Source organism: Uranotaenia lowii, chromosome 2 (assembly GCF_029784155.1).
Source record: "Uranotaenia lowii strain MFRU-FL chromosome 2, ASM2978415v1, whole genome shotgun sequence".
NCBI lineage: Eukaryota > Metazoa > Arthropoda > Insecta > Diptera > Culicidae > Uranotaenia > Uranotaenia lowii.
Window position 1 is genome coordinate 327,553,180 of NC_073692.1, and position 72,089 is coordinate 327,625,268.

Below are 72,089 nucleotides of genomic sequence, written 5' to 3' on the forward strand. Positions count from 1 at the left end.
ATCTTTTACTTTTGTGTAGAAGTTTTTTATGGTGTTGTTAGATTTTGTAGCGATTCGCCAGGTTGAATAATCTTCTTTAAATATATTGGCGAGTTGTTCACTTAGCTGTGGTACATATGGAGCGGCGCTGTATCTTTTTGGTTCCTGATTTTCGATTTTATTTTCCTCAGTAGGCTTTTCCACTTGTGATGTAATAGTATGAAATATTCTATTTATCAAGGTGGTTGGATAGTTGTTGATTTTGAGTTGTTGGTGAACTATATCTTTTATTTGAGTTTTGCTGAGGTTTTTACTTAGGGTGTTGACACGTTGTACAAAGTTGTAAGCTACATTTATTTTCATTTTGAGACTGTGGAGTGATAGATAGTTGAGTATTCGACCAGACGCTATCGGCTTGCTGTACCACTCAGTTGACATGTTTCCATCTGGGAATCTGATCACGACCATATCGAGGAACGGAAGTCGGCCTTCGTTTTCTTCTTCGACCGTGAACTGTAAGTGGGAATCGTATAAGTTGAAGCTCTGCAAAGTTTCGTGGACCTTGTCTTTTGGTAGTACTAGGAATAAGTCATCCACGTACTTTTTTAGAACGGGTATTTTGTAAGTCATGTTTCTCGTGACTGTGTCGATCAAAATACTTATAACGATATCTGCCAAAATTGGTGATAGTGGGCTCCCCATAGCTGTGCCAAATTTTTGGAGGTAAATGTTTGACTTGTACATAAAATAGCTGCTGTCGAGGCAGAACTCAGTTATTTCCAGAAAGAGGTCTAGATTTATATTTGTATTATCCCGTATCTTATCCCAGTTGTTGATGATTCCGCTTATGACAAGATATTTGGGAACATTTGTAAAAAGCGATATTACATCGAAGGACACCATAATGTGGTCTTTGGGGATTACGGTGTTGCATATTTCGGTAGAAAATTCGAAAGAATTTTTGATGTTGGTTTCGGATTGTATCGATCGTTGTAAAATTGACGCAAGAAATTTTGATAATCTGTATGTTGGGCTGGTCAAAGCTGGCACGACTGGTCTCAAAGGAAGATCTGACTTGTGGGCCTTAGGCTGACCGTAAATTCTGGGACACGTAGCTGTGGTGCTTTTGAGGTAGTAAGCAGTTTTGTGATCTATGAGTTTTAGTTGTAGCAGTCGTTTTACTATATCATTTGTTTTGGTTTCAAATATTGTAGTTAGATCTTTGTTTTGTTTAGCATACGTGTTTGTGTCACTGACCAGCTGTAGCATTCTGTTGTCATAGGCTTCTCTATACATAATGACTGTCTTATTTCCCTTGTCTGATTGTAGAATGCATATTTCTGGATTTTGTTTTAAAAATTTGGTTGTGTTATTTCTTGCGTTGGTTAAGAATTTTTCAGTTGGATCTTTTTTAATGTTTTTACTGTATTTATCTAGATGTGTTTTTATAGCATTTGCGGCCCGAAACCTGTTTCGATTCTGTACGTCAACGTCTTTGTTGGTTTTGATCAAATCTTCTATTCCAGCCAACAAATGAAGAATTGGGATATCATTTGCATCATTGTACGGTAATGTGAATTTTGGCCCTAGGCTTAGCAACGTTGTAACTTCTGGTGGAATTTCGAGTTTTGTGGCATTAAGTATGGCTTTTTTGTTGGTAATCGGTTGGTTTTCAAATTTCTGCGTGGGCATTGCTAGTAGGTTTTGCAATTTGTGCATAACTGTTTTATTGCGTTTAAATGAATTAGTGTTGTAGGCTTTCGTTTGCGTATTGATGTATTTGACAGCCACACTATTGCCAACGTAGTTTTGAATATCTGACTTTAGTGTTTTTAATCTCTTCTCACAGTTTTTGATCATATACCACGTGTGTTCGATTTCAATATTGAGAATTGACTTTTTGATGCGATTAATGGCGTGTTTGTAGTGTTCCCAAATATCTTGTCATAAGCGGAATCATCAACAACTGGGATAAGATACGGGATAATACAAATATAAATCTAGACCTCTTTCTGGAAATAACTGAGTTCTGCCTCGACAGCAGCTATTTTATGTACAAGTCAAACATTTACCTCCAAAAATTTGGCACAGCTATGGGGAGCCCACTATCACCAATTTTGGCAGATATCGTTATAAGTATTTTGATCGACACAGTCACGAGAAACATGACTTACAAAATACCCGTTCTAAAAAAGTACGTGGATGACTTATTCCTAGTACTACCAAAAGACAAGGTCCACGAAACTTTGCAGAGCTTCAACTTATACGATTCCCACTTACAGTTCACGGTCGAAGAAGAAAACGAAGGCCGACTTCCGTTCCTCGATATGGTCGTGATCAGATTCCCAGATGGAAACATGTCAACTGAGTGGTACAGCAAGCCGATAGCGTCTGGTCGAATACTCAACTATCTATCACTCCACAGTCTCAAAATGAAAATAAATGTAGCTTACAACTTTGTACAACGTGTCAACACCCTAAGTAAAAACCTCAGCAAAACTCAAATAAAAGATATAGTTCACCAACAACTCAAAATCAACAACTATCCAACCACCTTGATAAATAGAATATTTCATACTATTACATCACAAGTGGAAAAGCCTACTGAGGAAAATAAAATCGAAAATCAGGAACCAAAAAGATACAGCGCCGCTCCATATGTACCACAGCTAAGTGAACAACTCGCCAATATATTTAAAGAAGATTATTCAACCTGGCGAATCGCTACAAAATCTAACAACACCATAAAAAACTTCTACACAAAAGTAAAAGATCCACTCGATATAATGTTACAGCATAATATTATATACCAGATCCCATGCACAGGTTGCCCAGGAAAATATATTGGCCAAACGCAACAACTATTTAAAAAACGTCTATCAGCACATAAATCTAGCATAACCAAACTAGATTCGCTTCTCAACACAGGCTGCGATTATTCGAGTGAGAAGATAAAAGCATTAGCCGATAGCACCACAGCTCTCGTCAAGCACTGCGTGACGCATCAACACCGCTTCGATCTAACGAAGGCAAACGTTTTAGATCGTACATACCAGAACTCACGCCTGAACGTTCTTGAGACATTTCACATCAAATCCACCAAACACGCTGTTAATTATCGTACCGACGTAGAAGATATGTCTCCTGTATACTCCGAGATACTACACTCAGTGAGTGCCAATCGAAGGAGAGTAAAAACAAAATTTAACCAAGCCGATCCGACACTCAACTCATCTCAACCAATGGCTCTATCCGGATCAACCCATATGGAGCAGCCACCCGACTGAAACAGTAGAATGATAAGTATACGCACACTAGATAAATAAGATCAATTTTGGAAAAAGAGCTTTTACACACTTCTATATTAAATACAAAAATGTAATTACTTCACACATACAAACACACAATCCAACATCAAGTGTAAACAAAACCACATTAAAATTAAAAGGTTTAAACAAATTGTGTCCGCAGAAAACAGTTAGAAATTTTTATAAAATTATGACCATAGTGATAACAACATACAAGATAAAGGTAAAGTACACACAAATCCAATATTCAAATAGAAAATTCAACAAAAAACAATTATCATAACAGGTTAGATACCAGCAAAACTTCCCCTCACATCCGATACACTCAGGAACACATACAGTATAATGCAATGTAAGTACAACATTAGACAAAACTTTGTAAAATTCACAACTTCAAAAATTTTCAAAAAATAAAATAATTTTTAGATATCCCTTGAGGAAGGCCAAGACCAAAGGCCGAAACGTCGGGCAAATTGTAAATTTTAGTGTTTGCTTCCTTTTGACTGAAATGCCAATTTAAATTAAAAAGAATAATAATCATCAGTCGTTAAAAATTACTTAGAAATTTCAATTTAAAATCTAATTTAGAATCCAAAGTTTTCCGGTTGTTGTTTTGAAAAAAAAAATGCTGATTTTCAGCAATTGAGCTTGCTGGATTTACAGTAATTGATTCTGCTGAATTTTCTGGAAAACAAAATCGCTGGAAAGATATCGGGACAATATCCAGCAAATCTTTCTGGTTTCTAGCTAAACTTAATTTACTGTTTATGAATCTTATGTGATACTTTTGAACTTTGCCAGTTTTAATGAGGAATTTAAATAAAGGTTTTGCCATTTGTGATAAATTTATTATGATATGGATGATTCAATTTGCCAGAATTTTTACAGCATGTTGACGGGACGGGTAAATCTCGGGAATTTTATATACAAACCTGGCAAAATCCGGGTACTTTTTCAAAGATAACGCGCGAAAATCCGGGCAATATCCGGGCAATATTCGAGCAAATTTTGTAAAAACCCGAAAATTGAAAGAAAAAAATTAAAAAATAAATTTTTTCATCAAAATTTATTGACAAATTCTAAATCATATTAAAGGCTTTCTAAAAAACGTTTATGGTTACTTTTGAAGAACTTAATTCGTTTTGGATTCATAAATACAAAATTTTACATCACAATTTGTTTTTTTTTTTTTTTTGTTGATTTGCCGAATAAAGTGAAGAAATCCGGGCTTTTTCAATGAAATCTAGGCACCCAAGCTGAGCCAGACTGTTCCCAAATTTTGTATTAAATATTCTGGAAACCCGAACAAACCGGGCAATCTAGTAACCTTATGCATGATCAAACTATCTAACTTTGATCCCACTTTGAATCTTCAATATGCCAATGGAAAAAATTGAACTTTTCGAATAATGAATAAAGTCATCATTCGAATATAATAACAAAGATTGTATCGAAAATGTTTCGAAGCATTTATTTTTATTATTTTAAAATCCTTTATATTTATGTTCTACTACTTGAGCTGTCTTATTACTACAGAGGAAGTTCATTGTTAAAACGTTAGCTTGATGATAAAATGAAGTATGAATAACACACGATAGTTCACTGTTTATCATACGAGTTTCCTTAATTTATGCCAGCAAGGAGAATTATTTGCAATTTTTGGCAATTATGGAACCAAAATTGGCTCTAGGTCTTAAGTAAGATTTTCATTTAATACTAAAGTTTGAGCAACGTTTTTAAAATGTTTTTGGTTATGTTACATTCGAAATTCACAACAAAAACAATTCGATTTACACTGCGTTTCGAAATTTATATCTAAGGTTTCTGTCAGATCAAAGTGCTTAGCTGAAATGTAAATTCAGTTGGAATTTATTTACTTTAAATCTATTCCAGTAAAAAGGGTGATAAAATCAGCTCTTAATTTCAGGATTGCATCCCAAAGTTTTGATTTTGATTTTGACTTGAAATTCGAAATAAGATAACAAAAGGGGTCAGAATTTGTACTTGAAATTCAATATAAGGAATGCATTTTCTATAATTTATTAAAAAGCCATATTCTGAATCTTTACTTAAGTTGAATGAACGATGAATTGATTTTACTTCATGATTGTCAAATCTAGTAATCGTATTCGTTATCTGAGTTGCCTCTCAGTCTTCCAATTATTATAGATTGGTTCAAACAATAAACAACATAATCAATGTTTTAACATCCTTGATATAAATTTAGACTTTTGTTTTGACATTTCTTGTTTGCATTCTGTCTGATAAAAAACTTATCTTTTGATCTGAATTTTTAAGCCTTATTTTATTTTGAAAAATTTTCCACCAGCTGCTAATCTGAAATTTTTTTGAAAATTTAATCATACTATAAATTTCCTCCAATTAAATAATACTGCACATGCCTTTGTTACAAAAAGTTACGAATTTGTATACAAAATTTATACAACATGTTTAAAAATTGTTTATTCGAATAGCTTTCTTAATTGGCTTGTGATATAGCTCAGTTGGCAAGTCAGTTGCTTTCTGAGCCGATGTCCGTGAGTTCGAGCCCAAGAGTAAACATCGGTCACAGTTGTACCGGATAAGTTTTTCAATGACTTGTCCGCCAACTTCATCGTTGATATAAGTCGCGAATGACACGAATATGTTAAAACGACTATAATCGAAACAAAAAAAAAAGCTTTTTTAATAGCATAATTTTAAACTTAAACGGTTTTATAACTTTTATCATACAAGAAGCAAGTTCCAATTCCTAAATTTAATGATTCTGTGTATATTATTATCAAATCCTCAAAAATATTCAATGGTGATGGCAAATGAAATACTCAAATGCTCATGCTCTTTAAACAATTTCTTTGAAATCATTGTTAAAAAGCTTGATTCATCTTTTTGAAAAAAATCATGTTTTATTTCCTGATAGAGGTAGTTTATTTCATTGCTGAATCAACCACATAGCTTTCAGCTTCTTCATTCAATGCAACATAAAAAATTTAAAATTTCCAAATCAGTTAAGCCAGCTCTTTCTGAGGTGACATTAACATAAGCTCCGGCCAAATCTCTATCGCTCTGGTCTGCGACTCCCAACAATTCGAACACGACACCTCCAACAACGGCAAATTCCAATTTCCATCTTCCTTTCTCACGAATTAACATCTCAATTTCAACAGCAGCATTCCAATCGACCGCGCACCGCCCATTAATTCGTTTATCAATGCTAATGGGTCTCAATTAGGAAAATCACTATCGGGAGGAAAATTCCGCGCCCGACAGCCATCGCGGAAAATCCACCCTGAGCCAATTGGCGGGGCCTCTTAAATGGGTAACTGATAGTAAAAGATCATTGTTTGCTGTTTTACCAGCCATGGCGCAAGACCATCGAACAATTCCACTCAATTAGTGTCAACTCTCTCACTTGGCTTACAAAGTCTTTATGCTAAACTTTCAATCTGGGAATTTGTAATTAGTTTATCGTCACTGGGAAAGACACTAGGAGTTGCCACTTTTTGCCTGTCTCTCTTTCAGTAGCTAGCTTCGTGCATTTAAAAAATTCTCTTAAAACTTTCAACCTTCTTGTAGCCTCTTGTTCGGAAACCCCTTCCGAATAATGTTCAAAATTTTTCAAGAGCTTGTTTTTAACAATTTTCTTCTACGAGAAAAAAAAAGTCAACCGGTGGTGTTTCGAAACGGAGGTGGAACATAACAAGACAATAAATCAAATTGTCTACCACTTGACCGGACCGTTTGGATCCTTCGTTTTCTCATTGCCATTGCCGTCTCGTCATCATTATAGCGCACAACAATACGATAATAAGCTCCCTTCTTTTGGCACCACCTCTTTTCCAGGAAGATTCAAACGTCAGACGGCATATTTAACTTACTTTGGTTCAGAAACGATCATTCCACGTGACACCTTGGTTGGCTGTTTTAAGAATCTTATAGGTAGGGAGATCCAAGTTGTGCTGTGGGTGGACATGATGGCTGCTAATTTGCATGCAAACACTTCATTCTTTCGAGTGTTTCCGAGACGACCCGGATTGACCGATGTTGTTGGTTCGATTGATTGATTGTCAGGTTTGTGAATGAATTAGCTACGTTCGAGCGTCCAACCGACGCAACGGTTGGTGGCGTAGTTGACAAATTTATTGCGGGGCTCAACTCTTAAATCGATTAATAAATTGTGCTGATGAAGATAGGAAATGTGTTGACAATTGTTGATATTTAAAAGACTTTTGATAGTTTTCAAATGGATAAATCTTATGGTTAATATTAAAACTTTGTCAAAGGCAGATGAACCTAATGAAACTACATATACATAAGTTTGAAAAATTAACCAATAAACATAAGAAAAATATTGAAGATTCCTAGGTTTAAACTCTTCAGAGCCCTACCCCGCCTTTTGACAGGGTTTTCTCAAATAGTCATACACAAAACCGCATCGCAGCAAAATTTTTGCTAAAAAAAACTGCAATGATTATAAAACTCTGAAATTCATATCATCCTGATTATGGAAGGATTTGCCAATGCACTTGTCCAATCGATATACTGGAACATTTGATAAATGTTTCCACTGTAATCTATTAATCTATGTAGATGTGAAATTTATTTGTATATGAAAGCGACAAAACTGACTTGTTAAGATGAATCTATACTTAATGCGATCTATGCAAATGCATTTTTTCCTTAACGTATTCAAAAATTTGTTATTTTTTGTTTTCTTGAAATATTTCAGAATAACTAGTTTTTTGGCCTGCCAACAAATCTTATTTCCGAAATTTGGCTCGCCTGTTGAAAATGTTGGCCACCCATGCCCAAGACCCTTATGATGACTCTATAAAACTAAGCAACTAGGCCGTTTCTAACAATATGAAAAGGAATATATTTGAATATAATGTCTGTTTTACAGCTTCCAACTTAAATTCGACTAAGTTGGACGAACAAAGACTATACATTTTGTTAAACACTAAGCAAATTTAAATATTTATACTGAGCATGATTTTTATTCCAGACGTTTTTTCCCGGACTTAAATAATCTTCGTTTCCCTACATAATGCGCATCGAACTTTCCACCTTCTTGATTGCTTCTGTGGCGAGTAGCTGGACCTCTTCGGTTTATGGGTCCGATGAACCACGTCGTCGGCGAATCCTAAAAGACTCATTCCCGTAAGGATACGCATTCTCAGTAGTCTGTCGTAATCGATGAACTAAAACCCAGCCAAGTATACATAAGACTGCCCCAAATGATTTTTTCCGACGATCAACACGGATTCTTGCCCAAGCACTCCACACCAACTAACCTTCTGACGTTTACTTCTTACGTGCATGAAAGTTTTGCTGCGAAGTCTCAAACCGACGCTATTTACACCGATTTATCTGCGGCATTCGACAAAGTCAACCACGATATTGCCATTGGAAAACTCGAACGCCTGGGTTTCTGTGGAACTCTTCTTGACTGATTCCGGAGCTACCTATCAGGACGTAAATTAACAGTTCGCACGGAGGACTCTTTCTCCAAACAATTCTCTGCTTCTTCTGGTGTGCCTCAGGGAAGCCATTAAGGGCCGATTATCTTCTTAATCTACTTCAGCGATGCGCTCTCACTCCTCGACGGCCCAAAGCTATGCTATGCTGATGACCTAAAACTATTTTACAACATCAACGGCCAGAACGATATTGATACAAAATCAATTTAACCTCTTCGCACACTGCACTGGTGTGATATAAACTGCTTGCCTTTGAATCGCAGTTAGTGTGCAGTAATCAGCTTTTCAAGAAAGCGTCTGCCTTTTTCCGCTGAGTACTTCCTCGGAGATGAGCCAATCGCACGCGTAGAACACATCAACGATCTGGGTGTAATTCTAGACAGGAAGCTGGAACTCAGGACACACACAAACTACGTTGTCGACAAACCTCGAGAAGTTTTGGATTCTTATTTCGAGTGTCCAAGGACTTCAAGGATGTGTATTGCCTGAAAAGTTTGTATTGCAGTATTGTTCGCTCTATCCTTGAATATGCATCAGCTGTTTGGTGTCCCTACTACCAGAATGGGGCCGAACGGATCGGGGCTATACAGCGGCGCTTCTTGCGATTTGCCCTTAGACACCTGCCTTGGCAAGAACCGTTTCACTTGCCAAGCTATGAACATCGATACCGTCTCATAGACATAGATACTCTTCAAGCCCACAGGAACGCAACACGAGCTTCCTTCGTCGCCGATCTCTTGACATCGCGATTTGACTACCCCACGCTCCTAGAAGCCATTCCTCTAAGTGTGCGACCCCGTGGACTTAGAAACCAAGATCTGCGGTTGTATATTCCCATTCGTTTGAACAATTATGGAGCTAATAGCGCTATCATCAATGTAATGAAAACATTCAACCGTTTTTCTGAGCACTTCGACTTTGACGTTTCGAGAGATGTTTTTCGTAGTAAAGTTTTAAGTGTATTGAGAACCCTGTAATTGGACTAAGTACTCTTTATATATTTATTTTAATTCACCATTTGGACCAATATGTGTTCCGTTGATTTGTTATAAATAAATAGATAAATAAATGATCCGAGATTTGAAAATGTAATGCGCTGCAGGCTTAAATTTATCCTAGGCCTAGTACAAGATCTCATGCTAAATTTGTACCAGATCGGATCACGGGAAGGGGTTGCTAACCGAGCCTAAAGTTTATATGGGATTTTGAGACATTTTGTTCGGGAGGAACATGAAAACCCAGTTTTAAATGAATAACTTTGGTCTCATTCGACCGATTTCTTTTCAAAACAGTTTTACTTGAAGCCTAAACTATGACAAATATTTCATTCGAAGACTGCCTTTCGATTCGAGTAAAGATAAAAGAGTTCTTAAGCTTCAAAAAAGAGCTATCTTTTTAAAAGGTGATTTTCATCACTATTAATGAGAGACACCGCTTCAAACATTTTGACGCATTAACAGTGATGAATATCACCCTGGAAAAAGTTACCCCATTTTTGAAGTCTAATAACTTTTTTATCATAAGTCAAATTGAAAGGCAGTCTTTAGATGAAATATTTGTCATAGTTTAGGCTTTAAGAAAAATTGTTTTCAAAAGAAATCGGCCGAATGAGACCAAAGTTATTAATGAAAAACTAGATTTTCATGATGCTCCGGAACAAAATGTCTCAAAATCCCATACCAATTTTAGGCTCGTTGAGCGACCCCTTATTGTAGGGTTGCCATCCGTCCCGCTTTTTTGGAAAATGTCCCGCCGTCCCACTTTTTATTTGAAATGTCCCGCTTTTTTTAAATTAGGTTTTCAAACTTAAAAAAAAAGTTTGCCTACGTTTGATTAATTTTGCTTTATCGAAATTGCACATCAAACAAATAAGATGCTTGCTTTTTTATCCCTTATTTCTTTGGGAATGTTCTATTAAATTTTTCTATGCAATTCCTATTATTATAAGATTTCTATCTATCAAACAAGATACTGCTTTTAAATTTGTTAGAAGAGCTAGTTTTCAATTAAAAATTTGTCAGTGTCACATAGTGACACGCCTTATGATTCATACTATTTTATTTTAAACTGGTGGGAATCACATGTAAATCAATGTAAAAAGGCATTTTCTTTATTCAAAATAACAGTTATGCAGTTCAAAATTGAACATTTTCACACTGAAAACAGTATCGAAAAGTGCTACATTTCAGCACGACCAACTTTATTTTTAGTTGTTGGTTAATAAATGAATTTTCAAGGGACAATTTTTACGTCGTAGTTATCCGACTCAGCAATCCTCGTTGAATAAATTAACGACTCGTGCTGAAAAAACCACTTTTTGAAACTTGTTGCATAAACAACTATTTGCATGACAAAACGTATAGCTTTTCAGTATTAAGAAAAATTTCCAAAAAGATCTCATTTTGGGTAGTGAAATATGACACTCTGATTTCGCACTAAAACCGATTCTGGAGAATTTATTTGATTTTATATAATTTTGAAATCTTCTCAATCTTGAAACGAAGCTGATGTGACTTTTACAGTGAAAAAATATATAACAATAAATATAGTGGCACTCTTTCCACGAACCAAAAATTTCAAGCTTGAGAAAATTCCATAAAAAATCAGTGAATACATATACAAGTACATATACAAAAATTAATTTCTTTGTATAAAATGTAAGCTGAATTGCCAAAAGATTGGTGTTTTTGGTAAGAACTCAAAGTCGTTCGAGTTGGGCCGTCGGGAGGAGTGATGAGAATGGTTCAATTTTGCTTAATAAATGATTATGGTTTTGTGTGACATTCATCCTCAACTCGCAGAGTGGTAGAATATACATATTATTGAACACTATTATCAGTAATAGCATCAACAGTTTAATATATTTACAAGTGTAACAAAGTGTTATTGATATTTTTTCTAAAGATAAAACAATGATCAAGTCCCGGAAAATAACTAATTCTCTGCTTGGCACAATCTAATTTCTCTCCTTCGGCAAACGGGTAGAAAAGCGTGGCGTTCGTGTTTAAGTGTGTGTGTGCTACAAAGCTGTCCAAGGGCTACTTTTGGATTCATGCAAGAAAAGTGAGTGACTGAGATTAACGGAACTACCCAATCACGCAACTGCAGAGTGGCAAAGAAGAAAAGAATGGCATCCGCAGATTCTCCGGCAGATGTTCTGAATGATGCTTTTTATTGTCCTTAAATAAATATTTCCTTTTACCCACTTTTGAATAATACTCAAACCCCAAGGCGAGTGCAATGGCAGCGGGAACTGACTATAGTATGTATGTAGTGATCTCGTTGAGTGAGTTTTTACAAACACTTCTACACATTTGATCGGCTCCTGTTTGCATGACTGAAACATTTCAATCCTGTGAAACATTTCATAGTTGTTCTCTATAGTGCAGGTTTTCATGATGTTGAGCGACTCTTCCAAAGGCTGCAGATGGGCCTGAGTTGCGGAAAAAGGTTAACAACGAATTCAGTTTTAGTTTTTCTGATAATTAAAATTTTATTTGCAGCCAAAACTCGTGCAACCAATATCCATATCTATTTTATTTTAACTTGGATAATTGAACTTCAAAGGGCAATGCATCAAAGCTTAACTTATTTATTATAAAATTATCTGATTTACAAAATACTAATTGATTATTTTTGAAACTCAAGAAACAGCCAAATGGAATGCAGCCAGGAAACCATCAGATAGTATAAAAGCAATCTATTAATCAATAAAATATAGTCAATTTTTCGCGGCGGGTGTCATGAATTAAAATCATTTTCCATGTTTGATATTTTCAGGATTTGAAATGACATTTTGTATATTTCAGCACATAGGAATACTAGATTACTGCCGAAGTTTTTATGATTGTCATTCATTCATTTCTACATTAGGACATCTTGGGAGCACTGATCGGATGTTTTACAACAGGCATGTCAAGCCTGTTCTCATACAATAATACGCATAAATTTCTTACAGGTTTCATCTCAAACTGTATGATTATTTTAAAAGTATCTCCTTTCAAAGAATTTAAGCAAGGTTTATGTTGTGTTCGTTGGGATAGTGTTTTACCTGTATTTAACTTGTTTATAATTTTAGCTAGGTTTATATCAACAGAGAAGGCGGCATGACTTGGTCTTTGTCTATCACTCGACAACTGGATGATTCTTTTAGCTTTAGTTCGCATATTTCACATTTCTAACAAACTCATATTACTCCACATGATTTCAATGCATTCATTCAGTGAATTTCACATTAGAATTTCAAATTTAATTTAGACTTTAGCAATCACTGTTATTTATATGGTTTTTGTACATGTTATAGTAAATTCATTTATCAACAAATCTATTTTTTTAATCTTAATTGCCTTATAACTTTTCAGAACAAGCAAATACAATAAAAGGAAAAATATCGTCGTGCACATTTCCTTTTCTTTTTATTCTTAGCTGATTCAACGATACACCAAATAACTTATATTATGTATTTGTATTAGATTATCCCACATTATACCATTATATTGTACTGTATTATGCTGGCCCTTATTCTGCGCCGCGCGTGACGTGACGATTGTCACCTCACCTCGGAGTCACCGTGAGATTTGTCACCTTATTCCCGTAGTCAATATGGGTAAAGTGACAGAGGTTCATTCTAGGTGAGTGGCCGAATGAACACATGTGTCAAAATGGTAGAATTTAGCTGGTGCTGTTTTGATTTTGCTTTCGCTTCGAATTTTCCGAATTAGTTTTTTCTGTAACGGTTTAGAATTTCGATTCGAAAATGGCCATCATCGGATGGTACGGTCACAGCAAGCTGCTTGAGGATGATAAACGGACGATTTGAGCGACGTAAGTAGAAATTTCGCTCATCAAAGCTGGGTTCGAATTTGGGTATTATTGCCGAAAAAACAAAATCAGATGCCGACGGCTCCGAATGGTGCCGGTTTATATATTTTCTCCAACCGAGGTTACCACCGTGGCATGCCGGAAATTATCGATCCGAACAGCTAGTTGATTGTGGCGTACTGATTCTTTACTAATGGATTTTATTGTTATTTTTTAGATTTGGAAAAGTGGTCGTAATCTTAGAACTGGACAAAAACTTACAACATGATTGCGCCATCTTCGAGACTGCGCCCAAGAACCCAAGAAAATTTCAATAAATAAAAAAAATCATACATATTCAAAACTATCATTCTTTATCATTTAATTAACTATTTAGAGCTTGTCATTGCCGTGTACATAAATTTTCTGTTAAATTTTTAAATTTATTTTTTGTCACCACCTGAAAATGTTCCGACAATCCTCATCGATTGCCGAATTAGTTCAGCGAATCTAGATTTGTTCGTGATAATTGTTTTTAAAATGGTCATACTTTAATGTTGTTGAACTTTTAGAGCCAAATTATTCCCTGTTCATAATTTTTTCTTTGAATTTCTATCTCGTCGCGACCTGAAAAGGTACCGACAATTGTCACCTAAAATCGTCACCCGAATGCGACGATTCTCACCCACGGTGACTACGAGAATAGTGTAAGAACTCACAAAGTTCATCCGGAGTGACGTTCCTCACCTAAACCGACTGCTGGAATAGAGTGACTTGGGTGACTCTACTATCGTCACGTCACTCGAGGCGCAGAATAAGGGCCGCTATCTCGGTTAGTCAACAATATGGTTATAGCTGCTCGAGACTTTTTCCCTTTCAACCCTGGATACCGTAAGTGACTCTGCTTACGATTCCATTCCCCTTGAAAGTCTCATTGAGTAGTTATGACTGTATTGCGTGGTAACCAAGATGGACGCGCGGGCTATTTTCTTTGCCACAACCGAGGCGCTGCCGTAAACTCAAGGTGGATACATACATACATACATACATACATACATACATATATTTCAATATTACCTGTATCATCATCTGATTCAAGCTATATCTCAGTTTCATACCCGTCAGTAATATGTTATAACATTATTTACTATTCCAGTTTTCAACAAAAACTGCATAGAAGTGCCTGAACATCAGTTGCTAGCAAGTTTTGTTCTACACAGTACCCGTACTATTTTCACCATTTCACCATTTTTTCAAAAGTCAATTATGTTTAAATGTACAAAAATATCAAGAGGAAGAAAAGTCATTGCTCTCTGAACATATAATTCAGCTTTTAAAATAACATATTTTCAGTTTCCAGTCTTCGTAGTGTGAATTGCTTACGTTTTGAACTATCGTTTTTCGTTATATTTGCTAAATTAAAGATTTGTTCTTATCATTGGTGGTGGAAGTTCATCAATGCAATTAATTATTCACTTTTTTACAGTCAATAAAATAAAATCATTCATCGAAATATATGCAGCTGTAAATACATAATTTTTCTGGATTTTATATTGTTATATTACATGAATTATATTTTATGAGCATACATTATTCTTTGATATATTTTATAATATTTTTTTTAAATATATTATTTGACATTAGCTTAATCATATTATAGTATATGTTTATGTTATATTATATTATATCATACTACATTTTATTATATTATATTATTATATCACACTATTATTTTATATTATTATATTCCATTTTTATACCTATTAGATTTCATCTACATCAAATGAATGGGTGGGAGGATCTGGGTACCCTTCTTTTGCAAAAGGAGCGGGTAGCAGTATGTGCTTGTTACCTGTTTCAAATACTGGACGTTTTTCAATTTATGCCAAGGGAATTTGGCATGGTTGAGAAAAAGAAAGTATTTGATTACTTTTTGTAAAATAAGGACGCACTCTTTTTTCGGAAGCCTTGGAGGCGGGATTATAATTTGTATGCTATTTTGGTTAGTCAACAATGCGGTTATAGCTTCTTGAGACTTTTTCCCCTTATATTCCTGGATACCGTAAGTGCCTCTGCTTACGATTCTACTCCCTTGGAAGTCTCTTTGAGTGGCTATGATTGTTTTGCGTGGTAACCAAGATGGTCGCACGGGTTATTTTCTTGGCCATGACCGCGGCGCTGCCGCAAACCCAAGGTGGATACATACATACATACATACATACATACATAAAATGTAAGCTGAATTGCCTAATGAGACCCTTGTTATAGCGTTTGCTTAGTCATGACATTCAATCGCAAGTATGTTAATTTTCAAGAAAATATCTTGACATTTTGTAAAACAAAAAAACCGCTTGTAATGCTGATAATTTTTTCATCATTTATTTAATTTTTGTTCCAATCAATATTGTTCAGCGTCTTTGTGTCGTTCGCATTTTTTTTACCAACGCAAGAGCATTGAAAACGTTCAACATTGTTCGATGTTTACGCCTGGATTTGAAAGCATAGACGTTGATTCGAAGGGTAGATGTAAATATTAAATGAAATATGCCTTCATTATCGATTTATAGAACTTTATACTTAAGTAAAAATGCACCGCTCTTTTAGAGTAGAAAAATAAACTATATTCACATATAATACACAGAAAAAAAATTTGACTATTACGTGTCACTGAAAACTGTAGCCTTTAAATTAAATCACCTGTAATTAAAACCTGTAATTTTAAATTGTTTTCCTTGAAAGTTACGAAGATTCATTTATTATTACAGCAAATGTCCTGTAAAAAAGTTGTACGCTTAAATATAAATGTCACGTAATCATGTTTTCGATCTGTAAAATTATGGTAAATGTCCTGCTCGTTTTTGTAACAGGACATTTGCGTAATTTTACAGGAAATAATTTTTGCTGTGTACATACATTTCATGACTACACAGAAAAAAAATCTGAATCCTTAACAGCACTGAATATGAATTGCACAAATATTACATGACACAGAACACTATTTTCTTATGTAAAATTCCGGCATTTGTGATGCTTCTTTTTATTTACATCATATGTGATGTAATTTTACAAATGTTTATCACTGAAATTGGAAAATATGAATATTACATGACACAGAACGCGATTTTCACTGTAAACTTAAAAATGCGAAATCGAAAAGAGCACTGAAATTGAGGATGACATGTAAACCTGAAACATTGAGTCCGAAAAAACACGGAAATAGAGTTGCTTGAATATTACATGGCATGTAACGTAAAAAGTGCAAGTAAATCAAAGCAAACATAATTTGATTAAAAAGAAAAAATATTGATTCAGAAATTCAACAATTTTCGACATTAAAAAGGTTTGTGTTAAATTCATTTTTATTCGAAGCCTTGGATATACTGACGCAGTTGCTGATCCATCCGTGAGTTTCAGTTCATTCGGTTCATCCCCATAATGAATATCAATGTTGTTGTTTTGGCTAAGTGCGGACCTGTTTTCAATTTTTTGCCGAACCGGAAAGTTTTCGTTTAGGTTTATATTGTACCACGAAACCCCATTCTCTGCTTGGACCTTTAATCGTACCTTCCGGCGATGGCCACAGAAGTACTGGTAGCTGCAACGAATGGAAATGGTCCCAGGTTATCGAAAGTCGGATTCGATATCCCGCGTTATCGGTCTTCTTCAATAGAAAACATGGGGTAAGTAGATTAAATTGGCCCATCTTTGTGTGCACAACAAATGTTTCAGTGACCGTAATGATAATCACTGCTCAATTTTTTTATATTGATTTCAGGGACCGCCATTCGTTCTACCAAAAGTACCTAAACCCAACGGCAGCGGACGGAAGAAGAAATGATTATTCTCAAGGAAACAGTTGGCCACTGTTTCACGTTTAACAGTTGATGGGGCTGAAAATGAAAGAGCGAGAATTTCCTGCATACCGAAGAAGTTTCCTGGTAAGAATAAAATTTCTGCAAAAATCGTTAGAGTAAATTAAATTTATGTTTGCGTTTGAAAGAATTGAAGTGCTTTAAATCTTATCTTGCAACTAAACGAATTTATCTTTTAATTTTCATTTACAGGATTCGGCTACTCGGCTAAAGTTGATTTCAACCCCCACAAAGCGGAGGCAGAAGATTCTCAAACATAATGGAGTTTATCGTCTACATCCAAAGAATCAAGCGTGAGAAGGCTACAACGGACCGAAAATCTGTGAAGGTTCCAACGGATCGTAAAGCCATCTTGAATCGCTGTGTGGTTGATCAGCTGAGGAAAAAATTAACCGTTTTTTTAACGATAAATTAGTGATAATATGATAAATGATTCAATTGTGCAATTATGTTTATAAAATATTTTTAATAAAAAACGGAAAACAAAAAAAACTAACAATTCTTATTGGGAACGCAAAAGCCCTACAATATTAAAGGGGAAAATTACATCACATATGATGTAACCGGAAAGAAACGTCATAAATGACGGAATTTTCCATGCGTGTTTAATTTTACAAGTTTATTCTAATTTTACATCATTGCGAGTTCAATGATCTGTAATATTGAACTCGCATTGAAAATTCCGTCATATATGATGCTTCTTTTTATTTACATCATATATGATGTAATTTTACAGATTTTTTTGGTAGTGTGTATTTTAAACAAATTTTTAAAATGTCCCGCTTTTTTCGGCTGTGTCCCGCTTTTTCCTCTCAAAATGTCCCGCTTTTTTCAAAACCATCCGGACCTTATTGTGATCCGATCTGGCCCAAATTTGGCATGAGACCTTGTACTAGGTCTACACAGTATTAAATAATTACATGTTATAACCTGCAAATAAATGGAACAAGTTATTTCCACTAAATTTACATGACTTACGTCGCGACGTAATGTAAATTCCCGAAAGGAAAAAAAATGCCATTGTGAATTTACATGACCATAACAATGAAACCGTACCGGCTCATTATCCCTTTTTAGTTTTTCATTATTTTATCATATTTTTGCCATCAGCTTAATAACAAAGCATGCCAATGGTTTAAAAGATGTTCAAAATGTTTATGATTACTTGAAATCCACGAGCTCCAGATTTGACACAGCATTTTCATCGCGCATCAAATCGAACTTGCTGCTTACCGGTCGGCCGTTCGGTGTTTGTTTGTGAAACGATCCTGCTACAGGGTGTGTCTGATTTTTTTTAGTTGCGTTAATACTTTTTGGAAGGATGATTTTGAAAACAGTTTTTCATTACTTTTCAAAATAGGTAGCACTATGTTAATCCAAAATGTTTTTTGATTGATAATACTTGTCATTTGTTCGTTGTACTTTGAAATGTCCTTTGCAAAATGATGGAATGTGGAGAAGGGGTAATGAAGCTTATATTTTAATTGTATAGATATTAAACAATTCAAAACGATTCAAATCCGAGAACTTGATTTTTTGAATTCTCAAGTTAATATTTAAATCGAAGAATAAAAAGAAAAAAAAACTTTATTGTGCTGAATCTTTTGTAACAACAAATTGAGAATATTGTTGACCTTTTCATGCTATATTTATTTGAACCAAAAGTTTACTACTTTTTATGCTATTCATTTATAATTGTTAGATTTCGAATCAATGTTATCGGTTAGAGTTATTCCTATATATATTTTTTTAAAATACAAAGAATCAAAGACAAGAGGTGAACTGTTGCTAAGAACAAAATATCACTTCTCCAATAGAGACTACAAAATTCTATCGAGTAATAGATATACTAGTTTTAAAGTGTGTTTTAACAATAAGCTATAAAACATAATTTATTTTTGGTGAAAATTGTTAAAAAGATTTCACTTTTTAATATTTATTAAAATTGGCAAACAATAAGACACACCCTGTGCGCGACAGCAACGTGTCTGATTCCAAACAAGCAAAAGTCATGTAAAATTACAACAAATTAATCCGAATGAGGAAACGCATGGTTTTTTTCAGGGCTGCGTTATAATATACAACACATCTGACCGAATTTTACATGAAATCAAATTTTACATCAAATGTAAAACTCAGATTTTTTTTGTGTGTAGGATCATTTTAAGCCCACGGTGCATAAAATTTCACAAGCATGAAATTTCCCATACAAATTTGGGGCAGTCTAGTATACATCCTTGTGAAACCCTTGCCGGGACACTCACTGTTTCCAGTCCCTCGCTGGTTATATACCGTAGTTGGCGGTTACGGAAGTAACACTCCACCATCTTTCACAGATATATGCCGGAATCCTCATACGAATGAGCGACGACGCAATCGCTGCTCAACTGACGCTGTTGAAGGCGTTCTTCACGTCGGCGATATGCTGATGGGCACTTCGTGACTAATACGGTTTTGACAGGAGCATCGCTGTCGCTTCCACACATCTGGGAAGACCCTCTCATTTTCATACTGTTGCAGTGATGAACGGAACATTGCAGGGTATTCCATGAGCGCGGCCTTCACTGCTACGTTAGAGATGCCATTCGAGCCCGGAGCGTTATTCAACTTGTGAGTCTTAGCAATGTACCGCAGTTCCTCCAGTTAAATCTGCTCCTCTTCACGCGTATCCCAGTCATATGGAACCCTCGACCATGTGATTTCCCCGTGTTATGAGATCAGCTCGATGACGATTTCGCGCAGTTTTGTTCGGGCACGTTTCCTGCGGCACACCCTGCTCCGCATCTTGACAATCCTGTAAGCGTCGCCCCAGCGGTCGTCGTTGGCGTCCTCGCAGAGTTGCAAGTAACGTGCCTTTTTGCTCGCCTTGATTGCCCTGCAGAGGGCAGACCTCGCGCTTGCGTAGGACACTCTTCGCTCCTATCTCGCTAACGGGGTCCTCGCTCTCTACATATATCACCTAGCCCGTAGGCAGCTAGTATGCAGGTCCGCGATTTCCGTCGTCCACCAGTATACCGGTAGCCGAGTGTTTTCCCGCTTGGCCCTCTTCGTCATTTTTTCATCACATGCGCGTGCGAGTACCCTCGTCAGGTTTTCGGCGGACAGGTTTTCCAAACTCCGCTTTCAATTTAACACTTCGGCAAAGACGTTCCGGTCGAATTGTGTTGTCTTACAGCTCCTGTTGTCGTACCTCTTCTACCTTAACGCGTACTTTTGGGACCAGATCCCAAAACTTAAACAAACAAATGTAGTTTACTCGATTCCCTGTGAATGTGGAAAGGAATACTGTGGTCAAACATCGCAAACACTGGAAAAACGTATAAAAAACCATAAAACAAGTCTTAAACAAAACTCCAGGGCCACAGGATTGACACAGCATGCTCTTGAGCAAAACCACAAATTTGATTTTGAAAAGGCTTATATTTTAGAGAGAGTGAACCAAGAAGGAAAAAGAAAGACTGCTGAAACATTACATATAAAACTGAAAAAAGGAAATACAGTAAACATAAAACAAGACGCTATCGAGATCTCTAAAATGTACAGCTCAATAATCAAAAAACTAAGAGCGACGCCACAGTTCTCAAGAAAGAATTCGAAAACGACGACCCCAAACACGACGACAACAACCGAAGCACGACGTCACCAAGAACGCAAAACGCAAGCTACTAGAAGCGATTCAAAATCTGACTTAAAGTAAGTTAGACAGCCGTTAGGAAAGCACACTGCGAAACAATTGTAAGTGCTTCTAGTGTAGTTAAAAGTGACGGAAAATTGTGTGATTATTCTAACAAAACATTTTTTGTATTATATTCTCTTTAAAAAAAAAATTATGAAATACAGTTTTTCTGAAGATGGCCGAAACAGAACAGTAAGCCGAAACGTAAAGAAGTTGTTTGGATTTGACTTAATTTTCACCGAAAAATATCAACCAAAATCGATAATAACGCGTACTTGTGCTCATACGATAACGAATCGCAAAGTGATCGCTGTCGATGAACACATCGCTTACCTTCCAGACGCTCTTCCTGCCTGGACTACAGAAAGTGACTTCAATGGACTCGCTTCCATTCCTGTGGTAGGTCCTTGTATCGCCTACAATCTCCAGGTCTACGTTCAGCCTTGCTAGGGCTTCCAGTAGAAGTTGTCCATTGGAACTTGTAAGGCGCCTATGACAACAGGGCTCCTACCCGTGAGACCTTCTAGATTTTGTCCATCCTGACGCCAAACCTCTCCAGAGACCACCTTAGGGGGACGTATCAGCTACAGACGAAGATCCTGTTGACTTTGGCTGTCACGAAGCCTTCTTATCCAGCCAACACCACCTCTTGTATGGAGTATCTTCCTGTAACCCATATCGCGGTGAGTTTGGCGTCATCATTTACCAAATTATTGCCATCCTGCGATATGGGTCTGCCACTAACGCCACGTCCAACTTTTCCTAAAATACCAACTGCCGCAACAGCTGGTGTGCTGAGTGGTAGTGGATGAGGTTAAGCGGAACCGCTTCTATCCCCGCGAAGGTGCAGCCGTCGTTTTTTGAAAGGCGGGGCACCTGGGGTTACCCAACCCTGTGTCCTCCACCGCAGCAGAGACAATTATCCTCTTTGGTACAGTTAGCCGTCTGATGGCCGGCTCTCCGCACCGCCAGCACAGACAACTTCAATCGGTGTCCTTGGAGACAAACGAGGCTGTGTCCATACTTGCAAAACGGAAACACCCTTCCGGTTGCTGGGGGATGGCTATCTGACAGAAAGACCACCTTTAGCCGCCCACCTGTGTTCCGGGTTTGAAAAAACCTTCCCGCATCCTGATCGAAATCCGTCCGTTTTGATTTGCACGGGTCCTTCAACGCGTTCTAACCTCTACCTCTGTGGCTCTCTCGTCAAGATTCTTGGTCCTGACGGTAACCGTGGTGCTCAGGGCACGGATTTCTGCCATCTTCCCGAGTATCTCCTGCGTGAGCACGCTATACTCCACGCTTTTGGTGGTTGAGCTAAAGAATCATCTCGCCGGAGCATGTCCGGCGGATTCTTCTCACGTCCTCTCCTAGCTCCACCAGCCTATAGATCGTCCTCATTTTGGCGAAGGACATCGACGTAGGTACCTTCCGATTCCTTTACCATCAACTTCACTCCCTGATCCGGTTGGGTTTGGGTTGAGCTTTTGTGTACTTTTTCCTTTTTCGCTCAACTGTGTGCCACCTATTTGGCGTTACGGGAACTTGGCCTCCCTCCTTGTCCTCTTTTTTGCCCTGATCCTGCCGGACCTTAGGATCCCGGGGTCGTTTTTTCGGCGCTCCAGGACTCGTCTCCCCTGGGAATCTCTTTTCTTATTGCCGTTTCCGGCAAACTCCGCTTTGCCATCCGTCTGCACGAAGACGCTGACCTTCTTCGGATGAATAGTTTCCGTCCAAAGAGGGGCCACCACGTCCTCTTCACGTGCCATCCTCCGGCACACCGGTGCCGTAAAAAGGCTCACCGCCGCTCGATTCGCCATTACGAAAGTGCCATCACATTGGCAAGTTTTTCACAGACCTTCTCGTGGATGTTACACTTTTTTCTAACGCATTCCACCAGATCCTTGATGCCCGCTATAGCCACCGCTAATTCAGCAGGAGCCTCAGGGTCCTGAAGCTTCGGAGAGCTTAGGAGTTCCTCGACTACCTGCTGGACTTCGATGAAGAGGTCTTCACGCTCTTCGACTTCTACCGGGATCTTCACCGGCTCGGTGAGTTGCCTAACCGGCGAGCGCCTCAGCCCGCTCCTGTCAAACGGATTGGGATAATCGTCCTTCTTTGCTTCCAACTCTTCCTTCCGCGATTGTGATTTGTTAATCAAATGGCCTCTCATAGCCCATTTTTTCCGTAACTATCAAATTCTCTAATGAAAGAGCACAATGTTCCTAAGCAAAACTTCTGGGTCTGACAGCAGCTGTATCAACGAACGAAAAAAAACTACCATTTCGCATTAGAAACCAAATAACATTTGTTTTTGGGAGTGTTCATACTGTGCTTTTGCCGTATCCTCTGGCCCACGTTTAATTTTCTCATGAAAAATTTACAGAACTTTCAAACCAAATTTTCCCTAAATCATTTTAATTTAGTTATATTACAAATACAGACCCTATATTTTCCTATATTTTCAAATGTAGATTACAAAAATTTCGTTCTGTATTTTTTTTATATTTTCCAACCCTATGCAACTTACGAGCCCATATAAGTCATTAAAGTTTCTCCATAATACCCATGATATCAACGATTTCCCTCTTTAACTGCAAAATTAAGAATGTTGCTCTTATTTGATTTTTCCTGATTCCGATTGAAAAATCGCACTGCTGTGCATTAGTGGTTTAAATAGTTTGTACAATTTCAAGAGTAGAACATTTTTACATAACCCAAAAGTTCACAAAAAATAAAGGCTTGTTTGAAATTTCACTCGACGTCAATCTCCACCAGGGTGGTTGAAAAATTTCCGAAGGAAATGTAGCAGATGTTGTGCATATTTAATTCATAAATATTCATCTGTAATGAGCTCGATGAAGTGAGGGCGGCTGTACATCACCATAACGCTCGGAAAGTGTTGTGATTTCAAATTTCACATTTCCATCGGACTCGATACATGCAAGGGATCCGAGGATCAGAGAACCAGCAAAAAACCAACGACCCCAGTAGGTAGGTACCATTTGCGCATTTCAAATAACAATAATTTGAAATTTTAATAAAATCAAAACACGTCCGGCCGGCGGCGGCGGCAATAGATTCTCATAGACTTCACCCTCCCGGCATATTTTATGAACTGGCAATAATCTCGACCTGGTTGGCTTAAGTTGTGTTATGTTTTGTAGAAATTTACGCCAGTGGAGCTTGTCGAATGTTTTTTTTTAAACATCAAACATTAAACATAAACATTTATTTTGGTCATGTATGCCTTGGTTATTTATTTTAAAAATTAAATTGAACTTGATCCATTACACCGTAATTAGTTATTTTAAAAAAAAGGAGTACTCTTTGAATTCAATTTCTAATTTTATCCTTTAACATTTTAGATAATGATTTGAAACTAATAACCCGTTCTTAGAATAATTTTCTTTAAATATAAAAATAACTGATTTCAGAATACATCACGTCTTCAAAACGCAGCGCAACCTTTTTCAGCTGCGACTGATTTTTGGCTAGCAGTCTATCTTCCCCCTTCATTGATTCGAAGGAGATAAAAAGTGAACCAACATGTAACGCAACCCTTTTTCTCAACGCTCTAAATTTGCTATTATTTACCCAAAGTTCTTCTAATCGTTGTCGCCACCGGGAATGGTTCTGTTAATCCTTTGTTGATACAGTCAAATCACGTTCATTTGCATAGCTCACTTTCACAGGATTCTCACCGTTTGTTTAGTTGGATGACGTCTTTTCCCAGAACTATCAAGATGAATTGAATTTAAGCAAATTTATTTTGAAGGTTTCGGCCGGGTTTTTTTCGTTTTCAAGTGATTTCATCTCGTGCAATGTTAACTGCAATTTGTATGTTGAAAATACCAATATAACTATCCAAATTTATATATATGAGCTAGGACTAATGAAGCTTTTTCTTTTAAATCAGTCCAATTGAAACCAGAATGACACGTGTAAGGTGAAATAAAGGAATATACTATTAAACTAATACAACTACGTGCAAAAACACTGTTTATTACAGGACTGTTTTAAAAATCTTCGATTGAGTTTAAAATCAGCTCTGAAACTTGAAAGAGAAGAAAGAAATGATACTGAAATCATGAATTACATCCATGAATCATGTCTAATAATCATGTATTGTATATCATGTTTTGAATATTAAATCTTCCGCCCTATCCCCAACCTCGGGACTAGTATCTCAGTATGATTGTCTCATGTCTCGTGTCTCATGTCTCATGTCTCATGTCTCATGTCGCATGTCTCATGTCTCATGACTCATGTCTCATGTCTCATGACTCATGTCTTATGTCTCATGTCTCATGTCTCATGTCTCATGTCTCATGTCTCATGTCTCATGTCTCATGTCTCATGTCTCATGTCTCATGTCTCATGTCTCATGTCTCATGTCTCATGTCTCATGTCTCATGTCTCATGTCTCATGTCTCATGTCTCATGTCTCATGTCTCATGTCTCATGTCTCATGTCTCATGTCTCATGTCTCATGTCTCATGTCTCATGTCTCATGTCTCATGTCTCATGTCTCATGTCTCATGTCTCATGTCTCATGTCTCATGTCTCATGTCTCATGTCTCATGTCTCATGTCTCATGTCTCATGTCTCATGTCTCATGTCTCATGTCTCATGTCTCATGTCTCATGTCTCATGTCTCATGTCTCATGTCTCATGTCTCATGTCTCATGTCTCATGTCTCATGTCTCATGTCTCATGTCTCATGTCTCATGTCTCATGTCTCATGTCTCATGTCTCATGTCTCATGTCTCATGTCTCATGTCTCATGTCTCATGTCTCATGTCTCATGTCTCATGTCTCATGTCTCATGTCTCATGTCTCATGTCTCATGTCTCATGTCTCATGTCTCATGTCTCATGTCTCATGTATAATGTCCCATTTCTCACTTCTCATTTCTCATTTTTGATTTCTCATTTCTCATTTTTGATTACTCATTTCTCATATCTCATTCCTCATTTTTCATTTTTCATTTCTCATTTCTCATTTCTTATTTCTCATTTCTCATTTCTCATTTCTCATTTCTCATTTCTCATTTCTCATTTCTCATTTCTCATTTCTCATTTCTCATTTCTCATTTCTAATTTTTCATTTCTCATTTCTCATTTCTCATTTCTCATTTCTCATTTCTCATTTCTCATTTCTCATTTCTCATTTTCATTTCTCATTTCTCATTTCTCATTTTCATTTCTCATTTCTCATTTCTAGGTTATGTTCGGCTTTCGGTCTTTCGGTCAAGATTTACAACACTTTTTATGTGCTCTTCATCCAACGTTTCGAATTAATATTTATTCTTTTTCAAGGAACTAAAATAAAACATAAAGCATAAAACATATTTCTTATGGAACCAAAAAATGTTCACTTACTCGAACATTCGTGCTATAGTCTGAAACAGATGCGCTCCTAAAGCGTTCATCAATCGTCGGTTTCTGGCTATAAAATTTTAAATTTGAAATGGTTCAGCTCAAAAGTGAGGAGGATAGCGTGTAACTTACGTGCCCGGTACTATAATTTGGCCTGGGCGGCGGCGCCTAATCCGTATTCCGAATGACGTCCCGAAGCAACACTTTATCCACTCGACTCACAGTTTGTTATTGTTGTTTGGGTTTCTTCTTCATAGCCAGAAACCGGCGCCGATGAGTGCTTGTGAGCAGTCCGAGAGAGTGTGTGGAACACTCCGCCGTAGGAGATCGCTCTTCCGTCTGTGTCGTTCTGTATATTTACGGTATTCGGAGTGCTTTGAATATAGCACATTTCGAGTACCTCTAGATGCCGGCGGTGCTTGTTGGAGCTATCGAGAACGGTGGCTTTGTCGAAGTCGAACATGTGTCCCTGGTTGAAGCAATGTTCGACAACGGCCGATTGTCGTAGCTCTCTGATGGCTGGGTCTGATGCTGTGGACCCTGAGGCGATGATTCGGTTCAATTTGGTGACGTCGCATTTATGCTTGGACATTCTAGTACGAAGTTTGTAGCTAGTTTGCCCAACATAAACTTTTGAGCATGTCTCGTTACGGTCGGATGCGCCTGCGCACGGGATGTTGTATACCACATTGGAACGATCGATCGGTTGTATCGGATCCTTAACCACAGGCAGTAGGCTGCGTATTGTATGTTGTTGCGTGGTGCCGATGCGTACTTGCGGATAGTCTGTTTTCAGTGAACGAACTATGTTCGCAGTTAGGCCGTCGATGTTCAGTATGGATCGGTAATGTTGTGTGGGTGTATCTTGTGTGTTTTGGCTGGTGGTGTCGGTTTCGTTCGCTTTCTGCACTAATCTATTTATTAACGCTGTAGGGTAATCGTTTAACTTCAAATTTTCATGGATCAACTTAAGTGCGGCATCGGGGGAAATGTTTGTCGAAAAGATTTTCACACGTTTTATGAAGTTCAGAGCCGTGTTGATTTTGAGCCGTGTGTTGTGAGCCGATCTGAAATTCAAAAAGCGACCCGACGCTATCGCTTTTCGATACCACTCGGTTTTTATTGATTGGTCTGGCTGCCTGATCAATATCAGATCCAAGTACGGGAGGCGATAATCTGACTCTATCTCGACCGTAAATTGGATTTTCGGGTGGTATTGATTGAATTTTTCTCTTACCTGTTCGACATGTTCTCTTGGTAGGGCTAGCAGTAGGTCATCAACATATTTCCTTAGGATCGGGATCTGGAAATCGAGTGTCCGTGTGACATTGTCTAAAAGTGATTCCATCACAAAGTCAGCTATCGGGCTAGACACAGGATTGCCCATCGCCGTTCCGTATGTTTGCTGGTAGAATTTATTTTTAAATCTGAAGTAACTGCAGCTCATGCAGAAGTTAACGATTTCGAGGAACATATCCAAATTTATGTTCGTGTTCTTCTTTATCGCGTCCCAGTTGTAGATGATGTTGCGGAGAACTAGGTCTCGGGGGATACAGGTGAAAAGCGAAACAACATCGAAAGAAACGAGGATGTGATCCGGTGGGAGTACAACATTGTTGATGAAATCGCAGAACTCAAACGAATCTTTGACGTTGTATTTGCTGTTGATCGATGCTTGGAGTATTCGTCCTATATATTTGGACAATTCATAAGATGGTGACGTCATGCATGGTACTACTGGTCTTAATGGCAAGCCTACTTTGTGTGCCTTGGGTGTCCCGTAGATGCAAGGGGCGGTTGCTTTGTACGTTTTTAGCTTTAATTCTGTTGCCCTGTTGATTAATTTTAAATCTGCTAACCTTTTTGCGAACTCGTTGTTCTTAGTTTGAAAACCGTTTGTAGGATCGCGAGCTAGGCTTGAATATGTGCTTTGGTCCCCGATTAGTGCTTCCATCTTTGCATCGTAATCTTCGCGTTTCATCATTACTGTTACGTTACCTTTGTCGGCTTCGAGTACGATGATGCTCGGATCAGATTTTAGGAATTGTTTTGTGGCAATAATAGCGTTTTTGTAGAACTTATCTGAAGGACTGCATCGTGTTCTATTTTTCTGCGTGTGGATGTGGTTAATTATTTTGTTAGCCGCTGCGCTACGGTTGCGGATCTTGACATCTTCATCTTCTGTCGTTTCGATTATTCCTTCAATATCTGCTATTAGATGATAAAATGTTTTTGGTGTTGTGATTGGGGGCGGTAGAGCGAACTTGGATCCCAGACTGAGTAAGAGTTGAACAGGTTGGGGCACCTCTATCATGGTGCTGTTGTGAAACGCCCGGAGGTTATGTGATGGCATTTTCTGCTCAAGGGATTTTATCGATCTGTCCATAATCTTTCGATATTTACGGTCAGTTTGGGCCGCGCGTTTTTGCTGATGAATTTGTTGGAAAGCGTTCTGTTTGGCGAAGAAACGGTCGCTTTCATAATCTGGGATGAACCGTTTTATGTTACTGCGTGTATCTGTTATGCTGTTGGCGATCTGTTTCATTTTATAGAACGTATGTTTGATTTCCAAATTCAATATCGCTCTCTTGAACCGGTTGACCTGCCTGTCGAGCTCGTTCAGGTAGGGGCTGTTGTCTTCAAACAGCGCAAAGACACATCGAAAAACGTCTGTGATGTGTGGGGGAAACATACCTGTTTGTCGGCATTTTATTAGGAAGTCTTTCCTAGTTGTCATATTTCCCATTTTTCGGTTCAGGTTGGCGAACATCTTTAGTGAATGTTTTGCTTCGGTGCCGTATTCGTGGTCAATCTGGGTGTAAAAGTTAGCCATCTTTCTACTTATTTATTTTTCGACCGGGAATAATTTATAGGTTATGTTCGGCTTTCGGTCTTTCGGTCAAGATTTACAACACTTTTTATGTGCTCTTCATCCAACGTTTCGAATTAATATTTATTCTTTTTCAAGGAACTAAAATAAAACATAAAGCATAAAACATATTTCTTATGGAACCAAAAAATGTTCACTTACTCGAACATTCGTGCTATAGTCTGAAACAGATGCGCTCCTAAAGCGTTCATCAATCGTCGGTTTCTGGCTATAAAATTTTAAATTTGAAATGGTTCAGCTCAAAAGTGAGGAGGATAGCGTGTAACTTACGTGCCCGGTACTATAATTTGGCCTGGGCGGCGGCGCCTAATCCGTATTCCGAATGACGTCCCGAAGCAACACTTTATCCACTCGACTCACAGTTTGTTATTGTTGTTTGGGTTTCTTCTTCATAGCCAGAAACCGGCGCCGATGAGTGCTTGTGAGCAGTCCGAGAGAGTGTGTGGAACACTCCGCCGTAGGAGATCGCTCTTCCGTCTGTGTCGTTCTGTATATTTACGGTATTCGGAGTGCTTTGAATATAGCACATTTCGAGTACCTCTAGATGCCGGCGGTGCTTGTTGGAGCTATCGAGAACGGTGGCTTTGTCGAAGTCGAACATGTGTCCCTGGTTGAAGCAATGTTCGACAACGGCCGATTGTCGTAGCTCTCTGATGGCTGGGTCTGATGCTGTGGACCCTGAGGCGATGATTCGGTTCAATTTGGTGACGTCGCATTTATGCTTTCTGGCTATGAAGAAGAAACCCAAACAACAATAACAAACTGTGAGTCGAGTGGATAAAGTGTTGCTTCGGGACGTCATTCGGAATACGGATTAGGCGCCGCCGCCCAGGCCAAATTATAGTACCGGGCACGTAAGTTACACGCTATCCTCCTCACTTTTGAGCTGAACCATTTCAAATTTAAAATTTTATAGCCAGAAACCGACGATTGATGAACGCTTTAGGAGCGCATCTGTTTCAGACTATAGCACGAATGTTCGAGTAAGTGAACATTTTTTGGTTCCATAAGAAATATGTTTTATGCTTTATGTTTTATTTTAGTTCCTTGAAAAAGAATAAATATTAATTCGAAACGTTGGATGAAGAGCACATAAAAAGTGTTGTAAATCTTGACCGAAAGACCGAAAGCCGAACATAACCTATAAATTATTCCCGGTCGAAAAATAAATAAGTAGAAAGATGGCTAACTTTTACACCCAGATTGACCACGAATACGGCACCGAAGCAAAACATTCACTAAAGATGTTCGCCAACCTGAACCGAAAAATGGGAAATATGACAACTAGGAAAGACTTCTCATTTCTCATTTCTCATTTCTCATTTCTCATTTCTCATTTCTCATTTCTCATTTCTCATTTCTCATTTCTCATTTCTCATTTCTCATTTCTCATTTCTCATTTCTCATTTCTCATTTCTCATTTCTCATTTCTCATTTCTCATTTCTCATTTCTCATTTCTCATTTCTCATTTCTCATTTCTCATTTCTCATTTCTCATTTCTCATTTCTCATTTCTCATTTCTCATTTCTCATTTCTCATTTCTCATTTCTCATTTCTCATTTCTCATTTCTCATTTCTCATTTCTCATTTCTCATTTCTCATTTCTCATTTCTCATTTCTCATTTCTCATTTCTCATTTCTCATTTCTCATTTCTCATTTCTCATTTCTCATTTCTCATTTCTCATTTTTCATTTCTCATTTCTCATTTCTCATTTCTCATTTCTCATTTCTCATTTCTCATTTCTCATTTCTCATTTCTCATTTCTCATTTCTCATTTCTCATTTCTCATTTCTCATTTCTCATTTCTCATTTCTCATTTCTCATTTCTCATTTCTCATTTCTCATTTCTCATTTTTCATTTCTCATTTCTCATTTTTCATTTCTAATTTCTCATTTCTCATTTCTCATTTCTCATTTCTCATTTCTCATTTCTCATTTCTCATTTCTCATTTCTCATTTTTCATTCCTCATTTCTCATTCCTCATTTCTCGTTTCTTGTTTCTCATTTCTCATGTCTCATGTCTAATATGTCATGTCTTATATCTTATTATTATTGATTCAATTTTTTTAAATCCAAATGTTTTCCATTGAAAAGTTTTTTTTTTTACTTTCGTGATTTCTTCGGTCGTTATCAGAATCAAATCTACAAATGAAATGTTATTAAAATCATAATGGTTATTCCCCAATCACAAAAATCAAATAAAGAAAGGAAGTGCGTATTTAACATTCCGGCAAACGGTTAACATAAAGCCGAACTAAAATCCATGCCAGTGAGTACGTTTTCTCTGTGAGGGATCAGTTTGCCCAAAGTACCTGCTCAACATCAAACTCAACTAAATAAACTTATCCAATCCCAACTCAACTTTGGTGAGAACACATGTACGTACATGCATACGTAGTCCAGGAAAGTTTCCAACAAGTCGACATATAACTATTATACATCCTAGATGAGCCACATTTTGTATAGCCCCAAGGAACAGTTCCCAAACCACAGCTCTCCATTTCAAATTGAAACAGTTTATTTATCCGAATGATTGAATTTGTTTAATAAGCGTGCTCTTTCTCCCCTAGCTGGGTGGCTTGGTTTGGAAGAAGGTTCTAATACACCCACGCACTCGGTTGTTTTCATTACTTGTAACTGTTATAAATTTAGATATTACGGTAACAAACAGGTATATTCCCATTTATTAAGCATGTACCCGAAATTATTGTTTTTAAATTCCCTTATGTAGATTTCCAAAAAAAAAACTCCAATCCTTGGTGTACAGTTTCCAGATGAAAACTTACCTTACGTACCTGCCTGTCGGTTTGAGTTCTAGCCGAACAAACACGAGCCTAACGCCTGTAAATATGTTGTGTATCTTCACTCGAAGCCTCGAGAAAGGAATAAAATGGATTCCAAGCAATATGAAATCACATTTTAGCTAGTAGTGCCATGTGATGTTGGTGGTCACGTTTCTCTCGAAAAACCGTTTTTGCGCAATCTGTGAAATGTGCAATTACTGAATTCTGAACAAAAAGTTGCCATGCATAAAGGAGTTTTGAAATAAAATCAGGATTTCAGAAATTTATTGTTTTTATAAAATTCGGATTATAAATGTAACATAGTAAATAGAAAACAAGTTCGGTAAACTATTTTATAAATTATGAAAATGAACAAATATTCGGTAAACACATTAAACTGTTCAGCAAATATTACCGAACATTTGGTTAGAACTACCTCAAAGTTTAGTTATACGAGCGATAAGTTTATATTTCTTCCAGATTTTCGGTTAATATTATCGGTAGAGTGTCCTACCCAGGATTTCCTGACCAGGTCTTTCTGGAAATTAAAAAAAAAAATTCGAATTCCAGAAACGTTAAAATATCTCGGGAATTCCCGATTCCAATAAAATATGCTAAAATAATAAAATTTTAAATGATGGTTCGTTCTTGATATATGGCTGTTTAAAAGCATAAAAAATGTTTTTCCGTTCGGAAACATAGTGTTAATGTAAAAAACGACAGAGAATCTATAAAACCAAACAATTCCAATTAAAAAACGCTACTTATCATTAACAACTGAATCGAACTGAAAGATATTTGAAAATTAACGAGATTTGACGAATAACGTGAAGTCTATCAAACCGACTTCTATCGATAGCGAAAAATCATTCTCAATTATTTCAAGTTTTTGCAGCAAGAATCAGTCTAGTTTGTCGTTTAAAGCACGTAGTTTTTAGGTCTTGGGTATATTAATTGGTTATTGAATTTTTGAGGCATTGAAAAGTTTTAAATATTTTGCAGTACTACTACCTTAAACATTTAAAATACCATATGGTTAAGCAATGAAGTGTTAAAATCTTCATTTTCAATTTTTACCAGATCCTGGGAATTTTTGAGAGAAGTTTTGTCAGATTTCTCGCTTCCTGGAAACGCTGAATTGGCCGGAAACTGGACAATCTAGTTATTTATCGGTAAAAACTTGAAAGCTACAGATGTTTTTAGAGGTTGTTCAATGGAAATTGATGTTCCATAGAATGACAGTTTTTTTTATATACTCCTAACAAAAAATTATCGATCAATACTAAATTGTAAAAAAAAGTTTAATTAATCTATTGAGAGGTTGCAGGAGGTTTACCAAACCATTTTCAGGATTTGATTGTTATTTTTCAGAATATCTTTTCATCACTTAATCAGGAAAAAACTAACTTTTATTTTTAACTCAATTTCAAATTCTAAATATGATGAGAAATTTTTCCCCTTAAATTTTACAACTGGGTCATTCCATACAAAGTGACCATTATAATGCATCAATCCTCTCTGATTTTTCCCTCAATCAGTATAATGACATATTATAATGTTGATAAGAAAAATCTACAATTTTTGAGGAATCACACCACCTTCTCCAAATGGAAGCACTCCTGTAGAAGCAATAGGTAAGGAATGATACTTGTTTTGAAGAACAAGTTGTTTTCAACCTTATGTCATTGTAAAACTTTGTGTGTAGTTTTGCCAGACCCAATACTTTTGTTTTATTAAACTTAAAATGCGGTTATCGAATAATGCCCCCAATTTTTTCACAATTTTCATGGCACCAATGTGTTCAGGATAAAATTTTACATAAGAATCATTCCTCAAAATGGTTTGCACCGTTCCGAAGATATTCAACTTTTAAGATGAAAAGTTTGAGAAATTAAAAACGAAAATATTAGTTAGTGTTTAAGTCAATCAATTTTTGTGTTAATTAATTATTTACGAATTTGATAGGAAATATACTCTGGTACAGTGAGATTTAATGTCAGAAGATCGATTAGGTCTTGTCAACTTCTAGTGAATCTCTCCAATTTCTTGATTCCAGAAGGTGTTCAAAATTGAATATAAGCGAACTTGTCAGAAAATTGGCTAGGAATTTCACCTTACATAACTCTAGACCAAAGAATTTTCATTTTACAACACGATAAGCCCTTCAAGAATTGAAACCTATTTTTTTATTGTATTGAATTGAAACCATGCATTTGAACTTCAAAACTCTTGCGTCGTATATTAATTTAACACATCATTAAGTTGGAAGTCATGAGACAGGTGTTCAATACTCACATGAATCAATAGAATGAGCAAAAAAAAAATTTAAATCGAAACCGTTACTTTATTACTAATATTTTTAATTCCTGTATGTCATTACAATTTTTATACTAATTTTATGATGTTATAAATTATTGTGCTAAATACCAAAGGAAGTCTCAATTAATTTTTTTCTTGCTCTTATCAATGCTCAACTTCTTATTCAAAAGGGGTTTGATAATGTTTTACACATTTTCCAAATTGCAAAAAAAATCAGCTTCCGTCAGCTATAATTTTTCAAATAACTTAACCCTCATCCGCATTAGATTTCATTACCCTAATCAGCACTAGGACTGTCATTTTGACACTCCAAGTCTAAATCGTCATAACTCTTTTTATATCTAACCGATTACAATGAAACTTATATCAATACCAACCTTGTAATGTCAGTAAAATATGTTTAGAACATTATATATTGCTAAAGCTTCTAGTTTTCTCGTTATTCAGCATGAAAGAAAAAAATCCGAAAAAACATGCCTCAGGAAAACTGCTGTAGTTTATATAAAACACGTCCAAAAAATATTTGTCTTATACATATGAAAGCTGAAGTTAATGTCTACATCATGGAACAAAGAAATATTTTTTTAAATTTTTTTTAATGAAATGGTCACAAAAAGTTCAAAAAAGTGGTCTGAAAAACCTACTTTTCATTCGATTGCCAGTAGATACTGTTTGAGCGATGGTAGAGTTTTTAAAAAATATGACTACAAACTTTATTGAAATTCTAACATTTTGCTGTCTTTAGAATTCGATGCAACAAAAATTGAATTTACTGGAATTTTTCAAAGTTGACTACTTTGCGCGATTTTTTTACTAATTGATATTTCATCTGTTTTTGTAGTCCACCGTCAGATTGTACCCGGATTTTCAGTGCATTCTCGCCGTTTGAAGCAATCAAAACTATATCCATTGGAAAGGGAATTAAATCTACATTCTAGTGAGGTGCAACAATTTACGCTGTGAGATTTCACAAAAATATGAAAAATATACACCCTTATTCTTGTTTTCGATCGAATGGCATTCGTTCGAAAGTTTTGCAATTTCGCATTCTTGTTTTCGTTCGAACGAATGAGAACAGTTCGATTTTTCGAACATCGTTCGTATGAACGAAACAGTGCATTCCCGTTTTCGATCGAACGTATTTTTTCTATGGGCGATGGGCGCGCTCACAATCCTGGTATACGATTTCTCATGTGTTAAACAGAGAGAGCAATAGCCTTCACTCCAATTTCACTCCGATTAGCTGTCATTCTTATGGAAATCTGTGTAAGAGTAAAGAGCAGGCTTTATTCTTTTCAGCAAGCCCAATCCCAATGGACTGTCAAACGCAAGTCTGATGCTGCGAATCATGATCGTTTAAAGCAATTAGTGAAGTTTAATACCGCGATTGTGGAGTTCAAAAGTTGTTCAAAATAAGAAGATTGCTGTATTAAAACCCGCGAAATTGTGTGTTGTAAAATAACAAAATTTAAAAGACGAAACGTTTTTTATTCTTCGTTAAAAAAGTGCTAGTTTTATGTTGCGAATCTTGGACGTTCAAATAAAAAGTTTGTGAAATTGAACGATTCAGGAAATGATACGTGATTTAAAATAATAAAGAATGTTTATATGTTTTAATGCTGAAACTTGTATTTAACTTTGTATTTTACTACCGCTTAAAAAAAGCGAGTCAGATGCTGCGAACCGGGAGCGTTTTTGAAGTTGAATCGCATATCTGATGTTTCGAACCTAAGGCATTTAAAGCAAAAGTTTGTGAAGTAAGACATGCAATAATGAGCGTCTTAAGGAAAGCTTTTTAAACAAATTAAAAAAAACCCTTTTTTTATTCAAATTTTTTAAGGTATATTTTTCATTTGAAAGTCAATTTTTTTTCCAAATTTTGCCACTTCCTCCCAGCGGGTGAGATTTTAAGCAACGGCATCCGACATCACTATCACAACTCACAAATACTACCGGCTGCTTGCGTCCGGAAAAACAGCTTCTGGGGGCCATCTAGGATGTAGCTTTCTGCACTGCTTGTCGACAGCACCTGGAGATGGAAACTTTGCCGGTCAAATCTACTACTGGAATCAGACACCTCGACTGCTGACTGCTCATCTTAGGCTGCTTCCCTGATTCGCCCTCGGCAAACAACGAATCAATTCTTTTTCAATATTTTCCTACGCTGGTCACCCGAATAGCCAAGACCGTGGTAATAATATAGCAAAACAATGATTTTCAATTGAACAATAAACTTTATGGTAAAATCTAAATATTTATCAACATTGGTAAATATTTGCTACTTTTCCACCTTTTCAATTTTTCGTGTAGTGAAAATTTTCCACGTTCCCATGCAGTAACGCCATTTTTCCTCAGCAATTCCGTAATTTTAGCGGTCGGAACCGTGCGAATTCATTCATATCCGCTGTTAAAGTGGCTATGATCGGACGAGGATGGCTTTTCTTGCGGTTATGCTGGTGAGTAATTTTAATTATATTTATTCCTATTATTAGAGGAAAACTAACTGATAGAAATTTCTCTCATTTTAGAGCCAGCGAAAAAGGCAAAGTTACCCAACTTCAGCGTCAGGTAAGGGTCGCATACGATGGAAGACATTTGGACAAGGTATGCATCCAAGACGAACTCGCATCGAAATTGGTGGTCTAATGCCTTAAGATGGCAGAAATATGGCCATGTCCCAGCTGGGAATGGGATACCTATAAGGCAGAAGAGAGCTAAAGAGCCGCCGGTGCTGTAGGAAATTTAATTCATTCAGACTCCGGAAAGTGACGAGTGCTTCAAAAACAATCCCAAAATCTTCAATAAAAAATTAAGCAAACGAATAATTTTTTTTTCTTTTAAGAGGCGATATAAATTTAAAAAAAAGAATGAAAACTTTAGTTCAAACCATAAAATTTCACGGTTCCTAAATTTTTGATAGATGATGAATTAACATTGATGTTCATAATCTTTGAAACGATTGAAATTCATGAAAAAACAATGTATTTCACAGTTGGATTAAAAAATTGGAAGCTGTAATAACCGTAAATTTTATCGTTTTGAGTTTCCAAATGTATGGGAAAAAGTTGATTTTTTCATTGTTAAGTTGCTTAACAACCCCCTTTTTTCATGGTAAATTTAGCCAAAACCATAAATTTCACTGTCGAATACGATGATTTTGACAGTATATTCAAGGTTTCATGTACCATGATTCGCATAATGTCAACCATAAAATCCATGGTAGCGTGAAAATGAAATTCATTGTTTTTTCATAATGTTTTTCTATTCGGGCAATGAATCAACTTCCACCAAAAACAAAATAGCTGCCATGTTTTGAAGAGAACAGGGCTGCCTAAAAATTTCGAAGTTGATGTGGCAACACCAACTTCGAACGTATCACATTCGTACGAAAACAAGAATACAGTTTTCGAATTCGTTCGAAAGTATCCGTTCGAACGAAAGTCAGATACGCCGTAAACGAGAATAAGGCCGATAAACGTTAAACCATTAGGGGAACATGCCCTATTATGCGCCACCTAAGCGAATCGCTGATTTTCTATGTATTCCACGTACAAATTGTGTTAAAAATGAGTGCAATCGTTGAAGAAAATTGTTTTCTACAAATGCCAATGATTTTTTATTACTCAAATTGCTATAGTTGCTTCAAAAACTTGATTTTTAAAAACATTATTCAAAGCCACAGAACAAAACTGTGTTGCAAATACGCGCCGCCGTGTATTCAATACGCGCCTAGCAGCCGAACACACCCGAAAGCAGCTGAAGACCGAAAACACACCAATACTTACAGACACTTTGAATGAAAATAAAATCAAAATCGACTAATCAAAAATTTAAAAAAATAAAAGTAGATTTTTTGGGCTGAATTAAGGCTCAAAATAAGGTTTTAGACTTTTTGTTCATTTTCAATGAAAATTGGCCTTTTTGAAAAATTAATGCTATTTTCAGCCTACTACGATTGGCGCGTTATAACGAGCGCATGGTCCGTGATAGAACATACCCATAAAAAACATACCATAGCGAGTTCGGTATAATTTTTTAGCATTAAATCATAGTTTAGATTCTCCTCTATCGATGTGTCAGAAAATATTGTCTTATTCGTTTTTCTCTGCTTGGTGACACCTTATTGAAAGTGTTTTAAAATTTAGATCGAAATGAAGAAAAACCTAAATTGTGAAATTATCACGACACAGGAGCATTTTAAGGAAAAATTCATACTTGCCATGACCAATCACAACATTTAGAACAAATTGGTAATATTTTGCAGGCTTAAAATGTTTCAGATTCTTCAAAACAAGGGTGGCGCGTATTAGCCACATGGGGCGTTATATGAACTTTTCCCCTACTGAATTTCTTGAACTACAAGCACCGCGTCCAGCAAAACGTGTTTGTTTGCTCTCCGAGTAGGAACCTACGGTGGGTGGTGATTTGGTCAGAGAGCGAAGCCGAGAGACGAAATAATGATGCGTGTCGTGACAAGCAAACGTGAACTACTATCAATAGAAAATTTCCAACCAAGAAACGTACGACACGCATCATTATTTCGTCTGTCGGTTTCGCTCTCTGACCAAATCACCACCCACCGTACCTACTCGGAGAGAAAACAAACACGTTTTGCTGGACCGCTGCTTGTAGTTCTAGAAATTCAGGAATGATTTTATAATTTTCATATTTTTGTGAAATCTCACAGCGTAGATTGTTGCACCTCACTAGAATGTAGATTAAATTCCCTTTTCAATGGATATAGTTTTGATTGCTTCAAACGGCGAGAATGCACTGAAAATCCGGGTACAATCTGACGGTGGACCACAAAAACAGATGAAATTTCAATTAGTGAAAAAATTCAATTTTTGTTGCATCGAAAATCTAAAGACAGCAAAATGTTAGAATTTCAATAAAGTTTGTAGTCATATTTTTTAAAAACTCTACCATCGCTCAAACAGTATTTACTGGCAATCGAATGAAAAGTAGGTTTTTCAGACCACTTTTTTGAACTTGTTGTGACCATTTCATTAAAAAAAAATTTAAAAAAATATTTCTTTGTTCCATGATGTAGACATTAACTTCAGCTTTCATATGTATAAGACAAATATTTTTTTTGGACGTGTTTTATATGAACTACAGCAGTTTTCCTGAGGCATGTTTTTTCGGATTTTTTTCTTTCATGCTGAATAACGAGAAAACTAGAAGCTTTAGCGATATATAATATTCTAAATATATTTTACTGACATTACAAGGTTTCGATTGATATAAGTTGTATATGAAGTTCATAATAATTCAAACGATCTAAATGTTTTTTAGTTTTGGAGTGTCAAAATGACACTCTAAGTCGGAAAAGAGGGTGTTTTTTTTTCCAGGCTTCCAGGGCTCGTCCATAAATAAAATAAAGATGCAAAATTAAAGAACTTTTGAATTCATCTAGGGTCCCCGAAGAAATTTTTGTTTTTTGAAGCTTCTGAAAAAAGTTACAAGCATTCAAACTTGAAATAGTGTCAAAATGACACTCTAATGCGGATGAGGGTTAAAAAAGTAGGTAAGCATAATTTAATCAATGTCTGCACTCTGTAGCCAATCATCAACTTTGCTTGAAACCGCAAGTACTTTCAACTTCTGCGTAAAACAAATCTTAGAAGGTTTTTATTTATTTCCTTTGCTTTAATTTTAAATACGGGAATTTAAACGAATTTTTAACTAGTTTGTTTTTAAATTGAACTTCAACTATTTTTCAAAACAAACATCAACTAGTTTTGCAGGATGTAACAAAACTGCTAAATGAAATCCTTTTTAAAGTGATTTTTAGTAATATATGTTTTCAAATTTTTAAATACTGGAGAATTCAACTTTTTTTGATAACTTTTCATTATCTTCATCAATTCAATTCAATTCCATCATTAAATTATAATAAACAAATTCAGAATCATTTTTTTTCAATGTTGACTAGATAGCTCATCATTAAAAATTAATTTATTTATTTATTTATTTATTTATTAGAAATCAACGGAACACATATTGGTCCAAATGATGACTTAAAATTAATATAAAAAGAGTACTAAGTCTAATTACAGGGTTCTCAATACACTTTAAACTTTACTACGGAAAACATCTCCCGAAACGTCGAAGTCGAAGTGCTCAGAAAAACGGTTGAATTCCAGCTTCCGGTCTAGAATTACACCCAGATCATTGATGTGTTCTACGCGTGCGATTGGCTCATCTCCGAGGAAGTACTCAGCGGAAAAAGGCTGCAGCTTTCTTGAAAAGCTGATGACTGCACACTTACTGCGATTCAAAGGCAGGCAGTTCATATCACACCAGTGTGCGAAGAGGTTAAATTGATTTTGTAGGAAATCAATATCGTTCTGGCCTTTGATGTTGTAAAATCGTTTTAGGTCATCAGCATAGCATAGCTTAGGGTCGTCGAGGAGTGAGAGCGCATCGTTGAAGTAGATTGAGAAGATAATCGGCCCTAAATGGCTTCCCTGAGGCACACCAGAAGAAGCAGAGAGTTGTTTGGAGAAAGAGTCCTCCGTGAGAACTGTTAATTCACGTCCTGATAGGTAGTTCCGGAACCAGTCAAGAAGAGTTCCACAGAAACCCAGGCGTTCGAGCTTTCCAATGGCAATATCGTGGTTGACAATGTCGAATGCCGCAGAAAAATCGGTGTAAATAGCGTCGGTTTGAGACTTCGCAGCAAAACTTTCATGCACGTAAGAAGTAAACGTCAGAAGGTTAGTTGTCGTGGAGCGTTTGGGAAAGAATCCGTGTTGATCGTCGGAAAAAATATTCTTACAGGACAAGAAAATCGGATCCAAGACCACCAATTCGAATAGTTTGGCTACTGTGCATTTTGCCGAGATTCCCCGGTAGTTGTTGACATCTCTCCTGTTACCTTTTTTTATACACCGGAAACATGTAAGCCTCCTTCCATAGTGAGGGGAAGATGGCTCTGTCACACGAAGCTTGGAAAATAAGCCTAACAGGAGTCAGCAAAACGGGCATGAAACGTTTAATAAAAGTAGCAGGTATTCCGTCCGGACCCGTAGAGAAAGAATTTTTGAGTTTTGCTGCTGCTTTTGAGATGACTGCATCCTCAACCACAATGTTGTTTATAGAGAAGCCCAGTGGCGCAATATTCCTGACAGCATTTTCCAGATGTTCAGGGGATGTCGATGCTGTATTGTAGATAGACGAGAATTTTTCGGCAAAGAGATCACAGATTCCACGATCAGAGTTCGCCGTATTGTCATCCAGAAACATTTGGTTTGGCAGACCAGGTTCGTTCCGCTGACTTTTAACATATTTCCAGAACGATTTTGGTCTGGACTTAAGATCACGCTGAACTCGAGCTAGATAGTTTTGTTGAGAACGTTTGCTGACTTTTTTGTAAACAGAATTTAGTCTACGATAAATGTCCTTACTATAGGAGGATCTTGATTTATTAAAATTTCTAAGGGCACATCTCTTTGCCGTCTTAGTCGTCGTAGTTCAGTCGTAAACCAAGGAGTCCGTATATTCTTTTCAGTAGTGTGTTTTGGTACGTGACGATCGATAACGTAACTCAAGATGTGCGAGAAGGTTTCGGCCGCAGCGTTGGGATTAGATAAGTCGAGCTCAGATTCCCAATCGATGGAAGCCAGGGTACGAAAAATATCGTCAAAGTCGGCGTTCTTGAAGTCAAGATAGAAGGGTGCTAATTTTGCGACAGGAACAAGTCTAGTGACATCGAGCGAAACCAATAAAACAGGATGATGGTGTACCGATTTAACGTACGGAGCGGGAGCCAAAACAACGGACGGTACACTCAACGGTGATTTCACTCAAAACTAAACTCATCTTCATTTTGATGCTCATAAACATCAGATCACAAAAACTAAAGGTAAAAGACTAAATCTGACAAACGGTTCAATTTCAAGGCACAAATATCTACCAAATTAATCATTGAATCTTAGGCACCAAAATGATGTTCCTATGAGTAACAAATTGAATTCTATTAATAAGTTTTCAAAGTGGCCAGGCAATTTTATTAAATTAAATTTAATTCTTAAATGTTGAATACAAAATTTCATTTTCATATGCTGCGTAGCTTTTAAAATAAATTTACCGAATTTAATGGATTCTTTTTTTTTTAGTTTTACAAACTTCTTAAATTTTCTGTAATGTTTTCGAAAAGTTGATTTTCAATCCTTAATTTTTGTGATTTGAAAAAATAATCTTCTTGGCAGCCTATAAATTAAAATTTTTGATAAGAAAAACATAATTTAACATTTTTTTATTTGCAGGACAAAATATTTAGAGTTTCAAATTTTAAAATTCCAAAACCTGCGTTCGAAAATTATTATTTCAAATAATCTTTCTTGAATCGATCATAATTTTTTTATTATACTTTGAAAAGTTCGAAAAATGATGTGAATTAGAAGCTGTTTGGATAAGTTTTAAGGCGCGATATTAACTTAATTAATATATGTTACGCAGGGCCCTTTTGAAACGAATAAGTTTTTCACTAGAATATCTCATTTGAGTCTATTCCAATCGAATACTTTGAAAAAATAGATGAAAAAACCATTTTTTTTGCAATGTTTCCTTTAAGTATTATTTTTGCCAGATAAATACACAACATGGAGCTTAACAATGTTCTACAAAGTTGATGTGAAAGGTATAATGAACAAATTTGTAGAAGAAACCATGCCTATATCTTGCTTCTGTAAAAAGTTAGATTTTGACGCCACCTTGCGGAGAAAAATAGAATTCATTCGAATCCATCAATAGATAGCGCAAATATAGTCAAGTAACTTTACAATTTTGACCGCAAAAGTGTGGTTCCTGGCCCACTGTGGGTCGTAGGAAGAACGGCCTCATGAGGGAAGTTTTGATGACCTATTTTGTTCTTTCATTTATTTGCTCAAACAGTCCTAGAACTAAAAAAATTCAAAAAAATATTTCGTATTTCTTTTTACATAACCATTTTTAAGTTTAAGTTTAAAAGTTTTATGTATTTCATAGGAAATTTTAAAATACATCCGAATATCTGTATAACTGTTTGTATAAGGAATCCTAAGAAAGTAGAGAACTTACTTTCATCGATGGTTAAAATCTTTGAATTTGCTCTAAAATCTGATCAATTTAGCTTATTTGATTAGAACAAAAATAAGTTTTTATTAGTAAGCCTTTGATATGATGAATAAAGCTTTTTTTTAGTAAAGTTATTTTTTTTTTGTAGCGGCCCACCACACTCCCCCACACCAAAAGGCTCAATTGAGCCCCCTGGTAATGGACGCTACTGTTCTCAGCACGTCTGGCAGCAAAACAAAGAAACTTCAACGCGAACAAAATTTTAATCATGCTGAGAACACAAAAGTTTATTATTTACTGCGAGGAAATGTATGCTATAATTAAACAAGATTACGATAAGGATCTCAATGGAAGAAAATTTCCTTTAAAGAGATCCATTTCTTTTTTTAATAATGTTAACTAATCAAATATTATGCTAGATTTACTTAAGTTTACTTATTAATAGTTAAAAGTACGACAAAAGAAAACTACGATGCTACAAAAACAAACAAAATTTGATTAAAAAAAACTGGTTGTTGATCGACTTTTCGATTCAATTCAATTCAATTTTTCTTTTAATAACTGTACTACTTTGACTTTAAACATGGAACGGTTGTTGATGGTCTTTATTTCAGTCGGTAAAGCGTTGTATATTGTAGGTCCTATAAAAGAAATTCTTTTTTGCCCTAAAGATGTCATGGATCGGCTTCGTTGCAAGTAATTATTTTGACGGGTATTGTGGGTTCTTAATCCCGTAGTAAAATTAAGGTTTTGGTTATTGCTACTCGAGTGTATATTATCATGAACATATATAACAGTTTGCAAATTACAGAGTTCGATTATTGGAAGAATGTTGTACGTTCCCAGAGAGTATAGCTGTTGGGTAGGAAAAAGCAGGGGTAGTCTGAAGATGTTTTTCAAACATCTATTCTGTAGAGTCTGAAGTTTTTGAAGATGTGACAAGGAGGCTCTTCCCCATATCAAAATAAGATAGTTAAGATGAGACTGAATAAATGCATAGTGAAACTTTAAAAGAACATGTTGGGGCACTAAGAGCTTATTCTAAGCTCAAATCAAACAAGCTAAATCTACTAAATCCTCGAACAAATTAAAAGATTTTAACCATTAATGAGTATTGATTAAATTAAATTTTCAAAAGTAAAATAAATTGATTGCAGTTTGTGATCAAATCTGATACTTGAAATTTGGCTCTTGATTAAACTGTAATAAAGCTTAGTTCTTTTAGAAATGGGACACTTTCATTTGCTAATAGCTCGTTAACTAGTTATTGGATATTAAAAATTTGAACAGCATTTTGTTGCCTGTAAAAAGTACTATTCGACCTATTTTTTTCAAAATTTAAAATTTACGCGTTTTTGAGATATGTACGATGCTTGAGAAAAAGAAAAAAAAATTTTTGCACAGATTCCTTTAAAATTCGTCATTATCAAATTGATAGCTGAAAAAACCGTTGATTATTCAAAGAATTACTGAGTTTATGTGGTGGATAAGTATGCAAACACTGTCAATAATGTCCACAAAGTTCAAATCAAGCATTGGAGTGAAGCAGATGATCGGCAACAACGGTTAAGGATCATCAAGGAATGCAAGTCTCATACCAGCATTTTTAATTTTCAATAAACGAAAAGCTAAGGGTAGATCGCTGAAATGTCCAAAACAATTTTCTCCGATAAGCTGAAAGTGTTGCCTAGTGATGACTCATTGAAATCCAACCTCAAACAGCCATTTTTTGATAGTTCCAAAGCTCTTAAGCTGTAAAACCGGTACCGAAAAAAAAACGTTCAAAAATGTGATAAAAAATAACCAAATTTGTTCATTTCGAAACAACTGTATCCACTAAAATGCTTCCAGTTTCCAGTTTCCAGAGAAGTATTGGACCAAAAAGTATCAGAAATTGAAGAAGGAAGGTGAAGCCACCTAAAATATAGATTTTACAAAGTATAAGTTGGAGAAACTGATCAATACCATGACAGAAAAAAGTGTGCGCCGGCCAATGGGAGACACCAAGAATAAAGTAGAAATTTCTTTTACAAAAAACGGTAAATATTTTTTTTCAAATTTTTTCATGAAATATCATAACATTGCCTACTTTTCCTTCATAGAAAGTATTTCGTTCAAACGAATGGTTTTTGAGATACAGGCATTTGTAACTGTCCCATTTCTAAAAGAACTAAGCTTTATCCGCAAATTCTTTTCTTTAAAATGAATTTCTCAAACAAAATCCTATGGATGTTCTTTTTCTCAAATAAAAATAATATTGACTTCGAATACAAATTTGGAACATTGGAATTGAAATAACTGAATTCCGGAATTTCCTGGATATGAATTCATGTTCAGAATACAGATACAGTATTTATATTAGAAATTCAGATTAAGCTCATAAGTGATTTAAAATTATCAAAATGACTTACTATAAAATTTTTATTTTGGATCTTTTTCCGAGTTTCAATACGATTTCTGAAATGTAAAACATATAAATCATTTGTACCAGATCAGTTTTTCGAAATAAACTAAGAATTGGAATTTGTTTCAAAGCTCTTAGTCATCAATCTACTATTTTATTTTCGATGTTTTAGGAACAAATCTTAATTCATTATTTCATTTTATTCTTGATTATATGAATTAAAATTTGAGTTTCGAATGATACATCTTATTTTGAGTTTTCAATTGTGATTGCCATTTTGAAGTTTTGAATTCTGCAAATGAATTAAGTTTAAAAACATTGGGTCTGATAATGAAACAAAAACTCAGGATGATTTCCAAATCTATGACCATTTATAGTCCGGGCACTTTATTTCGATGATAAGGCCGGAACAAATTTCAAATCCTTCTTTTGTCACTCGGAGTTGGAACATCGCGAGGGGGGGGGGACAATAAAAAATAATGCGAAAAACAAATCAGTTGGAATAAATTGCACGAAAGCTTGTATGCAACCAAATTGCATGCTATATTATTGCATAAAACCTATAAATCAAGTATTTTTTTATAGAAAAATTCTATAAAATCAAGAATACAAAATGTAAATTTCCTTCCATCTCGCAAAATTTTGTTTCTGGGTCTTGTAATCTTTCGGATATTTGAATTTTTATTTGAAATTTACTTAAAATACATCAAACTTTATTTATCACCCCCTTCAGGATTTTGGAAATTTCGAAGGGGGGGGAGGGTGACAAAAGAAGAAATTGATATTTGTTCCAGTCAACTGCATTGCTCAAGATCGAATATGCAAAATTTTGTCAGCGTTGTGTTAGTAATGAGAAGGACTACCTTGCCTAAGTTTACGTGTTTATGTGAAATTTACGAATAGTTTTTAAAATTGACGCGTTTGTAACTGCCCAGATTCTAAATGATCATGATCATCAATTTCAATCACTGCATGTTTTGTATAGCTTTGCCTGATGAATTGGGCATTGGAAAGTGACTTCCAGTTACTATGAGATGATTTCTAACAGTTTAATATTGACCCAATTAGAGATGTACCGAATATTCGGTTGACCGAATATTCGGCGCCGAATACCGCCAAAAAACCGTTAAGCCGAATATTCGGCTCACTGAATAGTTGAGCTAGGTATTCGTCCAAATAGGCCTAATAGGGCGAATATCATTTTTTTTTAATTTACACAAGAATAGACTTCTTAAATTTTTTTCAACTGATGATGGATAATTTATTAATTTTCCAAAAGAAATGATGAAAAACCTTAAAAATCATCAAAAACTAATGATTTTATTAAAACATTTTAGATGTATCCGTGTATTTTTCACTGTAGATAGCTTTATACTTAGATCATCATTTATTCCTAATTTTCTTGATATATCCAAGCTTGTCAATAATTCAAATTAGGAATTAGAGAAAAGCTTATCTGACCGGCATGGCCATATGTTTTTTTTCCAGATTTTACCCGGAATACCCGGAATATTTTTAGAATTTTTTAAATTTTCTTTTACATAACGAATTTTTAGGGTAAATTTATTCGATAAGTACGATTTGAACACTGCTGTTGTAATTCTATGAAAACTATAAATTTCAAGTAATTTTATTCCTTTTTCCTCTCGTATGTTTGAAAATAATACTTAGTTACTGTTCATATTTCCTTTTTCTACAAATTTTTCAAAAAATCGTTCAGGCTCGGCTGTGTGGATACGTGTTGTAGAAAGTATTGTATGCTTAAGGTCGCTAATATTGGCAAATATTTTGATGACCTCTAGCAAAAATTAGACATTCATCTAATCACTTCCATCTGTACCGTTGAGCCGTCAACACGTACGCCGGAGCATCGTATCGTTGCTGTGTACCTGCAGGAACATTTTTACATTATTTATTTTTTCCTTACCTGTATTTCAATCAGCACTTTTCAGTGCTAAAATTATTTTCATTTTCTTTTATTCATATTTTCTCTTTTCTTTCCAGCATGGGGAAGTCTTCGGCCGGCTCAAGGGCCGGAAGAAAACGGATTGCTGAACCTAATCCAGGGCCATCTGCCAAAAAAGTTGAAATTTCCAATTCATTCGATGTCCTTCATAACATCGGTGATGAGGAAATATTCATATTTAATTCTGATAAGAGTACTAAGAAACCTTCTTCTTCTTCTTATACTCTTAAAAACGAAAAGATTCCACCAATAACGGTCACGATTCCTGACTTCAATGCCTTTCGAAAAGAAATCGTCACTTCCGTCAAGGATGTGAAGATTTCTTTTCAGATCGGTCGAAGGGGAACTGCTCGTATATTGGCGGAATCTTTTAATGATTTTCAAAAAATTTTAAATTATTTGAATAATAAAAAACACCAATTTTTTACGTACGACACTAGAGGTGATCGTCCTTTTAAAGTTGTACTTCGTGGTCTCACCGGCGATCAGACACCGGATGAGATCACAAATGAATTAAATTCTTTGTTAGGTTTTTCTCCAATTCAAGTAATTCAAATAAGGAAAAGAACCAACACGAATAATACCAGTAGTGTTGGTTTTGCTCCTGAGCTTTATTTGATCCATTTTAAAAAGGATCAAGTTAATAATTTGCAAATTCTTGAAAAGGCTCGTCTTATGTTTCATTGTCGAGTCAAATTCGAACCTTTTCGAAAATCTTCAACCAATTTCCTTCAAAATATTACGCAATGTCGTCGTTGTCAAGCTTTTTGTCACGGCACTAAAAATTGTAGAATGAATGCCAGATGCATGTTTTGCGGCTCATTCGATCATGAAAAATCTAAATGCCTTTATGGTGGTGATAAACCAAAAACAGAATTTTTCAAGTGTGCAAATTGCGCAGGTAATCATTCCTCGAATTCGCTAGACTGTCCCATCAGGGCAAAAATTATTGCTTCTAGGAAAAATCCCAAAGTTTCCAGAAAAGTTTCTTCTCCTCCTTCCTCTTTTTCGTCTTCACACGTCGGGCCGGCAAACAACCTGCCTGTTCGCGGTCAGCCTCGGCCTACATTGGAATCACGGCTGGGTAATACCCGAAGTGATTTTAATGTTACCTGTGCTGATTCTGCGCCTCAGACTCGTTGTTTATCGTTCTCAGAGGTGGTTGAAAATGGGTTGCCCTCTTCAGGTTTAACTAATAAAATGGGGAAAAAACCAAGTCTCAACGTTCATGCGAAGGCTTGGGAAAATCCCCGAAATTCAAATACTTGTTCTTCTCTTTCATTTTCTGATCCTAACAATTTTGTTGATTTGGGTGAGATTACTGAGGAAAAATTAAAATTTTTGCATCAAAATTTAATGGAAATGATGCAACTTATGTTGAAAGCAAATTCAATGTTTGAAGCTTTCCAAACTTCTTTTAATTATGCTAACAAAATTATTATGACTTTACGATTCCCTCATGGATCCAAATAGATGTTTAAATATTATGAATTGGAACGCTAGATCTTTGCTGGCTAACCAAGATGAGTTCTTTTTATTTTTGAAAACTCAAAACATACATATTGCTGCCATCACTGAAACTTTTTTAAAGCCAGACAATAACTTGAAAAGCAATGCTTTCTTTAAAATTTTGCGAAATGATCGACTTGATCGACAAGGTGGGGGTGTAGCTATTGTCATCAATAGTCGTCTCAAATTTAGACTTCTTCCTTCTTTCAATACAAAAGTCTTAGAAACAATTGGAATTGAATTAGAAACTTCTATGGGGAAAATTATAATTATTGTCGCATATTTGCCTTTTCAATGCAGCGGTGAACAGAAAAATTTTTTGAAGGGAGATTTACAAAAACTCACCAGAAATAAATCTAAATTTTTTGTTATTGGTGACTTTAATGCAAAACACCGATCTTGGAATAATATTTCATCAAATTCAAATGGGAATATTTTATTTAATGACTGCTCTGCAGGTTATTACACTGTTGAATATCCTAATGGGCATACTTGTTTTTCTTCAATTAGAAATCCTTCCACAATTGATTTGGTTCTAACGGATTTAGGCGAGCATTGTAGTCAATTAGTTACTCATGCGGACCTCGATTCAGACCACCTTCCAGTAACTTTTTCTTTATCCCAAAGTCCCATTGAAAACCCTTTAAAATCAACTTTTAACTTTCAAAAAGCTGACTGGGAGCGATATAGGAATTTTATTGAACGTAATTTGAATGTAAACGTTCCACTGAATTCAATTGAAGATATTGATTTGGCTGTAGAAAATTTGACAACTTCAATGGTCAATGCTAAAGCCGCTTCAATACCCAAAGTTAAACATAAATTTAATCAACCTTTAATTGATGATGATCTTCAGTTTTTGATACGACTGAAAAACATTCGTCGACGCCAATATCAACGTACTAGGGATCCTTATTTGAAATTTATTTATTGCGACCTTCAAAAAGAGATCAAACGTCGTTTAAATTTCATTCGTAATGAAAATTTTGCCAAGGCAGTAGAGGACATAAAACCCTACTCAAAGCCATTTTGGAAATTAACTAAAATTCTGAAAAAGCCCCAGAAGCCAATTCCTACTTTGAAAGACGGGGATAAACTTCTTTTAACGAATGCAGAAAAAGCTCAAAAATTGGCCCAACAATTTGAGTCTGCTCATGATTTTAATTTAAACGTTGTAAGTCCAATTGATGCTCAAATTTCCCTTGAATTTGATGATATTCTTTCTAAACAAAATGTATTTGAAAGTTCTTGTGAGACAAATATTGATGAACTTAAATTGATTTGCAAAAAATTTAAAAATATGAAAGCCCCAGGGGAAGATGGGATTTTCTATATTCTTATTAAAAAGTTACCTGAAAGCACTTTAAATTTTTTAGTTAAAATCTTCAATAAATGTTTTCACTTGGCTTATTTTCCCAATAAATGGAAAAATGCCAAAGTAACTCCAATTTTAAAACCTGGAAAAAGTGCTTCAGAGCCTTCAAGTTATCGACCAATTAGTTTGCTTCCATCTTTAAGTAAACTATTTGAGAGAGTTATTTTGAATAGAATGATGATTCACACTAATCAGAATTCTATTTTCCCTGATGAACAATTTGGTTTTCGTCATGGACATTCTACTACACATCAACTTTTGAGTGTAACTAATATGATTAACGCTAGCAAATCTGAAGGTTATTCAACTGGTGTTGCTCTTCTTGATATTGAAAAAGCTTTTGACAGTGTTTGGCACAAAGGTTTAGTAGCTAAATTAGCTCGATTTGATTTCCCTGTATATCTCACCAAAATTATTCAAAATTATTTGACTAGCCGAACCTTACAAGTAAGCTATCAAAATTCATGCTCTGAAAGGACACCCATTAGAGCTGGTGTCCCTCAGGGTAGTATACTTGGGCCAATCTTATACAATATTTTTACTTCTGATCTTCCTGATGTACCAGAAGGAAAAGGTAGAAGATTGTTTGCTGATGACACTTTGCTTTCAGCCAAAGGTCGAAATTTACGGGTGGTACGCAGTAGATTGCAACAAAATTTAAATTCCTTTTTGAATTACTTGAAAATGTGGAAAATTTCTCCTAATGCTTCCAAAACTCAACTTATTTTATTTCCCCATAAGCCAAGAGCAAATTTTTTAAAACCTAATGAAAATCATTCCATAACTTTTAATGGGGTTTCATTAGAATGGTCTGATCACGTGAAGTACTTGGGACTTACACTTGATCGGAATCTTACTTTTAAAAATCACATTGAAGATATTCAATCTAAGTGTAATAAATATACTAAATCTCTTTATTCTCTCATCAACAGGAAATCCAAGTTGTGTCTGCGAAATAAGTTACTTATCTACAAACAAGTGTTTCGACCAGCGATAATGTATGCAGTTCCGATTTGGTCTAGCTGCTGCGCGACGAGGAAAAAAGCCATCCAGAGGATTCAGAACAAGGTTCTGAAAATGATTTTGCGGCTTCCACCTTGGCACAGCACCGAAGATCTTCATCGGATTGCGGGCATTGAATCGATCGAAGAGATGGCCAACAAAATCATCTCCAACTTCAGAGGCAAATCGATGCAGTCTTCCATCGCAGAGATTCGTTCTCTTTATAACTAGTTTAATTTTAGGATAGTGTTTAGTTTTAAGTTTAAAATATTTTTGCCATTACAGGATGTTCTCCTACATTAAATTCTTAATTGCGCTAAGCAAATTTAATTCTTACAAATAAATTTTTAATATCTAGTTAACTATAGGGCTCTGAACAGTTCATTATTGAGCTGAACACCTAATTTAATGTAAAAATGTAATATAAATGTAATGATGAATTGATACAAATAAAGGCATATTAAAAAAAAAAAAAAAGTAGACATTCATCTAATTCTATTTTAAAAAGCAATTTCAAATAGCTTAACACATGTTTCATCCCAGATTTCACTGGAATCCAATCTCTTTTGTGATAAACGTCCTAGGAGCGACGAGTCATCTGATGTCCTTTCCCGCTAATGCTGACATTTTGAAAATCAAAGAGACCTCTACTTTATAAAAAAAATGGGTTACATCTGGTTGGAAATAATCGATTTAAAAACATGAGAGACATTAGGATGGCAGAAATAGAAGATTTCTATTAGAATTAGCAGTAGAAATAGAATTATTTCTATTGAAAACTCAACAGAATATTCAACCGAATATTCGTTTGGCCGAATAGTTGAAAAGGTCAATATTCGGTATTCGGCCGTTCGCCGAATACCACTATTCGGTACATTTCTAGACCCAATTAACTTTTACATATACTTTTTATGAAGAGTATGTTTTGGTTAAAGTACAACCTTAGTACTTTCCTATTTTAAGACAATTTTGCATTTGTTTTCCAAAAAAAAACCAAGAACCAAGAATTTTCAATTCTTTAAAGTTCAAATTTTCCGTTGAAATACTTATTAAAACTGAACTTTGCTCCAACTTCTACCGAGCGCTCCGATTTTTCCAACAGAAGCTTATTTGCAACCATACGAAGAAAAGCTGATGATCTAACTTGCGTCTACTGAAAGCGGCCTTCGAGGCTTAAGAGGAAACTCTCTCTACGCTTCTAGCCGGTGCAACAACCGGTAGTGATGCAATAATTTTCCAGGAGAGCATCAAATTAGTTTCTGCATAAAGTATGTCCTTTCGTTGTGCCGGAGCTCCCATTCTCGGATGAAACCCCATAAAGTATCTTTCCAGTCAGCGTTGTCGTCTTCTGGTGAGCAAATTGACCGGAGGCAATCGATTCATTTGCAAAGAGGGGATACAATCTTTAGAATCGGTTGCCTCTATCTTTGTGAGCTGTTTGCACGACGACAACGTTGTGAACTTACGTAATGGGTTAAGTTATTTCCCAAAGGAAGCGGAAACTGTTCCTTAGAAAATTGTGAGAGCTGAATGAAAACTGCCATTTCGCTTAGCTGTGTTACGAAATGTTCCTAATACATGGGTAATAAAAAGGCAGCTTTGTTAGGACTAGAGTCTTTATGAGATGCAGCCGCAGTTCATCGTTCTTCATCAACGACAACCATTAACCAGGAAACTAATGAATGGCAATCTGTATTCATTGTTGAATTTTCAACTTAATTAGACACCAACCGAAAACTTCGAAGACAACAAATGCTTTCAAATATGTTAAACTAACTAGGAATCTCATCTCTCCGGGCAACCCGCATAACCCTACTTCAAAATCTGCTTGGGATGCGCTTGCATGTTTAACACGACATAATTTGGCACTTTGAGTGAGCGGCAACAAACTGCTTGTTTGTCACTGAACAGTGTTATTTTTTTTCGTTTTGCTCTTGCCGTTGTTGTTAGTCTCAAGCTGCCAAAAGTTGAACCCGCAACCGAATGCGTTTACTTGCACAGGACAAACACAACTCACACTTGCTAATGTGCGCGGATCTTTGACAGTTGGGAAATGTCAGATGAACACGGAACACGTGGTGCCGCCTGTTTGTCGTTTCAATTAAAAATTTAAATTAGTTGTGATTGATAGTGTTTTAATTCGAGTTTGGGTTCAACACAGCATCAGTACAGAACAGCAACATCGGGTGCTGTGTTGCATATGCTGGTACATCCTCAGAGTTAGTTTGCTTCCGAAGGGGAAGGTGTTGATTGATGCGGGGGAGTTGTCTAATTAGACATTCATATTCGGTTGTATCGAACTCCCGCTCTGACTCTCGCACTCATCGACAGCTCAGAGTGATGCTGGACGCGTTCCGTCTAGGGATACCAAACTTTAATATTCTGCCAAAAATCATCTTTAAGGCCAATTCGGCAACATAAGCTACTTGGGCATAATTCTTATGCCTGAGTTGTATCTTTATTGTTGAAATTATTTACATTGATTCCCAATTGCAAAACTAAAATCTAGATGTTTTTATAGCATAAAAAATAGTCTTCAAAAACAAAGTACTTCAAGGATCCTGAGGAGATAAAAATTAAATCAGTAATGTTAGTTGTCGATTCTGTTAAAATTTTAGCTCACATAATTATTCAGTTCTGAAAATTGAGTTAAGGTTTATTTTCAATACAATTATTTTGAAAAAATTATTGCCTTTAAGAGCCTGCAACAGGCAGCTTGAAACTAACTTATTTTCTCAGAAAGCTTTTTTTTTTTAAGTCGCCATTCCAATTTGAGATTTATTTTCGGGGCCGTGCGCAGAATTCTTCAAAGAAGCAGTTCAAAAATTTGATTTCAGCAAAAATCAGTAAAAATATAAAAATAAAACAAAAAAAAATGTCAATGCAAGTCAATGCATCATATATATCTGTTAAAGGGTGATATGGTCAAAATTTGGTCAATATTAACTTGACGTATTTCTTTCAATTTTGCATTTAAAAACCTGAACACCCCTCATTTTGAAGGTGTTTGTATGTGAGTGTAGAATGTTGCTCCTATTTTGATTTTGGAATTCACTCTTCAGTTGTCAAAATGCCGTCCAAGGAAGAAGAGCATCATATCAAAATTTTGCTCGCGCATCGCGAAAATCCGAGCTACTCGCACGCAAAGCTGACAAAATTACTAAAAGTTGCCAAATCAACCGTTACAAATGTAATTAAAGTGTTTGGGGAACGTTTGTCGACACCCAGGAAGTCTGGATCGGGGGGAAATCGAAAACCGGAAGCCGCTGAGACGACAAAGAGAGTTGCCGGTAGTTTCAAGCGAAACCCTAACCTCTCTCTCCGAGATGCCGCAAATAAGCTGGGTGTATCGTCTACAACCGTGCATCGAGCCAAAAAACGAGCCGGACTATCGACTTAGAAGGAGGAAGTGACTTCAAATCGCGATGATAAACAAAATACGACGGCCAAAGCGCGATTCCGGAGGCTGTACACGACGATGCTGAGAAGTTTGACTGCGTGGTAATGGACGATGAAATTATACGGCATAAGAGCAAGTTCTCTGGTTGAGATGGAGTTGGAAATTTCGAAGGTTTACATCACATCACAACACATTTGCCGTCCACCGGTGTTGGGAAAATCTGATATTCGCGCTGCAAAATTTGTATCGTATAACACTTTTTGGCTGAGGGTGTTAGAAAAACACGATGTTTTGCAACACCGAACCGAGTGATAGAGTCGGCGTTGCAATACAGTATTCGTGCATGAAACGTTTCGGTGCTGCCATCTTTCTTATGTTCAAAACCTCAGTTGAGGGGAAAATAAAGGAAATTGAGCAATTTCAGTATTTAAACAAAAAGTGATATTTTCTTTTTTTTTAAATCTTTTATCTCTTAAATTGATTCGAATTGCAATGAAGTTAATCAACTCTTTAAAACTTACAGCCAATTTTTTACATGCCCTTGCCAATCGAATACATTTTGAGGCGCAGAGATGCCAGATAGCTGGGTGAATAAATAAATTCTGTTTGTTTGTTTTGTTTGAGCGGTTTTCGGGAGTAGGAAATTGTTTTTTTTTGTTTGAAAAAGATATTCCGTCGGAATGTCCGATAACAAGTTCGGAACGCCGCCTTTAATGAATCCATCATCTTTAAAAAACGGAACCCTCGCTGTAAATTCGACAAGTGTCAATCAGATCAAACGTAGGCGTCGAATCGGGAGTAAAATTCAGCTTGTGTCTGAATTACCTATACTTTTTATACATCACTTGCTTAATTATCACTTTGAAAATAATTTGGGAAGATTTCAAAAACTTTATCAACTCATGTAATCTCCAATACAATGTAATCTCCAATACTCCAATACAAAACTACTAATTCTGCAGAATACAGTTTAATATTGGAATGCTTATAACTTAAACAATTCTTGTTCATACATATAAATAATAAAATTTTCATATTGACACTAGGTACTTTTTCAAGTTAATGATCAAGTAAAATGAATTTGATTTAAATTTTCAAACGGTGAATTCAAAATACAAAAAGTCAGTAAAATTACTGAAAAGCAAATTCACTTGGCATCGCTGGTTGCTTTCGATTTTATACCTTCGTATTCTATCACACCGGTGGACGGCCAACATTTTTGGTCTATATTTCACGATAGAAAAATTCCCATCTGTGCTACAGCTGTCAAAATTCCTACCACTTTTTCCCAACACCATTGGACTTGCTCTAAGGAAGGGGAAAGGTAGCAGATATTTTCAAGCACATGAAACTGACAAAGTTCGCGAATCAATATCTGGTTTGGCAAGCCATTTGTAACTGTGGCTTGAAAAGCAGCATTTTCATAGCTTCCGGGACTGTCAACCAAGAAATTTGCGTGAAAGAGTGTTTGAATTAACGTCTGCTGCCTTTCCTGAAGATACACGGTTTTTCCGTACTGTTTTGGCCGGATTTGGCATCTTGCTACTACGGTAAAAAAGCCATGAAGTGGTACGCTGCCAACAACGTGCAGGTGGTTCCCAAGGACAAGAACCCTCCCAGCACGCCAGAGCTCCGCCCAATTGAGAAATACTGGGCTATTGTTAAGCGGAACCTAAAAAAGACCAAAAAAACTGCTGAGGACGAGCAGCAGTTCAAGACAAACTGGCTTTCTGTGGCGTGTAACAGCCGACTAGCTCAACCGGACTGTTCTTCTCAGGATCGGCCTGACACTATCCAGGAAGAAGGCTCTCGACCTTAGGCACGAGTATAAAACAGTGGACTTGGGCAGTACAACAAATCGAAAGGGGGGTTTCGGATGGCGTGCACGAACACGGGTTTACATTTTAGGGTTTATTGGGTACAAACATATTGGTGGAAGGTTAGGGATTTAGCCATGGGTGGTTGGTAGTGGCTTTAGATTGGAGAGAGGGCATACCTGCTATGGCTAGCGTGGTCTTGGGTGATGGATGCCCACGTGGTGGTGCCTACTGCGATGACCGTACCGGTGCTATGCGAGCTTTAGCAGGGTCGACTCGAGCTGTAGCAGATCCCGTGGTGATGTTGAAGCTGGACCCGGCGACGGCTAATCGGAACCGGATTTATCTCGGACCGCACGATTACCCGGAGCGGAAGTCAAAACCGGAAATACCCGGGATCGGGCGGATGTCACTGGGGCTGCTACCTTGACCAACGTCCACAAAGCCCTCCTCTTAATCGACTCGGGCGGATTTGGTTGGTTTCCTGATAGGCTTGACCGGAAGATGACCCACGTGCTTCCTCGATTTTGGAAAGGTTGTCGGACCAACTGGCGGAATGCGTCCGATCTCGATCGTGGTCTCGTTAGAACTCCCCGAACCTTCGATTGGTTTCCCGATCTTTTTCTTCATCCCTCTCTCTCCTCGTTCTCCAGTGTTGCCAAAATGAGTCGGGCAACAATAGTTTTTCCAAACCGACCCATGCAGCCAAAAGGAAGGGTAGGAATGTGGGGGTTTTACACTGAGAAAATATTACTCTACATAATGCACGCCAAAAGTGCCTTTTGTTACGCTGTTTCGTAACAGGCGAAGAAGGTGCACAAGGTGGCTGTACAAAATATGATTGCAGGGGTTAAGCGTAAGGCCCGGCAATTCGGATTTGAAAAAGCGGAAGCCTAACTGAATATTTTTCCTGAATTTTATACTAATCAAACTTGAAAAAGAAATTTAATAAGATTTTTTAAATAAATGATTTCACCGATTAACACGCGTTTTCCCTTGACCAAATTTTGACCAATTCACCCTTTTTGTTAGTGTTAGCTGTCTGAAAGTTTTATATAGCCTCATGGATACTTTCAACATGATTCCAACAAAAAATAATTCAAACTGCTCAAAACGATGACGTATTTTGGCAGAAAATCTTTGGTAACAGCCGATTTTTACAGAAATATTACAAAAACAGTCCGAAAACTTTCCCGATTAGCCCCATTTTACGGTACGCAAAATATTTTCCAATAATAATAAATTATCATGCTTTTTTTAACCTTCGAACATATGTAAAACACTTTACATTTTTAGTAATCTATCTAACCTTTCATTTAATAATTTACCTACTCTTCTTGTGTTCGCATAATTTGGTAACCCTAATCCCAGTCCAAAGCCAGAGGGAGTGAAAAACTTGTCATGCATCATTGCACCACCATCGTGCCAATATCCTGTTGCTGGTGGTCGACATGTGCAGCAGCAGCAGTAAAGCAGCATAAACCACAGGACATGGCACAGGTCATTTGGTTCGTGGTCAATGGGGGATTCAGGGGCATCGTATAGCTCAACTCCCACCCACCCGGACGAAACAACGGCAGGATAGGAGGGCTTTAAAGGCTTGTGGTCAAAGGGTGTGCGCGTAATTCACGTGTTAATTCGATAGTTAGCCTGCTCAAGTTCTGGGGAAAGGAAGGCGAAGAGAAGGACCGGCGCGGAAAAGCTGTGGCGGAAATAATACACAACAAATTAAGCTCGAAATTAAATGTGACCAGAATTGATGGCGTTTTAATTACTAAATATTTCATCAAGCTCGGTATTGGCAAATCTAGTTGAAAGTAATTGTCGCACTGGTAAATGAAATAGGTTTGTAATTAAACTGCAATGTTTTTGGGAAGCTATATTTGAAATATCGAGGCATGAGAAAAAATCATGAGTTCCTTAAAACCAGACGTGGCCCTAGAGCTGACAGTTGGGAGGCAATGAGTTGCTGAAAATTTTAAACAATCAGTCAATTAAAAGGATGGTAAATATCTAGTCATAAGACGTTCGGATTGGGATAGAGAAGGGAGGGGTAAGGGTAAGGTTTGGCTACAAATAAATCTTAAATAATTGCTGGAAACTGCTCCCCCTCCTCTTCCTCTTCTTGATTTTTTTAAACAAAATCAGAGGTATTTTGAGAAATAAGAAAAGATTGGTAAAACTTTTGAAATTTTTTCTCAAAATACTGATTTTGATAATCTTCTATATAAACCAATTTAAAAAGCGTATCTAGAACATTCCATGCGATAAAATGTTGATAAAAAGATATTTCTTGTAGTTTTAACATGTGAACAAATATCAGTTTATGAGCTTTTTGAAATAAAAATAATACCCATGCTGCTTAAAACAGATCATGTTAAAAAAATCCCTATATTATATGAGCGCAAGACTTATAAAACATACTTTTGATTCTTATTTACAATTTACTGTTTTAAAATGCAAACATTTGAGATTTGTGTTTGATAAAATTTCCTACGAGTTTAAAATTGATAATGAAACTCTGATACTCAATGTTATCTGTGATGTTTTTTTTTTCAGCAATGTTAAATTTTTACTATCGATCCTTAAATACAACTCATATTGTATATTCTTGTTTCGATTTTTCAATTTTCCAGAAATAAATATGATTCTGGCATAAGATTATCAAAATCAGATTGTAAAAAAAATCAATAAAAAAATCTTATTTTTTTACCTTTTGTACAGATTGGTTCCATATTTTAAAAATGATATGGAATATCATGAAACATCATCAAAAAAATGGGAAAATTTCTGATAGATAAATAACTAAAACATGATCAACTTTTTGGGCTCCGATAAAGAAAGATAACGAAGTAATGGTTTCAATTTGAATACTCTTCACCGGTTTTCTTAATTTAAGTATAGAAATAGTAAAAAGACGAATGTGTCTTATAACCAGTTAGTTCAATTAGGGTTTTTAAGATCTAAGAAGGGATAAAAAGTAAGTATGTTCAGTAAAAATCATCTTCAGAAGGCTCAAAATTTATATTCATTGATAAAAGAAGGTATTTTAATGCATTTTTACTAGGTTTAAAATTTTAAATAAGAACAATGCAATGGTTTTGACTTATTTGGAGGCGATGAGCCCAAATTTTTCAACCAACTACTGATATCGGTTAAACTTTTTAAAATAGGTTTATCTTCATTTTAAAAACTTATGTACTTATAATTTAAAAATAAAGATTTTAACTTAACGATCAATTTCCCGAAGACCGTTAGTTATTTTGATTTCAGATAAGTTATTTAAGTTCAATTTTGTATATTTCCATCCATTTTGGAAGTAATTTAAAATCAAAATCAATCTTGGATATTTTTTTAAGTATTAGTCAAAAATGTCAACAGAAATTTCAAATAAATTTCAATATTCCGTATAATAAAACCTTCGTGTACAATTTTTTTTAAGTCATGTCAGAAAAAGTTATAATATCATCCATTCAGCTGTCTATAAACTGTAGTTGTGATTTTTATGGCTTAAGAATAACTAGGCAGAAGCAGTATAATTTACCACTTCACTTTGGTTTGAATCGTTAAATGAATGAGAACAATAATTAGAGGAGAGTGAGGTATCATGGGCCACCTTTTCTTTGCTTCACAACTTCTTTACTATAAATGATAAAAAGAAAAAAAAATGGAATGGGTTTCTACATTTTTAATGTAGCATTAGGCATTTTTTTAACATTATTTTCCCGAGTTTTTGCTGTTTTACAAAAAGTAATTTTTATTTTGATTTTGAAAAAAATGTGGGAAATGGGGCCACCAAATCTAAATTGACTAGATAACTTGCAAAGTTTACCCAAAACCGAAATTTCATAATTCATTTAGTTATTTTAAAGTAATTTCAGATAAGGAAATAGAAAAGAGAGTTGTGAATAATCGATAATTTAACATAGGATTTATGTTCGTCTCTATCCCATTGGAAAAAATGGACAAAATATTTTTCATAACTCGTTATTTTCATAAGAAAACTTTGCAGATAGGAAAAACGTATTTTAAATTCTGAATATGCATAAAAACACCAAAATATTGGTGGCCCAAAATATTGATTTGCAATTTGTTTCCGGTTGTGTGACTTATTTATGTTTCATCAACTATTCCTTTTCCACGTGAAAGAACATAACAAAACTATGATTATAAGCGTATGAGTTTATTTTTGTTATGTACTTTAGGTCTCGTTCGGATGCAATTAGCGGGTGCCTTTTTAATTATGTTAGTACAACTTTCTAGGCTGGTTAAATAAAGGAAGCATATAATGCGTACATAAGTCAACAACATATAGATAAACTTGCTTACACAAAGCGACGACGATGACAGTTGGATTTATATTTTTATCTCAACACACAGATGAGATATTTAGAGTGGCCCACGTTACCCCACTCTCCCCTACTTTAAATCATTTTATAATTTTATGTAGGTTTGTTAGATTATTAATTTGTAAGTTAGTTAATTTGTTTGTTATCTGTTTTTACCGAACTTTTACAACAGTCAACAAGTTAGACGTGAGTGGACTTAGTAGCGGTCATCCATAAAATGAATATTTGATATGATGGATTTAGAACGGGATAAAATTAAATCAGATCCCAAATTTTGGAATTCTATTATCTTATTCATTTTGAGTTTGATAGCATGATTTTAAATATAGTCAACTGAACGTGATTTAAATTCAAGAAACTGAATCATAACTTTGATTCAGAAACTCATTTCCAATTTTGCTATCTAATTATGAAATCAAAATAAGAGTTCTGAGTTCTGATACTGAAGTTTAAAAGCAATTTTTTATTTCAATTTAATCTGTGCATAAGCATTACATTGTTTAATCAAAGTTTTGATAAAAAAAAACTTCGAATTGAGACCCTCAGAGCCAAAGTGGTATAAGTGACAAAATGGTCGATTTTGAGTTAATGATGCGAAACGATTTTTCACATTTCGAACTCAATGTGCTGATTTTTTTAGATTTTTAAATTATATTTACATACTAATAAATTCGAAAGAAATAACCAAATTTTCGAAAAATATATGGAAAATGACCAAACACAACAACTTTAAAGCGTGTTTTTTTTTTCGAAATACGCTTTTATGCACATATACCCCTTTGACTCCAAGGGCCTCAATTTGATTCTGAATTCATGATTTTTCCTCTATTGTTTTTACATCTTAAAAACAAAAAAAAAATCCTTATAAAAGCTCTTTCCCAAAAATTAATTTAAAAAATAAATTTCAATCTGACATTAACATACGTTGTATATGTCGATTAAAAATTTATGGTGAAATGTATTGTCATTAATTTTCATCGTAATTTGATTTCAGAACAATGAACACCTTATCAATTATGTAAAATTTGTTCTTAATATTTTTCAAAGTACAAAATATAAGTAAACTGGGGCCAAAACAAACAAAGCTTGTTTTCTAGTTAAAACTTCCTAAATAAACATCTTGGAGATTATCAGAAAGTTAATTGTTAAATTAACAAGTTTAAACTCTTCATTTTATTTTTTAATATGTTTTTTTTTCTATTTGAAACATTTTTAAACCATTACCTGTTAACACGGTTTTGAGATAAAATTTCTGACTTTTTTATTGACGGCTTACATATCTGTTTCAAGATGGATTCCTTTTAAAAAAAATTAAAATAAAATTTCAAAATCATCAAATTATGATGATTTTTATTTTCTTAAAGGGCCAAAATCTGTTGGTTTACGAAACACGTTAGAAATAAATAGACATACAAGAAAATTAAAAATCATTATCAGATATTGTATGGTGAATGCAATGGCTTGTCTACTGTAAGCAAAAAAAATCAAAGATTTCTTTCATCTTCACTTAGGCTGGAACAAATATCAAATCTTTTTGTTTTTTTGTCACTAGGAGTTGAAACATCATGAGGGGGAGGATAAAAAAAAATATGCAAAAAACCAATAAATTGTAATTTATTGAACAAAAACTCGTATGCAATAGAATTGCATACGTTCTTAATTGACCAAAATCGATAAATCGAATTATTTTAGATCAAAAATTTAATAAAATCACTAAAATGAAAGGTAAAAATAATCCCATCCTCAGCGGTTAGTTTTTTGCAGTATGAATAGTTTGAATATTGTTATAATTCTTGTTTTTTTTGTCATAAAATTCTTCAAGCTTTTTTTATTCCTCCCTTCAGGATTTTCGGAAATTTTGCAGGGAGGGGGGGGGGGGAGAATTGATATTTGTTCCAATCTTATTTGATTTTACTAAAATTGTAATTCCATTAAATTTCAAAGGAAATGAAGAATTTAAAATAAGCATTCCAGAATGCATCTCACACGTTTTCGAGCAATTCAATTTTAAAAAATCCTCCAAAAACTGAACATATGATTTCCAATTTTAAAACTCAAACCGGGCAATATTCGAGCAAATCTGAACATAATCCATATAAAATTCTACAAAAAAACTAAAATGAATGAATGAAAACCACTAGAAAGTTAAATCTATTATCAAAGCTCAAAGCGTTTAAAATTTAAAACTTAAATAATATTGTTTTGTTCATTTTGATAAAAGTTGACTTTGAGTTTTTGACTAAATTTTGCATACAATATGAAAAAAATTCCGAGAATAATCCTGGGAGTTTAAAAAAACTAAAAACTAGGCATTCGGCCTAGACTTGTTTTAAATTTTTCATTATCTAAATGTTCAGACAGGCTTGGATAAATCCGGGAGTTAAACCCCCTCATAAGAATCCAAAAAAGCAAGCGAGATATTCTACTCTACACTCAAAATTTTAGATTCTAAACAAAATTAAGATAATAGAGTAAGATTCATCAAGAGTAACAATTTGGACTAAAAACTTATGCCAGAACCTCAAAAACCCATCTCAATTTCAAAACTTTGCTACACTATCAAAATTTTCTCACTTTTCTATAGAAATTGAGGTCTGAACCTTGAATTTTAAATTAAATTAAACTCATTTTGGAGGTTGTGAGTCCATAATTCACATTACCGAAATTGTATTCCTATTTCCGTATTTCGGATTCTGTTTCCAGTTTAGGATTCTTGAATTTCAGTACGAATTCAGGAATTAGAATGAAAAGCTGCTTTTAAATTTTATTTCAAATTTGGTTTGGCATCTATATATGGGTCATTCCATGTCAAGTGTGCACAGCGAAAAAAAAAATCTTATCGAAAATTCGCCAAACTTGGCCGAAAGACTTTCTGAGGCCTACAAAACAAATCCTCAATTTTTCAGAATGAACCACCCACCCCCCGTTACAGGACCCTCCCTTCTTTTTTTCAAGATTTTGAAAAATTCATCATTTTTAAAATACAATATCTCTGGACTGGAAAATCATACCAAAATGATAAAATATGCGTTGTGTAGATTTTATTAAAAACTATCATTTGATATTATTCATTTTCTGAAATAGTGACGTTTTTAACGTCAAAACAAAGCTCTAAAAATAAAACGTTAGTTTTCGCAAGGAAAGTATATTTTTTTCTTGAATTTTATGATTTCATTGTTTTTTTGAGAAAATTTTACGTAAGAACCAACCAAAATCCCAATATAATATTTCTTGTTTTCGAGTTATGAAAGAATTAAGTTTTACTGTCCATCTAATATTTTCTTACAGTATCCCCTTAAACTTTTGGTAATTCCATTCACGATTTTCTTAACAAATTTCATTTAAAATCAGCATGCAGATTGAAGTTTACTTCTAGTGAACAGCAATTTTTTGTAAAAATAAGATGCTTAAAAATAAAATAACACTTTAAGTTTCATTTCGTTTTGCTATTATATGATAATTTTATTTATTATCACACTGTTTTAAATCATTAAGTAAGTGCTTCCTTAGCGGATGCTGCGGATGAATAAATGTGAGGATTTGGTTCATTATTTCAAAAACTGTTAAATAAAGTCGCGAATGCCATAAAGATGGTAAAACGACTATAATCAAAACAAAAAAAAAAAAAAAAAAAAAAAAAAAAAAAAAAAAAAAAAAAAAAAAAAAAAAAAAAAAAAAAAAAAAAAAAAAAACTGTTAAACTTATTCACAGAAGTTATATAAATGTCAAGAATTTGCTGGTCTGTTGATTACCTACTGAACTTACATTAATTATGGCGATACTGATCTAATAATACTGACTATTGACACCACAGCATTTGTTCATTGTATATCGCCTTTATTTATTCAAAGCAATCACAGCAGATTTTTTTTGTTGACACCGAATGGAGTACTGAACAATAACGATTTTTTAACTAATTCACTGATCATTGCGAACGAATTGCTGCCGCAACTGCTCGCTTGCTCTTACTTGCTAGTAGTTTTGAATACAACTTCTTAAATCGAAGATTGCTGTTGAAATATCCAGTTGCCTTCTGTTACTGCGTTAGAATGGAGTTGTCTTAGTGACTTTTATTGTTAAGCTTCTGAATAGTCGGGAACAGTTTTCTTAGCATGGCAAAAGCAACGTGTTCAATTGGAAAAGAACTTCATAAGCGATGTTCAGTGGATACATTTTTCAAGAACACACGACTTTTTACCGCAAGGGGGTGGAATTTGTTCAAAATGCGATCGGAAGTGTATAATCTAAAGCCTATCTGCAAAAACCATTTTTACAACTTCGGTAAATTGTATCCTGTTTCGCAAAATGTTGCTTAAGTTGAATGCTTTCAAATCAATATAACATTGACTGGAAGGTTTGAAGGACAATCTAAAGATAATTTAACTTGCAGTGTTGGAACGAAAAAATAGTTATATTTCGAATAAAAATATTCCATAAACCGAAAATATTGTTTTTCTTTCATTCAAAATGTTATTTCTAATTTTCCTTAGTTATAAAACAAATCATGAAAACAAAAAATCTGTTCAAGCATGGAAGATGTGACTAAAAATTTCGACGATTAATGCACTCGAGTAAAACCACTGAGTGCTGCAAGTGTAAAATTGTTTAACAATTCAATTTAAATCTTTTATATCTCGAAAACAAGAAATATTATATTGAGATTTTGGTTGGTTCTTACGTAAAATTTTCTCAAAAAAACAATGAAATCATAAAATTCAAGAAAAAAATATACTTTCCTTCCGAAAACTAACGTTTTATTTTTAGAGCTATGTTTTGACGTTAAAAACGTCACTATTTCAGAAAATGAATAATATCAAATGATAGATTTAATAAAATCTACACAACGCATATTTTATCATTTCGGTATGATGTTCCAGTCCGGAGATATTGTATTTGAAAAATGATGAGTTTTTCAAAATCTTGAAAAAAAGAAGGGAGGGTCCTGTAACGGGGGGTGGGCGGTTCATTCTCAAAAATTGAGGATTTGTTTTGTAGGCTTCAGAAAGTCTTTCGGCTAAGTTTGGCGAAATTTCGATAAGATTTTTTTTTTGCTGTGCACACTTGACATGGAATGACCCATATATAAAAAGCAATTTCTGTATGTTTGTTTGTTTGTTTGTTTGTTTGTTTGTTTGTTTGTTTGTTTGTTTGTCCTCTATAGACTCAGCCGTCTTAAGAGCTAGAGGTCTGAAATTTGGCATGGATGCTCATTGGGACTAGGAAAGATGAAAAATGTTTTCAGATTTTCGGATGACCCCTTCTGAAGGGGGTCGTCCATACAAGACAAATATTGTTTTCGCGATATTGACGTCATTTTTTGTCGGATTGTGTTGAAAATTTGCACATGAGTGTTTTGAAAGACGAGCAATCGATTTCAGTTATTAAATTTTGTGTAAGAGGTCAGTCAAAGGGGTCGTCCATATTAACTGTTCGTTGTTTTTACGATATTGACGTTATTATACATCCTATTCAGATGAAAATTGGTACACGATAATTTTGAGTGACGTGCAATCGATTTGAGGTATAAAATTCAGTGTAAGGGGCCGGCAAAAGGGGTCGTCCATATTAACTTTTCAATATCTTGGTGATAATGACGTTTTTATACATCGGATTGGGATGAAAATTTGCACAGAGGTGTTATTAGGGACAAACAATTGATTTCACTCATCCAAATTAAAATAAGGGGTCGGCCAAAGGGGTCGTCCATATTAACTATTCACTGTTAATGTGATATTGTCGTTATTACACATCGGATTGGGATGAAAATTGGTACATGATAGTTTTGAGGGACGGGCAATCGATTTCAAGTACTAAATTTAGTGTAAGGGGCCGGCAAAGGGGGTTGTCCATATAAACCTTTCAATATTTTTGCAATACCGTCGTTATTATTCATCGGATTGGGATGAAAATTTGCACGCGGTAGTTTTCAGGGACGGGCAATCGATTCCAGATGTCAAATGTTTTGCCAGGGGTCCACGAAAGGGGTCGTCCAAATTCATTTTTCATTGTTTTTAGCAATATTGACGTTATTATGGAATGGATTGCTTTGAAAATATGCACACGGGAGTTTTGAGGGACGGGTAATCGATTTCAGGTATCAAAAATTGTATAAGAGGCCACCGAAAGGTGTTTAACTTTTTAGCAATAATTGCGTTGTTATGCAACGATCGAGTTGAATTTATACACGGGGGTGTTTGGAGGGTCAATTGATCCCTGATTTCAAATTTAGTAGCAGACGACAGAAAAAGTGATTTCCAATATTTTTGCAATTACTACTTAACAATGAATTCGGAAGTGCATCTGGAAAATGCTTGGCAAATGACTTTCATACAAACAGTTCATGACTATTCCAAGTTAAAAGCGAAACGGAGTTCGTATGGGATCAGCTAGTTTTTTATAAAATTTGAATTATGTTTTTCGAGATCATATGCATTTTCAATATTTTGATAAAAGTTTTCCGAATATGAAAAAAAAAATGTTTTATATTCAAATTCGAAGTTTAATTCTTACACCAATTCCAAACATTGAAAACTTCGAAATGGCAATCCTTAATTGAAAGATTCAGATAATTTGAAATTCTTCTTCTTCTTCTTCTTCTTCTTCTTCTTCTTCTTCTTCTTCTTCTAACATCAACATGGCCAATACTTGATTATCCCTAATACCCACCCATAGGACCGCGCATGCTTACAACATTTTACATCTTCGACATATTCTATGAAACTCTCAATCAAAAATTAAATCGTGTGTGGCAATACTAACTTACATCTTAGACAAATTCTAACCAAAATTCTGCCTTTGTACTCTCCATCCACACAAAACATCGGTATTGAGTAAGGTATTACGCACCGTCATCCTCCGCTTTTCGCTTTATTAATTACCAGGAATCAAATTAAACCCCACCGTTTTCATGAATGGGTTCCTTTCGCTTATTCGACAGCCCACTATGTGTAAATGCGTGTGTAGATTCTTTGCCTTTGAGGTTGTCCCCCAAAATAACCGTCTTCTAGAATCCACGCACGCCTAATTGTAAACCATACGTGATGGAAATCATTGTCCCGAGGATCTTGGTTTTGTGGCGGTGCGTTTCTGAAATGAACAAAATCTTGGATTTAAGTATCCGGAGAGCCGACCGAAGATTAGGTGGAAGTATCCACACTCATTTCTCGTCAAATTGTTTGTCTTCGAATAGCACAGAAGATGCTGTGGCAGATGGTGAGCGCGATTTGTTGGCTTCAAATCAAAAGAAGCCGACTAATTCAGGTCCAATGAATTACAGGGCTGCCATTAAAAAAAATCGGAAAAGACTTACAGTACAGTTCTTGCCCAATGCCCAGTATTAAGTTTAAGTATCTACAAATAAACTATGTCTATCAAGGGACATTACATTTAACACAAAAACATGTCAATACCTACTATTTCATTTAAATTTAAGGTGAAATTGTTTTGTGAAAAGATTGGTAACCTTAAACCAACTGCTCAACGACTTCCTCTCGAAAGGGTTAACTGCAAAGTAACTGTTCCGCGGTGTTTGAGCGGCAAAATTCAAGAAAGCAAAGAAATGTCAAATGCCAGCCGCCATATTGGCTGCGACGGTTTTGGGATAAATTTCAGTTGATCTCCCCTAGGAGCGCGGTATCCACGCGGCATTTATTTACCCATGTGCTGCCGCAAAAAGCAAGTCTTAGGCACGGGTTCGGATTTAGTAGGTCTGTAATTAATTACAGCAGCCGCCAAGATTGGCTGGGACAGGGAGACAAAAAAAATAGAAGATAGAAGCAAAATAAGCCAGAACCTTTCGGCAAGATGCCTGCCTATTTTGGGGTGACAAATGTTCTGCCCAAATTCTGACTGACACCGAAGCTGCCGCTCTCTTTTTGCTCTCCCCCAAAAACGTTCGAATTCTTGCCTAACTTGCGGAATCCTTTGGCTAAGAAAGATTCGCTTTTAATGAGACAGTTTAAGGGGGATTACTAATTAAATGGCTAATAAGCGGGAAACATCGACTCGGAAATTCCCTTTTGGGGAGTTTCAAATGTACACATATCGACAGGATACCACAAAAACATTGAAGAACTCCAAAGCCAGTGAACAGATAACGGAGGGATTCTAAAAGTCACATTTTCCACAACTATTATGCTTATAATATGTCTTATTTTGTCATTCGCTCAACGTGGTGTGTGGAATAATTTACTTAAGGGGGCTGTATTTTCGAAAATTTTCATTGAAATACTCTAAAACCTGGCCGAGTTTCATCAAAATTGACCTGCAAAAAATTGATATACGAATTTGATACGTATACACTTAAAGCAAGTTCTAAATTCGCTCTTTCGTTAGAATATTTTCTGAAGTTAAGATTTTCTATTTTCAATCAAAGCAGCAATGAAGTTTCTATCAATTTACTATATTTGAAGTAATAAATTTTGAAACTTTGAAAGAAAAATACCATAAAAAATGTTTACGATATCTGCCATACAAACATCCGTCCAAAAAAGAAGGAAATCGCCTCCTGGACAATAATGAACCTCATTTTAAAGCCGGTCCCATTTTTATTGTGTCAATCGATTCTAATGAAACTTGGCCAGTTTTTCAACTTTTAGCCAAATTTCAAGTATTTTCAATGAAAGTTGACAAAAATACAGCGTATTTTGTGAGGCAATCTCAAATCTCCTTTTTTCATGAGAATAGCTGTAGCTCTTTTTCCAGTTATAGTACAGTCTTAAAATTTTGATGAGTATTAGTTGGATAATTAAACTGAAATTTTTGAAAATTTCATGAAAAAATATCAACCAAGACAGAAACGGCAGCTGGTCAAAGTTGGAAGTGAGTGCGCTGCTTCACGCGATTTCATTCTTTTTTGAAAGCAACTGTATGTTAGTTTCATTTTCTCTTGACTCACAATTTGAAATACTCCTACTCAAAGCTTTCACTGAGTCGATAAAAATTGGTCAAGACGTTTCTAAGATGTCACGTCAAGAACTACAATGTTGTTTGTCTCAACAAAATACTCAACTTTGCTGAACATGTATAGGATTTACAACTTCATCCTAAGGAGATACAAGACTTTTAAAATAAATTATTTTGAAAAACAGTTTTTCTTAATCTGGAACGATGTAGTTAAGACAAACTGATTTTCAGTTTTCAACACAATGATGAAACAAGCCAAGATCTACAAATTTCTATATATAATGATGTATTTTAAAATTGCTGAAGCTCTGTAAGAAGCATTTAGTATAATTTATCAACGGTTTTAATTGCTATTTAAATAGAAATGCATAAATTTTGTAACACCTGCAGCCTGCATATGTGAATTATATTTTTACTATTTACACACAAAGTTCTACAGTACAAAACATTTGTGTAGTAGCCTGTCCAAATTACACAGATTAAGCCAACCAGCATTTGAAAGTTTTTTTTTGCCTTTCTTACAGAAAGGTTTGGTTATCGGTCGATTGGGGAGATCATTAATTATGGGTCTTAGGCATACCTTTATAGGTACCTATCGACTCAGCTCGACGAGTTCTGTTGATGTCTGTGGATTTGTATGTGCCATTTTAAAAATGTCAAGAACGTTTTTGCGAAACTGGGCTGCACAATTAAAATGATTTTAGTCTCAAAAGAATGCATTTTTTTTTCTACACAACCCTTTCAAAAACGGGAAAAAAACAAAATAGTTGAAACAAGTTTTTTACGAAATGCATATTATACAAATTATGGCATAAAAAAAAGTTGCTAGTGGCGCCTCGAAGCAGCAGCACCAGCAATTATTCGATTATATTGATGATAACAAAAAAATAAAACTTCTGTCATGAGAATCGATTCCAAAACCTTCATCTCATAAGTCACCAACGCTATCCAGTAGGCTATTGGTACGCTTAAGATTGAGACGCTAAAACTGAAATGGGTTACAGGTATTACTAAGACGCTCCGTTTTCTGGGCAGATTCTCAGTCTACTGGTGCAAATACGGCAACAGCGGAAAATATAATTAACACGTTTAGCTTTTCAATGCAGCAAATGGCGGCTTACCGTTTCCTTCCCTTCAGAGACCTATGTTCGGGCATTAACAAAAAGCAGAGCCGTACAGAAAACTGCGTTGGGGGGAATTCATTCGAAGATTTTAGACCTTGTTTTTTTTAACCATACTTGATCATTCAGCATACTCATACATAATTGAGATTCAGAATTTAGATTTCAGAATTCTGAATGTAGATGTAAAATTTAGATTCATCAGAACATCTGTAAATTTTCTCCTCACTATCTATTCATCATTATCAAGTTTCAATTCTGACATTTTTTCTCCAAGAACATAAATTTTCACCGGTATGCCGAAACACAAATTTACAAAAATCAATGAACGGCGGTTAACTTTTCTTAAAATATCTTAAGAATTCAGATTAAGAACTCATATCCAAAATTCAGATTCAGATTGAAAATTCAGATTCTGAATAGGGTAGGGGAAGTTTTGTGGGAATATTTTGTATTACGCATGGTTGAGCTCTAAAAAAGGTATCATCCAAGCCACGCGTAACCGCTAGCCATCAACACTGTAGTTGGTTTGATCTATCGAGTTGAAAAAAAATTAAAAATAAATCAGCAAGAATCAAACTTGTGACCAGCTGCGCGAGAGTTTGGAACGCTACCACAACTCCACGTCAGCTTATGATTTCAAAGAGAATTAAACATTTTAAATACCAGTCCTTCCTTCTATAAAAC

At 35.5% G+C, this 72,089-nt stretch overlaps 2 protein-coding genes and 1 long non-coding RNA gene across 3 annotated transcripts; 2 read left to right on the forward strand and 1 right to left on the reverse strand.

The window, feature by feature from the left end:
• The first annotated feature begins 2,144 nt into the window (after positions 1 to 2,144).
• On the forward strand, positions 2,145 to 13,753 carry LOC129742948 (uncharacterized). The gene is made up of 3 exons (XM_055734886.1): positions 2,145 to 2,460; positions 2,908 to 3,149; positions 13,661 to 13,753. Exons 1-3 carry the CDS (start codon positions 2,145 to 2,147, stop codon positions 13,751 to 13,753), a joined length of 651 nt encoding a protein of 216 aa, XP_055590861.1.
• A 3,273-nt stretch (positions 13,754 to 17,026) lies between these two features.
• On the forward strand, positions 17,027 to 17,912 carry LOC129749661 (uncharacterized). The gene is made up of 3 exons (XR_008738123.1): positions 17,027 to 17,247; positions 17,343 to 17,505; positions 17,632 to 17,912. It is a non-coding gene; the product is annotated as an uncharacterized LOC129749661 (long non-coding RNA).
• Positions 17,913 to 26,701: 8,789 nt separating this feature from the next.
• LOC129742949 (uncharacterized) lies at positions 26,702 to 29,329 on the reverse strand. The gene has a single exon (XM_055734887.1). The coding sequence runs from the start codon at positions 29,327 to 29,329 to the stop codon at positions 26,702 to 26,704; it is 2,628 nt and encodes an 875-aa protein (XP_055590862.1).
• Between the last annotated feature and the right edge of the window lie 42,760 nt (positions 29,330 to 72,089).

What these genes read in the sequence shown, in the direction of transcription:
- LOC129742949 (XM_055734887.1), bottom strand. Translation starts at nt 29,329, where the DNA reads ATGGCTAACTTTTACACCCAGATTGACCACGAATACGGCACCGAAGCA.
- LOC129742948 (XM_055734886.1), top strand. Translation starts at nt 2,145, where the DNA reads ATGACTTACAAAATACCCGTTCTAAAAAAGTACGTGGATGACTTATTC. An exon ending in ACAACGTGTCAACACCCTAA is followed by an intron (nt 2,461 to 2,907) that starts GTAAAAACCTCA and finishes TTCTCAACACAG; the next exon opens with GCTGCGATTATTCGAGTGAG. An exon ending in ACTCCGAGATACTACACTCA is followed by an intron (nt 3,150 to 13,660) that starts GTGAGTGCCAAT and finishes AAACAAAATCAG; the next exon opens with ATGCCGACGGCTCCGAATGG.